The 72,089-nt window shown below is 41.6% G+C and overlaps 3 protein-coding genes across 3 annotated transcripts; 2 read left to right on the top strand and 1 right to left on the bottom strand.

Annotated features, from left to right (window-relative positions):
- Positions 1–11,466: 11,466 nt before the first annotated feature.
- On the bottom strand, positions 11,467–13,390 carry LOC307151299 (piggyBac transposable element-derived protein 2-like; the record flags this gene model as incomplete). The annotated part of the gene is made up of 2 exons (XM_079859250.1): positions 11,467–13,088; positions 13,243–13,390. 2 exons carry the CDS (start codon positions 13,388–13,390, stop codon positions 11,467–11,469), a joined length of 1,770 nt encoding a protein of 589 aa, XP_079715376.1.
- A 10,070-nt stretch (positions 13,391–23,460) lies between these two features.
- On the top strand, positions 23,461–68,191 carry LOC307151150 (stonustoxin subunit beta-like). The gene is made up of 6 exons (XM_079859011.1): positions 23,461–23,665; positions 26,266–26,366; positions 44,143–45,834; positions 64,131–65,358; positions 65,838–65,868; positions 67,762–68,191. The coding sequence occupies exons 2-4, from the start codon at positions 26,267–26,269 to the stop codon at positions 65,345–65,347; spliced, it is 3,009 nt and encodes a 1,002-aa protein (XP_079715137.1). The 5' UTR covers positions 23,461–23,665; position 26,266; the 3' UTR covers positions 65,348–65,358; positions 65,838–65,868; positions 67,762–68,191.
- On the top strand, positions 41,587–42,983 carry LOC307151268 (uncharacterized protein; the record flags this gene model as incomplete). Its single annotated transcript, XM_079859221.1, has 2 exons — positions 41,587–42,286; positions 42,399–42,983. The coding sequence occupies 2 exons, from the start codon at positions 41,587–41,589 to the stop codon at positions 42,836–42,838; spliced, it is 1,140 nt and encodes a 379-aa protein (XP_079715347.1). The 3' UTR covers positions 42,839–42,983.
- Positions 68,192–72,089: the final 3,898 nt, after the last annotated feature.

Below are 72,089 nucleotides of genomic sequence, written 5' to 3'. Positions count from 1 at the left end.
GACAAGACATTGAGGATGCTAAATTGCGGACGGATTTTTGATATCTCAAACGGTTTGGCCGTGGCGAGGAAACGAATTTATGGCGAGAAAAGAGAAACAGGAAGGGTGTTATAACTTCTGCATACATTGACTGATCTTGATAAAACTTCAGCAGTGTGTTCATGGTAAAAGGCCGATCACATGGATGTGACAATTGTGAGTCAAAGTTATAGCGCCACCAACTGGCAGCAGGAAGTCTGTCACTTTCAAAATGCTTTGAAATCCCCCTCTTATATTTACCCGATTTGCTTCAAACTTTATGTGTATAATGTAGACACACGGCAGATGTAGACCTGTGAAAGGATTATTGATATCTTAGATACTGTTGTCGTGGCAACGCATCAAACTTTAATATTATTTTCAGATGCTTTTGAGACTCTTCACATGCTTGAAAATGCATGAAACTCGACAGACACATCACATTTATTATCCAGTAGACATGTGCAAAGTTTCAGAAACGGGCGTGGTGGAATGGCTCAATAGCGCCACCTTTAGTCAAAAATGGGGGCTTAGTTTTTCCTAGAATCACAAAACTTGGTATGTATATTGTTCTCATCAAACCGGACAACTTTCTAATTTACAGTTATTAGCTCAGACCATCAGAAAGTCAGATATTTTGGTTTGAATGAGGATTTTCTGGAGAATTTTCTCTCTCTCTCTCTCTGTCTCTCTGTGTGTGTGTGTGTGGAGGGGGTGGGGGGGATTTGTCTATTCCATTTAATCTTTGTTTTTCAAGGTTTCAGGGGCTTTTGGGGCCCTTAACATGCTCAAAAACTCTTGAAACTTTGCACACAGGTCAGAGCCCACGGTCATCAGGGCCGGGCTGAAGCTGGTACCCGGGCGTGGCAGGGGGGCTCAACAGCACCCCCTTGAACACGGTCTGAAAACTTGGTCCATATATCAAAAACTCTTGCATGAATTAATATGAAACTCGGTACACATATAGATCTCATCGGGCCGAACAACTTCCGCACTCTAAATTATTTTAGACAGGAAGTCTGCTATTATGGGTTGTTTGAAAAACGCATGCTGTGGAATTTGATGTACTCCTCCTAGATAATTCATCCACTCACCTCCAAACTCGGTCAGCATGAAGTCAAGACATTGAGGATGCTAAATTGCGGACGGATTTTTGATATCTCGAACGGTTTGGCCGTGGCGAGGAAACGAATTTATGGCGAGAAAAGAGAAACACGAAGTGTTATAACTTCTGCAACATTAACTGATCTTGATGAAACTTCAGCAGTGTGTTCATGGTAAGAGGCCGGTCAGATGGATGTAACTATTGTGAGTCAAAGTTATAGCGCCACCAACTGGTAGCAGGAAGTGTGTCACTTTCAAAATGCTTTTGACAAAAGTGGGGGGGTTACTTTTACCCACAGTTACAAAAATCAGTACGCATATTGGTCTCATCGAGCCGGACAACTTTCTAATTTACAGTCATTAGCTCCGAGCAACAGGAAGTCAGATATTTTGGTTTGAATGTGGATTTTTTGGATATGTCAGACTCTGAGTTTTTAGTTACTCCTCCTAAGTGGTTTATTTTATTCACACCAAACTTTTTCAACATGATAAAAATACATTAAAGATATATATATATATATATATATATATATATATATATATATATATATATAAATATAGCTGCGAGCAGCGATGAAGGGCCAAAGCCGGCGGCCTTTAGGTAACTAAAGGCATCGGGGTTGCGGTGCCACCGGCTTGGGCCCGTAATCGCTGCTTGCAGCTATATTTATATATATATATATATATATATATATATATATATAAATTTATTAGGGCCCGAGCACCGATGGTGTGAGGACCCTCTTGGAATTGCTCTGTTTATTATTATTATTATTATTCTTCTCCGCATTGAATTGCATTTTTGAGGGCCTAAACATGCGCGAAAACTCACGAAACTTTGCACACGCGTCAGAACTGGCGAAAATTTACATCTGATATAGGTTTCAGAATTGGACGGGGCAAAATGGCTCGATAGCGCCACCTATAAAAGTTCAACGGAGTGCGCCTCCTGCAACGTTCCACGTACGTGCACGAAATTCGGTACATACGTGTAATGACCTAATACCTACAAAAAAGTCTCTTGGAGCATAGCCCTAAACACAACAGGAAGTCAGCCATTTTGAACTTCCTCTCAGATTTTTGTGCAGTTTTTGCCATTTTCAGGCCTCGTACTTTAACGAACTCCTCCTACAGTTTTAATCTGATCATCTTCAAATTTGGTGAGTGTAATCTTAAGGCCTTTGCGACGTTAAATTGCGAAGATCTTGAGTTTTCGTCGAAGGGCGGGTCCTCGGCGGCCTTACAAATTTCGATGTTTCGCCATGAAACAGGAAGTTGCTGTAACTCAGGCATGGAATGTCCAATCTCCCCCAAACTTCACACGTTTGATAAGAGTTCTGTCCTGAACACATGGCCATGCTCATATTCAGTTATAGTCATAGCGCCACCTGCTGGCAACAGGAAGTGACATGTTTAACACTGTTATGGACTCCTAATAACATATAAAAAAGTGCCAGCAAGTGCGAAACATGCTAACAACATACTAGAAGCATGCTAAAACATGCTAGCAAACTCTTAGCTAAGTGCTAAAGCATGCTATTATTGCAATTAAATAGGAATTTGCTGTAACTCAGGCATGGAATGTCCAATCTGCCCCAAACTTCACACTTTTGATAAGCGTTCTGTCCTGAACACATCTACATGATAATATTCAGTTATAGTAATAGCGCCACCTACTGGCAACAGGAAGTGTCATGTTTAACACGTTGATGCCATTCTAGCAACATGTTAAAAATGCCATTGAGGTCTAAACATGCTAGAAACATGTTAAAACATGCTAGCAATACTTAGCTAAGTGCTAAAGCATGCTAATTCAATGAAACAGGATGTTGTTGTTACTCAAGAAGGCAATGTCCAATATGCGCCAAACTTCACACTTTTAATAAACGTTCTGTCCTGAACACATGACCATGCTCATATTCAGTTACAGTCATAGTGCCACCTGCTGGCAACAGGAAGTGACATGTTAAACACTGTTGTGGACATATAAAAACATATAAAAAAAGTGCCAGCAAGTGCTAAACATGCTAACAACATACTAGAAACATGCTAAAACATGCTAGCAAACACTTAGCTAAGTGCTAAAGCATGCTATTGCTGCAATTAAATAGGAATTTGCTGTAACACAGGCATGGAATGTCCAATCTGCCCCAAACTTCACACGTTTGATAAGAGTCATGGCCTGAACACATCTACATGAGAATATTCAGTTATAGTAATAGCGCCACCTGCTGTCAACAGGAAGTGACATGTTTAACACTGTTGTGGTCTCCTAATAACATATATAAAAGAGCCAGCAAGTGCTAAACAGGTTAGCAACATACTAGAAACATGCTAGCAAACACTTAGCTAAGTGATAAAGCATGCTATTACTGCAATTAAATAGGAATTTGCTGTAACTCAGGCATGGAACGTCCAATCTGCCCCAAACTTCACATGTTTGATAAGAATCATGGCCTGAACGCATGCCTATGCTCAAATTCAGTTATAGTAATAGCGCCACCTACTGGCAACAGGAAGTGACATGTTTAACACGTTGATGCCGTTCTAGCAACATGTTAAAAATGCCATTGAGTTCTAAACATGCTAGAAACATATTAAAACATGCTAGCAATACTTAGCTAAGTGCTAAAGCATGCTAATTCAATGAAACAGGACTTTGTTGTTACTCAAGAAGGCAATGTACAATCTACCCCAAACGTCACACGTTTGATAAGAGTTATCTCTTGAACACATGTCCATGCTCATATTTAGTTATAGTCATAGCGCCACCTGCTGGCAACAGGAAGTGACGTTTAACACTGTTCTTGACTCCTAATAACATATAAAAAAATGCCAGTAGGTGCTAAACATCCTACCAACATACTAGAGACATGCTAAAACATAATAGCAAACACTTAGCTAAGTGCTAAAGAATGATATTACTGCAATTAAATATGAATTTGCTGTAACTCAGGCATGGAATGTCCAATCTGCCCCAAACTTCACACTTTTGATAAGCGTTCTGTCCTGAACACATGACCATGCTTATATTCAGTTACAGTCATAGCGCCACCTGCTGGCAACAGGAAGTGACATGTTTAACACTGTTGTGGACTCCTAATAACATATAAAAAAGTGCCAGCAAGTGTTAAACATGCTAACAACATACTAGAAACATGCTAAAACATGCTAGCAAACTCTTAGCCAAGTGCTAAAGCATGCTATTATTGCAATTAAATAGGAATTTGCTGTAACTCAGGCATGGAATGTCCAATCTGCCCCAAACTTCACACTTTTGATAAGAGTCATGGCCTGAACACATCTACATGAGAATGTTCAGTTATAGTAATAGCGCCACCAACTGGCAACAGGAAGTGACATGTTTAACACGTTGATGCCGTTCTAGCAACATGTTAAAACATGCTAACAATGCTTAGCTAAGTTCTAAAGAATGCTAATTCAATGAAACATGACTTTGTTGTTACTCAAGAAGGCAATGTCCAATTTGCACCAAACTTCACATGTTTGATAAGAGTTCTGTCCTGAACACACATCCATGCTCATATTCAGTTATAGTCATAACGCCACCTACTGGCAACAGAAACTGACATGGTTAACACAGTAATGCAGTACTAACCACATAATTATTGTGTACTAAGCATGCTAGAAACAGACTGAACATGCTAGCAACACTTAGCTGAGTCATGAAGCATGCTATTATCACCATTATACAAAACATTTTGTAACTGACTTTGACATACTCTTACTATATATACCTCCTTAAATGTACATTTCCCAACCATGCTCTGCCTTCCTAAAGCCACCGAGTGTTGATGGCATGGGTGCGAGGGCCCTTTCATCGCTGCTTGCAGCTTTAATATTATTATTATTATTATTATTCTCCGCATTTAATTGCATTTTTGAGGGCCTAAACATGCGCGAAAACTCACGAAACTTTGCACACGCGTCAGAACTGGCGAAAATTTACATCTGATATAGGTTTCAGAATTGGACGGGGCACAATGGCTCGATAGCGCCACCTATAAAAGTTCAACGGAGTGCGCCTCCCGCAACGTTCAACGTACGTGCACGAAATTCGGTACATACGTGTAATCACCTAATACCTACAAAAAAGTCTCTTGGAGCATAGCCCTAAACACAACAGGAAGTCAGCCATTTTGAACTTCCTCTCAGATTTTTGTGCAGTTTTTGCCATTTTCAGGCCTCGTACTTTAACGAACTCCTCCTACAGTTTTAATCTGATCATCTTCAAATTTGGTGAGTGTAATCTTAAGGCCTTTGCGACGTTAAATTGCGAAGATCTTGAGTTTTCGTCGAAGGGCGGGTCCTCGGCGGCCTTACAAATTTCGATGTTTCGCCATGAAACAGGAAGTTGCTGTAACTCAGGCATGGAATGTCCAATCTGCCCCAAACTTCACACGTTTGATAAGAGTTCTGTCCTGAACACATGGCCATGCTCATATTCAGTTATAGTCATAGCGCCACCTGCTGGCAACAGGAAGTGACATGTTTAACACTGTTATGGACTCCTAATAACATATAAAAAAGTGCCAGCAAGTGCTAAACATGCTAACAACATACTAGAAGCATGCTAAAACATGCTAGCAAACTCTTAGCTAAGTGCTAAAGCATGCTATTATTGCAATTAAATAGGAATTTGCTGTAACTCAGGCATGGAATGTCCAATCTGCCCCAAACTTCACACTTTTGATATGCGTTCTGTCCTGAACACATCTACATGATAATATTCAGTTATAGTAATAGCGCCACCTACTGGCAACAGGAAGTGTCATGTTTAACACGTTGATGCCATTCTAGCAACATGTTAAAAATGCCATTGAGGTCTAAACATGCTAGAAACATGTTAAAACATGCTAGCTAATGTTAAAACATGCTAGCAATACTTAGCTAAGTGGTAAAGCATGCTAATTCAATGAAACAGGATGTTGTTGTTACTCAAGAAGGCAATGTCCAATATGCGCCAAACTTCACACTTTTAATAAACGTTCTGTCCTGAACACATGACCATGCTCATATTCAGTTACAGTCATAGTGCCACCTGCTGGCAACAGGAAGTGACATGTTAAACACTGTTGTGGACATATAAAAACATATAAAAAAAGTGCCAGCAAGTGCTAAACATGCTAACAACATACTAGAAACATGCTAAAACATGCTAGCAAACACTTAGCTAAGTGCTAAAGCATGCTATTGCTGCAATTAAATAGGAATTTGCTGTAACACAGGCATGGAATGTCCAATCTGCCCCAAACTTCACACGTTTGATAAGAGTCATGGCCTGAACACATCTACATGAGAATATTCAGTTATAGTAATAGCGCCACCTGCTGTCAACAGGAAGTGACATGTTTAACACTGTTGTGGTCTCCTAATAACATATATAAAAGAGCCAGCAAGTGCTAAACAGGTTAGCAACATACTAGAAACATGCTAGCAAACACTTAGCTAAGTGATAAAGCATGCTATTACTGCAATTAAATAGGAATTTGCTGTAACTCAGGCATGGAACGTCCAATCTGCCCCAAACTTCACATGTTTGATAAGAATCATGGCCTGAACGCATGCCTATGCTCAAATTCAGTTATAGTAATAGCGCCACCTACTGGCAACAGGAAGTGACATGTTTAACACGTTGATGCCGTTCTAGCAACATGTTAAAAATGCCATTGAGTTCTAAACATGCTAGAAACATATTAAAACATGCTAGCAATACTTAGCTAAGTGCTAAAGCATGCTAATTCAATGAAACAGGACTTTGTTGTTACTCAAGAAGGCAATGTACAATCTACCCCAAACGTCACACGTTTGATAAGAGTTATCTCTTGAACACATGTCCATGCTCATATTTAGTTATAGTCATAGCGCCACCTGCTGGCAACAGGAAGTGACGTTTAACACTGTTCTTGACTCCTAATAACATATAAAAAAATGCCAGTAGGTGCTAAACATCCTACCAACATACTAGAGACATGCTAAAACATAATAGCAAACACTTAGCTAAGTGCTAAAGAATGATATTACTGCAATTAAATATGAATTTGCTGTAACTCAGGCATGGAATGTCCAATCTGCCCCAAACTTCACACTTTTGATAAGCGTTCTGTCCTGAACACATGACCATGCTTATATTCAGTTACAGTCATAGCGCCACCTGCTGGCAACAGGAAGTGACATGTTTAACACTGTTGTGGACTCCTAATAACATATAAAAAAGTGCCAGCAAGTGTTAAACATGCTAACAACATACTAGAAACATGCTAAAACATGCTAGCAAACTCTTAGCCAAGTGCTAAAGCATGCTATTATTGCAATTAAATAGGAATTTGCTGTAACTCAGGCATGGAATGTCCAATCTGCCCCAAACTTCACACTTTTGATAAGAGTCATGGCCTGAACACATCTACATGAGAATGTTCAGTTATAGTAATAGCGCCACCAACTGGCAACAGGAAGTGACATGTTTAACACGTTGATGCCGTTCTAGCAACATGTTAAAACATGCTAACAATGCTTAGCTAAGTTCTAAAGAATGCTAATTCAATGAAACATGACTTTGTTGTTACTCAAGAAGGCAATGTCCAATTTGCACCAAACTTCACATGTTTGATAAGAGTTCTGTCCTGAACACACATCCATGCTCATATTCAGTTATAGTCATAACGCCACCTACTGGCAACAGAAACTGACATGGTTAACACAGTAATGCAGTACTAACCACATAATTATTGTGTACTAAGCATGCTAGAAACAGACTGAACATGCTAGCAACACTTAGCTGAGTCATGAAGCATGCTATTATCACCATTATACAAAACATTTTGTAACTGACTTTGACATACTCTTACTATATATACCTCCTTAAATGTACATTTCCCAACCATGCTCTGCCTTCCTAAAGCCACCGAGTGTTGATGGCACGGGTGCGAGGGCCCTTTCATCGCTGCTTGCAGCTTTAATTAGGGCCCGAGCACCGATGGTGTGAGGACCCTCTTGGAATTGCTCTGTTTATTAGGGCCCGAGCACCGATGGTGTGAGGACCCTCTTGGAATTGCTCTGTTTATTATTATTATTATTATTATTATTATTCTTCTCCGCATTTAATTGCATTTTTGAGGGCCTAAACATGCTCGAAAACTCACGAAACTTTGCACACGCGTCAGAACTGGCGAAAATTTACATCTGATATAGGTTTCAGAATTGGACGGGGCAAAATGGCTCGATAGCGCCACCTATAAAAGTTCAACGGAGTGCGCCTCCCGCAACGTTCCACGTACGTGCACGAAATTCGGTACATACATGTAATGACCTAATACCTACAAAAAAGTCTCTTGGAGCATAGCCCTAAACACAACAGGAAGTCAGCCATTTTGAACTTCCTCTCAGATTTTTGTGCAGTTTTTGCCATTTTCAGGCCTCGTACTTTAACGAACTCCTCCTACAGTTTTAATCTGATCATCTTCAAATTTGGTGAGTGTAATCTTAAGGCCTTTGCGACGTTAAATTGCGAAGATCTTGAGTTTTCGTCAAAGGGCGGGTCCTCGGCGGCCTGACAAATTTCGATGTTTCGCCATGAAACAGGAAGTTGCTGTAACTCAGGCATGGAATGTCCAATCTGCCCCAAACTTCACACTTTTGATAAGCGTTCTGTCCTGAACACATGACCATGCTCATATTCAGTTACAGTCATAGCGCCACCTGCTGGCAACAGGAAGTGACATGTTTAACACTGATATGGACTCCTAATAACATATAAAAAAGTGCCAGCAAGTGCTAAACATGCTAACAACATAATAGAAGCATGCTAAAACATGCTAGCAAACTCTTAGCTAAGTGCTAAAGCATGCTATTATTGCAATTAAATAGGAATTTGCTGTAACTCAGGCATGGAATGTCCAATCTGCCCCAAACTTCACACTTTTGATAAGCGTTCTGTCCTGAACACATCTACATGAGAAAATTCAGTTATAGTAATAGCGCCACCTACTGGTAACAGGAAGTGACATGTTTAACACTCTTGTGGTCTCCTAATAACATATAAAAAAGAGCCAACAAGTGCTAAACAGGTTAGCAACATACTAGAAACATGCTAGCAAACACTTAGCTAAGTGCTAAAGCATGCTATTACTGCAATTAAATAGGAATTTGCTGTAACTCAGGCATGTAATGTCCAATCTGCCCCAAACTTCACACATTTGATAAGAATCATGGCCTGAACACATGTCTATGCTCAAATTCAGTTATAGTAATAGCACCACCTACTGGCAACAGGAAGTGACATGTTTAACACTTTGATGCCGTTCTAGCAACATGTTAAAAATGCCATTGAGTTCTATACATGCTAGAAACATGTTAAAACATGCTAGCAGTACTTAGCTAAGTGCTAAACCATGCTAATTCAATGAAACAGGACTTTGTTGTTACTCAAGAAGGCAATGTACAATCTACCCCAAACTTCACACGTTTGATAAGAGTTATCTCTTGAACACATGTCCATGCTCATATTTAGTTATAGTCATAGCGCCACCTGCTGGCAACAGGAAGTGACGTTTAACACTGTTCTTGACTCCTAATAACATATAAAAAAATGCAAGTAGGTGCTAAACATCCTACCAACATACTAGAGACTTGCTAAAACATACTAGCAAACACTTAGCTAAGTGCTAAAGAATGATATTACTGCAATTAAATATGAATTTGCTGTAACTCAGGCAAGGAATGTCCAATCTGCCCCAAACTTCACACTTTTGATAAGCGTTCTGTCCTGAACACATGATCATGCTTACAGTCATAGCGCCACCTGCTGGCAGCAGGAAGTGACATGTTTAACACTGTTATGGACTCCTAATAACATATAAAAAAGTGCCAGCAAGTGCTAAACATGCTAACAACATAGTTATAGTCATAGCTATGGGAAGTGACATGTTTAACACTTTTATGCCGTTCTAGCAACATGTTAAAAATGCCATTGAGTTCTAAACATGCTAGAAACATGTTAAAACATGCTAACAATGCTTAGCTAAGTGCTAAAGAATGTTAATTCAATGAAACATGACTTTGTTGTTACTCAAGAAGGCAATGTCCAATTTGCACCAAACTTCACACGTTTGATAAGAGTTCTGTCCTGAACACACATCCATGCTCATATTCAGTTATAGCCATAACGCCACCTACTGGCAACAGAAACTGACATGGTTAACACCGTAATGCAGTACTAACCACATAATTATTGTGTACTAAGCATGCTAGAAACAGACTAAACATGCTAGCAACACTTAGCTGAGTCATGAAGCATGCTATTATCACCATTATACAAAACATTTTGTAACTGACTTTGACATACTCTTACTATATATACCTCCTTAAATGTACATTTCCCAACCATGCTCTGTCTTCCTAAAGCCACCGAGTGTTGATGGCACGGGTGCGAGGGCCCTTTCATCGCTGCTTGCAGCTTTAATTATTATTATTATTATTCTTCTCCGCATTGAATTGCATTTTTGAGGGCCTAAACATGCGCGAAAACTCACGAAACTTTGCACACGCGTCAGAACTGGCGAAAATTTACATCTGATATAGGTTTCAGAATTGGACGGGGCAAAATGGCTCGATAGCGCCACCTATAAAAGTTCAACGGAGTGCGCCTCCTGCAACGTTCCACGTACGTGCACGAAATTCGGTACATACGTGTAATGACCTAATACCTACAAAAAAGTCTCTTGGAGCATAGCCCTAAACACAACAGGAAGTCAGCCATTTTGAACTTCCTCTCAGATTTTTGTGCAGTTTTTGCCATTTTCAGGCCTCGTACTTTAACGAACTCCTCCTACAGTTTTAACCCTCTATGGCATGACTTTTTATTTTGGAGGGGAAAAAATATGTTACCCCATTTTTTGGGAGCTTGTGGGTCCCTGATAATATATCCATCATAAAATGTGTCCCCCCCCCCACCTCTGAACAAAATATTGGTTCGTTGCCTCAGGGCAACAATGTGCTATGAGGGTACTAAAACACCAAGGTTTTCTATATAAGTGGAATAAGGAAAACATGTAATATATTCATTAGAACATGTTTTATTTTGACAAACATCAATAACAAATGGTTCCAACCAAAAAAAAAAAAAACAATGAACAATCAAATAAACAAACTACTACTAATTACAACAACAAATGTTTCTGACATTCCATATAAACATATTGTAACACTTATTAACCAACATCCGAATGACTGTGTGTGTATGTGTGTGTGAATGTGTGTTTGTGTGGTTTATTAGAGATTGTTTGAATCAGAGCTTCTCTTTTTGACAAAGCATACTCTGATTTCCTATTCTGTGTGAAACCTCAGAAAGCAGTTGCTGGTGGATGTAAAACAGAGGTGAACATCACATTTCCGGCACTTGGCTTTTGGTGTACCTGTGCACCCTGGTACCTTGCATCTCCCCTTCTTTTCAGCCATAATCATCCAGTGGGCTGTGGCATCCAGGCGCACATCAGGGACTGGAATTGGAGCAGCGGGTCCTTTTCTCCTCTTTTCCTCATACTCGCCAGCAATTGTGGAACAGGGGCGACCTTTCTTGCGCTCCAGGCTCTTTCCACTTTTGCATAGGGCTTCAGCAATGTAGGATTTGAAGGTATACAGCTTCATATATTCATTCTTTCTCATGCCAGTACCTTCACAATCTCTTCGGTAGAGCAGCCATGTGGTCACGATGATCATATCCAGAAGGTGGAACACCAGCCGGTGGTACCACTTCTTTGATCTGATTTTGATCCGATACAGTGCAAGCAGTGAGTCAAGCAGATCCACCCCACCCATATTCTTGTTGTATTCTTTCACCACAGCAGGGCAGGGGACTTTGGTGATCATCTTTTGCTTGCGATCCCACCTGTCAACCTCGGTGACTGGGTGGGCTCCAGTGTAATCACTGAGTAGGGTCACTGAGCGATTATCGTACCACTTTACAGCATACAAGGTGGTTTCTCTCACCATGGCCATCTTCTGTTCAAAAGATCCACGTCCCGCTCTTTTCAGCTCAGCATCGCACATCAAGTTGACACCTGGTAGTCTGTTGCCACGAACAGTACCAGTGCAGTGAATTCCCTGCTGAGCCAGTGTAAGCACAAGAGGGACACTCGTAAACCAGTTGTCGAAGAAAACCTTGTAGTTCTTATGCTTGGGTATAGGCTGGGCCAGGCGGAGGACAACGTTGCCACTTGCTCCCACATCTGCTAGCTCAGGGGGTTGTACAACTCTCCCTGTGTAGATTTCCAAGTTGTACGGGACACCATCAGAGCCAGCCAAGACCAGAATCTTGTAGCCCCATTTCTTTGGTTTTGATGGCAGATATTGCTTCAGTCTGTTTCTTCCTTTGAATGGGACCATCTGCTCATCAACAGCCAGCCTCTCGCTCATTGGGATTGATGTCAGTTTTGAGGTTAGATGAGTAACCAGTGGTCGGATCTTGTGGAGTGGATCATTATTATCCTCCTGTCTCTCTTCATTGTTATTGAAGTGCAGGTGTTTTTTGATGGCCTCCCATCTATTCAGTGTCATGGTGTCAGCTACTTGGGACACTCTGCAGGCTTTGTTCCAAAACATGCGTGTGCCTGGTAAACCAAACAATGACATGTACACCACAATCCCCAGGAACTGCTCCAATTCTTTTATGGTGAGGTTAAGCGGCTTGTTTGCATCACATTGTATCGCATACAGATTTGACTGCTCTACAATAACTTCCAGAATGTCTTCAGAGAAAAACTGCTTGAAGTACTGGAGGGGGGACATGATATCATCAGATCTTGGAAGCAGGTCCTGCCATTCTGGGTAAGCATTGAAGTGTGCATTGTGGGGTGTTCTCCATCGGGGTAGGCGTGGAACATCAACCTCTTCTACATCTTCATCTTCATCCTCAGACTCTGTGTCATTGTCAACAGACAGGCATTCTCCTAAAAAAGACAGCAGGAAGCATGTTTGTCATATACCCTTCATCATAGAATGACATGCATGCAAACAAACATGTACACATGTACGCACACACACACATGATACTTTGCTGACTGACCCCTAACTGACCCCTGACCTCCAAAATGTCTCTCAAACCTGATTCAGGGATCCAGTCTTCATGACTCTCCTCAACCTCACTGTCCTCATTTTCACTATCCTCAAGCTCACTGTCCTCACTGTCAGAAGGAATGACCCTAACTGCTCGATCATTTTCCTTCCGCCCGTAAAATTGTCTTGTGTCCATTTCCTGTAAGTATCAGTAGATAGTAAAAACATTGATCATGGAAAATACATATCTTAATGCTGACTGGTCAATGTAATTTGTACACATTATGTGTACTGTTAATAAAGAAGAGAGATAAAGTTTGCCAGAAAACACTACTCATTTAGCCAGATTATGAGATGATAGGCATCATCATCTCTGTGGCAACATATAATAATAATAATAATAATAATAATAATAATAATAATTAAATTGCACATATATTATGCATTCACAGAGCTTCCCAGAAGGACTTGAATGCACCATGTGGTCCTAATTTTGCATCCGATCACATCTCCCCAATTTAGCATATTGGCCAAAAAAAAAGTGGTCTAACTGCACAGTGTTGCCCTGAGGCAACGAACAAAAAAACACAGTTTTAGTATATAAATAAAATCAAAATGTGTCTTTAAACAATCAAACATACTGCTTTACATACTGATGCACATACATATATTTTTTTTATATAAAGTTATTTAAATTTAAACATGTTAAAAAGTGAAATTCAACTTACCAATTGGTGGCACTGTGTCCCATGCGACTTTGCTTCCAGAAAGGACTGCCCCACCCCCAAACAAAAGGCTACAACCACTTTAGCCCCTCATTTGATTGGACAGACATGTCAGGTGATATTATACTTTTTTTTTTAATAAAAAAAAAATGAAAGGGGCAGTGTGAGGTCCAAAAAGGTGGTTTGTTGCCTGAGGGCAACACCATGCCATAGAGGGTTAATCTGATCATCTTCAAATTTGGTGAGTGTAATCTTAAGGCCTTTGCGACGTTAAATTGCGAAGATCTTGAGTTTTCGTCGAAGGGCGGGTCCTCGGCGGCCTTACAAATTTCGATGTTTCGCCATGAAACAGGAAGTTGCTGTAACTCAGGCATGGAATGTCCAATCTCCCCCAAACTTCACACGTTTGATAAAAGTTCTGTCCTGAACACATGGCCATGCTCATATTCAGTTATAGTCATAGCGCCACCTGCTGGCAACAGGAAGTGACATGTTTAACACTGTTATGGACTCCTAATAACATATAAAAAAGTGCCAGCAAGTGCGAAACATGCTAACAACATACTAGAAGCATGCTAAAACATGCTAGCAAACTCTTAGCTAAGTGCTAAAGCATGCTATTATTGCAATTAAATAGGAATTTGCTGTAACTCAGGCATGGAATGTCCAATCTGCCCCAAACTTCACACTTTTGATAAGCGTTCTGTCCTGAACACATCTACATGATAATATTCAGTTATAGTAATAGCGCCACCTACTGGCAACAGGAAGTGTCATGTTTAACACGTTGATGCCATTCTAGCAACATGTTAAAAATGCCATTGAGGTCTAAACATGCTAGAAACATGTTAAAACATGCTAGCAATACTTAGCTAAGTGCTAAAGCATGCTAATTCAATGAAACAGGATGTTGTTGTTACTCAAGAAGGCAATGTCCAATATGCGCCAAACTTCACACTTTTAATAAACGTTCTGTCCTGAACACATGACCATGCTCATATTCAGTTACAGTCATAGTGCCACCTGCTGGCAACAGGAAGTGACATGTTAAACACTGTTGTGGACATATAAAAACATATAAAAAAAGTGCCAGCAAGTGCTAAACATGCTAACAACATACTAGAAACATGCTAAAACATGCTAGCAAACACTTAGCTAAGTGCTAAAGCATGCTATTGCTGCAATTAAATAGGAATTTGCTGTAACACAGGCATGGAATGTCCAATCTGCCCCAAACTTCACACGTTTGATAAGAGTCATGGCCTGAACACATCTACATGAGAATATTCAGTTATAGTAATAGCGCCACCTGCTGTCAACAGGAAGTGACATGTTTAACACTGTTGTGGTCTCCTAATAACATATATAAAAGAGCCAGCAAGTGCTAAACAGGTTAGCAACATACTAGAAACATGCTAGCAAACACTTAGCTAAGTGATAAAGCATGCTATTACTGCAATTAAATAGGAATTTGCTGTAACTCAGGCATGGAACGTCCAATCTGCCCCAAACTTCACATGTTTGATAAGAATCATGGCCTGAACGCATGCCTATGCTCAAATTCAGTTATAGTAATAGCGCCACCTACTGGCAACAGGAAGTGACATGTTTAACACGTTGATGCCGTTCTAGCAACATGTTAAAAATGCCATTGAGTTCTAAACATGCTAGAAACATATTAAAACATGCTAGCAATACTTAGCTAAGTGCTAAAGCATGCTAATTCAATGAAACAGGACTTTGTTGTTACTCAAGAAGGCAATGTACAATCTACCCCAAACGTCACACGTTTGATAAGAGTTATCTCTTGAACACATGTCCATGCTCATATTTAGTTATAGTCATAGCGCCACCTGCTGGCAACAGGAAGTGACGTTTAACACTGTTCTTGACTCCTAATAACATATAAAAAAATGCCAGTAGGTGCTAAACATCCTACCAACATACTAGAGACATGCTAAAACATAATAGCAAACACTTAGCTAAGTGCTAAAGAATGATATTACTGCAATTAAATATGAATTTGCTGTAACTCAGGCATGGAATGTCCAATCTGCCCCAAACTTCACACTTTTGATAAGCGTTCTGTCCTGAACACATGACCATGCTTATATTCAGTTACAGTCATAGCGCCACCTGCTGGCAACAGGAAGTGACATGTTTAACACTGTTGTGGACTCCTAATAACATATAAAAAAGTGCCAGCAAGTGTTAAACATGCTAACAACATACTAGAAACATGCTAAAACATGCTAGCAAACTCTTAGCCAAGTGCTAAAGCATGCTATTATTGCAATTAAATAGGAATTTGCTGTAACTCAGGCATGGAATGTCCAATCTGCCCCAAACTTCACACTTTTGATAAGAGTCATGGCCTGAACACATCTACATGAGAATGTTCAGTTATAGTAATAGCGCCACCAACTGGTAACAGGAAGTGACATGTTTAACACGTTGATGCCGTTCTAGCAACATGTTAAAACATGCTAACAATGCTTAGCTAAGTTCTAAAGAATGCTAATTCAATGAAACATGACTTTGTTGTTACTCAAGAAGGCAATGTCCAATTTGCACCAAACTTCACATGTTTGATAAGAGTTCTGTCCTGAACACACATCCATGCTCATATTCAGTTATAGTCATAACGCCACCTACTGGCAACAGAAACTGACATGGTTAACACAGTAATGCAGTACTAACCACATAATTATTGTGTACTAAGCATGCTAGAAACAGACTGAACATGAAAGCAACACTTAGCTGAGTCATGAAGCATGCTATTATCACCATTATACAAAACATTTTGTAACTGACTTTGACATACTCTTACTATATATACCTCCTTAAATGTACATTTCCCAACCATGCTCTGCCTTCCTAAAGCCACCGAGTGTTGATGGCACGGGTGCGAGGGCCCTTTCATCGCTGCTTGCAGCTTTAATTATTATTATTATTCTTCTCCGCATTGAATTGCATTTTTGAGGGCCTAAACATGCGCGAAAACTCACGAAACTTTGCACACGCGTCAGAACTGGTGAAAATTTACATCTGATATAGGTTTCAGAATTGGACGGGGCAAAATGGCTCGATAGCGCCACCTATAAAAGTTCAACGGAGTGCGCCTCCCGCAACGTTCAACGTACGTGCACAAAATTCAGTACATACGTGTAATGACCTAATACCTACAAAAAAGTCTCTTGGAGCATAGCCCTAAACACAACAGGAAGTCAGCCATTTTGAACTTCCTCTCAGATTTTTGTGCAGTTTTTGCCATTTTCAGGCCTCGTACTTTAACGAACTCCTCCTACAGTTTTAATCTGATCATCTTCAAATTTGGTGAGTGTAATCTTAAGGCCTTTGCAACGTTAAATTGCGAAGATCTTGAGTTTTCGTCGAAGGGCGGGTCCTCGGCGGCCTTACAAATTTCGATGTTTCGCCATGAAACAGGAAGTTGCTGTAACTCAGGCATGGAATGTCCAATCTGCCCCAAACTTCACACGTTTGATAAGAGTTCTGTCCTGAACACATGGCCATGCTCATATTCAGTTATAGTCATAGCACCACCTGCTGGCAACAGGAAGTGACATGTTTAACACTGTTATGGACTCCTAATAACATATAAAAAAGTGCCAGCAAGTGCTAAACATGCTAACAACATACTAGAAGCATGCTAAAACATGCTAGCAAACTCTTAGCTAAGTGCTAAAGCATGCTATTATTGCAATTAAATAGGAATTTGCTGTAACTCAGGCATGGAATGTCCAATCTGCCCCAAACTTCACACTTTTGATAAGCGTTCTGTCCTGAACACATCTACATGAGAATATTCAGTTATAGTAATAGCGCCACCTACTGGCAACAGGAAGTGTCATGTTTAACACGTTGATGCCATTCTAGCAACATGTTAAAAATGCCATTGAGGTCTAAACATGCTAGAAACATGTTAAAACATGCTAGCTAATGTTAAAACATGCTAGCAATACTTAGCTAAGTGGTAAAGCATGCTAATTCAATGAAACAGGATGTTGTTGTTACTCAAGAAGGCAATGTCCAATACGCGCCAAACTTCACACTTTTAATAAACGTTCTGTCCTGAACACATGACCATGCTCATATTCAGTTACAGTCATAGTGCCACCTGCTGGCAACAGGAAGTGACATGTTAAACACTGTTGTGGACATATAAAAACATATAAAAAAAGTGCCAGCAAGTGCTAAACATGCTAACAACATACTAGAAACATAATAAAACATGCTAGCAAACACTTAGCTAAGTGCTAAAGCATGCTATTGCTGCAATTAAATAGGAATTTGCTGTAACACAGGCATGGAATGTCCAATCTGCCCCAAACTTCACACGTTTGATAAGAGTCATGGCCTGAACACATCTACATGAGAATATTCAGTTATAGTAATAGCGCCACCTGCTGTCAACAGGAAGTGACATGTTTAACACTGTTGTGGTCTCCTAATAACATATATAAAAGAGCCAGCAAGTGCTAAACAGGTTAGCAACATACTAGAAACATGCTAGCAAACACTTAGCTAAGTGATAAAGCATGCTATTACTGCAATTAAATAGGAATTTGCTGTAACTCAGGCATGGAACGTCCAATCTGCCCCAAACTTCACATGTTTGATAAGAATCATGGCCTGAACGCATGCCTATGCTCAAATTCAGTTATGGTAATAGCGCCACCTACTGGCAACAGGAAGTGACATGTTTAACACGTTGATGCCGTTCTAGCAACATGTTAAAAATGCCATTGAGTTCTAAACATGCTAGAAACATATTAAAACATGCTAGCAATACTTAGCTAAGTGCTAAAGCATGCTAATTCAATGAAACAGGACTTTGTTGTTACTCAAGAAGGCAATGTACAATCTACCCCAAACGTCACACGTTTGATAAGAGTTATCTCTTGAACACATGTCCATGCTCATATTTAGTTATAGTCATAGCGCCACCTGCTGGCAACAGGAAGTGACGTTTAACACTGTTCTTGACTCCTAATAACATATAAAAAAATGCCAGTAGGTGCTAAACATCCTACCAACATACTAGAGACATGCTAAAACATAATAGCAAACACTTAGCTAAGTGCTAAAGAATGATATTACTGCAATTAAATATGAATTTGCTGTAACTCAGGCATGGAATGTCCAATCTGCCCCAAACTTCACACTTTTGATAAGCGTTCTGTCCTGAACACATGACCATGCTTATATTCAGTTACAGTCATAGCGCCACCTGCTGGCAACAGGAAGTGACATGTTTAACACTGTTGTGGACTCCTAATAACATATAAAAAAGTGCCAGCAAGTGTTAAACATGCTAACAACATACTAGAAACATGCTAAAACATGCTAGCAAACTCTTAGCCAAGTGCTAAAGCATGCTATTATTGCAATTAAATAGGAATTTGCTGTAACTCAGGCATGGAATGTCCAATCTGCCCCAAACTTCACACTTTTGATAAGAGTCATAGCCTGAACACATCTACATGAGAATGTTCAGTTATAGTAATAGCGCCACCAACTGGCAACAGGAAGTGACATGTTTAACACGTTGATGCCGTTCTAGCAACATGTTAAAACATGCTAACAATGCTTAGCTAAGTTCTAAAGAATGCTAATTCAATGAAACATGACTTTGTTGTTACTCAAGAAGGCAATGTCCAATTTGCACCAAACTTCACATGTTTGATAAGAGTTCTGTCCTGAACACACATCCATGCTCATATTCAGTTATAGTCATAACGCCACCTACTGGCAACAGAAACTGACATGGTTAACACCGTAATGCAGTACTAACCACATAATTATTGTGTACTAAGCATGCTAGAAACAGACTGAACATGCTAGCAACACTTAGCTGAGTCATGAAGCATGCTATTATCACCATTATACAAAACATTTTGTAACTGACTTTGACATACTCTTACTATATATACCTCCTTAAATGTACATTTCCCAACCATGCTCTGCCTTCCTAAAGCCACCGAGTGTTGATGGCACGGGTGCGAGGGCCCTTTCATCGCTGCTTGCAGCTTTAATTTTAATTATTTTGGTGTTATCAGAATACATAACACTTTAAAATCAACACAAATATTCACTCTAAACTGAAGAGGGCTGTTGCTGCTATTTTGTTAACTTTACTGAAAAAATCACTGCAAAAATGATTGACAAAATACAAAAATACAAATTGAAAATGTGTATCTATAATTGACAGGGCAATGCAGGTAAATAGGATAAACAAAATAACTAAAGCATATCTGGTGGTGATATATGCTTATTTTATTACTAACTTATTTTATTACATGGCTTGGTTGAATTCCAATGTAGAATGCGGTCTGTTATTTCTTGATAACAGACCGCTGTGCGGAGTATAACCACTGATCTATATAGAATGACATTATGTCATTTTATACTACAGGGCCGTTGAATGCTTGAATCTGATTGGTTGACGAACGTTCTAAGGTGTGCATTATTTTCAGGGAAACGCACGGCTAAAGTAGTTCCAGGCAGGTCTTGACCGCATTACAGTTCCATATCACTTCGCGTAGTTAACGGTAATAACGGAAAATAGGATACAATTCATAACAATAAAAAGCATTTAGCCCCATGCGCTTGATCTGCAATTTTCAATGTCTAGCTTCACAATCAATAGAAACATGCAGTTTAATTTTAATAAATCAAGTATATAGTCCTGTCTATATTATAATCAATAGAAAATTAAACTGAATATAGGCTAAATAAATGGATAGTCCTGCAGTACGGATTTTTATTGCAGATAATAATAAATAAATAATTATTTATAGGCCCACTTGTTAAAAGGGCTTTGTGTTTCATTTATTTGGCTATAGTCTACTGTCATCTGTCAATGAAAAAAAAAACAAAAAAAACAAGAGTGAACGAATTAATTAAAACGAATTAAATTAATAAATAAATAGGCTAATAATACTGACGCACATGCTTTTCTGTCTCATTATTGCAACATCTCTCTCTAATAACTGCATTAATAACTGCATAAAGCCGGGGACACACTTTAAGGCCGGTTATGAATGCAATTTGATACTTATGACTGATAATGCCCAAACGCGCGTTCAGCGCGTTCAGTCTGTGTTCAAAGTCGGTGTTTAAAATCTGCTGCAGTCGATGAAAACAATCGGAGAATGTGTCGGCTAGTCGCGTGTCCCCAGCATTAGTCTGCTATCAGTGGCTCAAACCTCCGTTACTAACTCTAAAATGACGTTTTGGAATTAGCAACGGAGGCATTGGACTAGATGCGTAAGAAATTAGTCCTACATACAAGAGCGTTTTAATGACAAAAACTTTACAAACGTCTTGAAATACATTATCTGAACAATGTTTCGAGGTGTGGTAACTGTAGTATAAGCGGAATAATTGACTTCAGGCCGTTGAATTATTAGAAAAATAATGCACACCCGAGGTGAACGGCCACTCCGCTTCGCGTCGTGACCGCATTACCACCTCGGGTGTGCATTAACGGCCTGTCGTCAATTATTCCTTACATATAGATCAGTGAGTATAACAGACCGTTACCATGAAAAACAGAGCGTTGCTATGGACTCACAGGATTCTAACCTGATTCTAACCGTAGAGACGGAGCGTACTATTTTCTGGAAGCAATACAATCGGGTTTAAATCAATAAACTCCCTTTTAAATAAATATTTTGTGTCAAATTAATTATTTATTTGGTAGGTAGTCATGTAATAAGCGGGATTATGTGAGTGTGTGTGTGTGTGTGTGTGTGTGTATGATGTGTGCCGATGTGCGCCGCTGCGCAGAGACGCCAAGGGGGGGAGAGAGAGATAGAGAGAGAGGGAGCGCTTCAGAACTCCTGACCTGCTATTTAGATATACTATTCTTCAATAAATATATTTGTTTGACAGGGAAGCAAACAGGAATATATATTATAAAAAAAAAAAAAAAAAAAAAAGAACCCCAGAAAAAAGGGCACTTTCTCTCCAGGAATAAAAAAGGGCAGGTGCTCAAGCCCCCTTTGATGTCTATGTGTGCACGTGCCTGTTCGGGAGTATAGATAAAAGCCCGCCCGCACTTACAATTGATTGTTTGGGTCCTTACATGAGCTTCGTGAGGCACACTAGCACACACACGCAAGGTCTCTCGCTCCCTCTCTCTACACGTTCTTCCCCCGGTAGACGTAGAATCCACAGCTAGATCAATGAGAAGCCCTATTACAACGACCATCATTTGAAGTGTCACACAGTCTGAAATTATCGTACATTATAGGATTTTTTCCATTATTGATCGTACATCGTACAGAGGTCAAAATTATCGTACAAATACGATAATTATCGTACATCTGGCAACACTGGACGGTGTTCTCCAGAGCAACAGCTTCATCTACTGGTCATTCTCCAGACCGTCATCATGACAGTGAAATCTCTTCGTCTGCTTCAGGAGATGTTCAGATATTCTGGCCACATTCATCCTGACATTCAATGTTCATCTTTCATTCAATCTGGCCAGTAAATCAGTTTCTACTTTCAATATGTTTGTTGTCCTGTAATGTTATGCTGGAGTTTTAAAAGACTGTTAAACTTGTGCATGTGTGTGACATTATATATGACATTATACTGTATCAGTTTAGTCCTCTTATAGGTCTAAAACACTAATGAACAATGAAGCGTGTAATAGTGGTGTTCAGTAAAGTGTTCTAGTACCAGATCATCAAAATAAACACCTTTCTCTTTTGTGTTTACAGTAGCTTAGATTGAGCTAACACACATTAACATGCACAGCGAACACAATCCTAATGTAAAGTCCTAATCACACAATTCACAAAATATTGAATTTCATATTTAAATGGATATGGTGATATATTTTTTATTGAAAACTGAAATTATGTATTTGTAAAATGAACACGTTCTGTATTAATTTATCAACCACAACAGAAAGATGCATTATTATAAAAAAAATATTATCCTGCATATTATCTGCATTATACTCTATTTGCATGGCACATTTTTTATTAAATCCTGAGGTCAAAGGGCAGATGATTTTATATGACAGCAGCTTGAATGGCTCTCATATGGATGTTAACAGCAGCACTTATTGATTTTAACTGTATTATTTTATACTGTTTATTCTGTACGTGTGCAGATCTAATATCTGGCCAAGGGGACCAACACTAACCAGACGAACACTGAGTCCTGATTCATGCAGCAGAATTAGTTTCAGAGAACTAAATATGCATCTGGTGTGCATTAAAGTCTTCAGCCTCACAGATGAACAAATTAACACTTTTCTCTTTTGTGGTATTATAGATTTCTTGATTCTTAAGAATTAATTAATCATTCTAGACTTTACATTTACAGATATTACACATCTAATCCAGTTCAACTGCAATAAAGGAAGTAAACGCTGCGCGAGCGTCACTACGGGAAGCAGACAGTGTCAAACTTCACCTCTGTTTCTGCTGTCACGTGTTAAAGACACACATAAAGAGGAACTGAAAGCGAAAGCAATACAGTCCGAGGAGAGAAAAATCACGGAAACAGTTCAGGTACGTAATAATAATAAGTGATTGGAGATGTGGCTTTACAGACGGCAATGCGGTTTGTTAATCTTCTGATTTAGGTAAACTAATTTCCCTAATAAATCATAAAAATATCTTTAAATAGAAATAGGCGTCAAACACTTGATAAACGATCTAGTTCTAAATCAGCTGATGCGGCAGATCTGAAGAGGAGGACGGGTAAGCGAACAGACATTATGAAAGATTTAATTTCAGAGAGAATTACACACTGGCTCAAAGATTCATCGCTGTAATAATGTACAACGGTCCTAAAAGTGTGAAAATAAATCATAAAAGTGGTTCATTTTGTTTAAAAAACTAATATGAGGTGGAGAGGTTGGTCTTTTATATTTAAATAAAATTAATTTTTGTTCATTATTTGTAAAAAGAACATATTCTTTATCAATTTATCAACCACAACAGAAAGATGTCAAGAAATATACAATCCTACATATTATCTGCATTATACTGCATTGATGTATATTAATGTATAAATAAAATAATTAATTTTTACTCATTATTTCTAAAAAATAATTTTCCATTTGTGGTTGTGAATTTTAATTGAAATGGCCACACACCACTGTTAAATCAGAATTTCAGGAAGTGAAATTTATTGAATTCAGAGAAATAAAATGATATAAAATAAAATGTTCTTCGTGATGAGTCACATGATGAAAGCCCATCACAAGCAGCTTTTCCACAAGCTGAGAAGGTTAATATTATATAGAAGTGTACAGTGTCATTCACACAAACACTAAACACCATCATTCTAACACACATGACATTGTAAAATGCATTAACACATAATAAAAACATATAAACCCTTATGTACATAAAACTAAGAAGAAAATGTAATTTCAATTTTTTACAGTCTTTTACCATTAAAATCACGATAATTTTTTACAGTGTATAGAAGCAGCCAACCAAACAATTCTGTCGGTATGGTCTATAAGACCTTCAAACATTAGGATGTATTTAGACTTCTGTTTACTTTCAGACAAGCCTTTATTAAAGTCCCCGTGAACCGGAAGTTGCAAACGACTTTTCTCCAGTGTTGTGACGTATTTCCCAGTGAAACGGAATATTGAACAGAGGGCAGGGTTTTACCCTAGCGCTCCTCCTCTCCATCTCTCGCTCATAACAGACTAACGGTTTGAGGGGAGTGGTTAAGCGTTTTCAAACCAAGCCGTCAAACCTACGTCATCAGAAAAAGACGCCATTCCAGACCCGGAAGTAACTTTTCAGATTTTGATTAAAGATTACCATGGTAAAAAAAATATTTTTTTTATATTTACTTGCACGGATTAATTGTTCACCACAAGACTAGTAATATGCGCTAACAAAGTAAATAGGGTCAATTTTGATTTCATGGGGACTTTAATCCTTTCTTCAAATGTTGTCTTGACATGTTTCTATTTTTTACATACAATTACTTTAGTTTTATTAAATTATTTTAATTTCAGTTTATTGTGATTCTGCATCCTTAAATTCAAGCTAGAACTGGGATTCTACATCCTGTTTGCCACTAGGGATGGACATTTTCCAAAAATATTGCATTCAAATATCCAAGCTCACTGAAAAAGAATATTCGAATATTAATTTATTTAAATTAAGTTTATTGGGAAAGATGTTACTTAAAAGGTACAATATGTAATACGTAATGTTTAGCGACACGCTGTTGTTGTTTAGTTCAAACATTATGGATCATGTCAAGCAGACTTTTGGGACAAAAGGAGAACTAAAACGAGGATCAATATCAGCGTGGCGTTTTCGAGATGCCGAGAGCTAGCGTCCACGACTAACTTCGACTCGACGCCGCTCTTGCATGTACTTTATTTGACGGGTGAGCAAATGTGCATATAACTAATCAATGTTATATAGCTCAGCATGATGAAATGTAAGAATATGATCAGTATCAGTATATCTCGCTCACTGCTAGTCTCATACAGACAAACTAACACAAAGAATAACATTATAACTTTCAACACACTCAAATGCAGTTGAGTGTGATAGTGTAGAGCAAGTGAAGCAGCACTGCGTTACCTCACAAGTTTAATTCATCTAATAAACTGCCCTGTGTGAGCATTATTCTGTACTTGCGTTCGGTAGAATGAAATGTCCTCATTCCTATATATCTGAGGGACTCGCGTGTGGCGCTGCTATCTGTCTCTCATTAGCGAACCCGTCCTGCTTCATTCCACAGTCATGATAAAAACATCAGTGTATTCACTCATCATAAACATTATTAGATTCATCGGCATGACGACAAGTTCCATAATTCCGCTTATGCGTCATCAACCTACGCCTTTGTTATTGTAAGAGGATAGCAACCCCTAGTGGGGAAAAATTACATATTGTAGCTTTAATCAAATGTTAGTTTTGTCACCCATGAACAACAAGCTTGTCAGACTTTATTAACGAACTTATACATTTCATCCTTTTTTTAAGTTAAAAACATTAAACACACCACCCAATGCATTTAGTTATAACTGTGAGTTTTAGTTTGCATGCTCAGGATTTATCAGGGGTTCAGTGCAATTACGAGCTGCAAAGCAAGCTTTTGCGTATTCGAATAGTGTTTTTATTTTTCTAATAATTATTGCAGATCGAATATTTGTGCACATCCCTTTTTACCACTTAAATTCAAATTCAGCAACTGAAATGTAGAAATAATATTTTTTATTATATGCCTAATGTTGCAGTAGCATTGTTTATACTGGTAGTCAGTGACTTAAAATAAGTGTTCAGGATCAATATCTGGTGTGTGTTTGTGTGTTTAGTATGGATACAGTGGGAGTGAACGTGATTGAAACAGCGGCTCTAGGGAGACCCTTCCAGCTGGGGATGCTGTATGACTGCAGGAAAGATGCTCTGATACCAGGTAAAAAAACAAAAACATCTTGGGTTACAAATGTAAAAGTGGTTCCTTGAGAAGGGGAACGAGACACTATGACTAACAAGATGCTATGGGGAACGCTTCAGCGTGACCGATGTCTGAAGCGACAGTTGTATTGGTCGGCAAAAGCCTATGACGTGACCGTGAGTATAAAAGGGCTCCTGAGGAACACGTCATTCCCTTCTTCATCTGAAGGAGACGTGACAGGCAGCCAGAAAAGAGACGCAGCGTCTTGTTTCCCTTCTTAGGAAACCTAGGTTATATTTACAACCCGAGAGGTTCAAGGTCAAGGTGAAGGTCATCTTTATTGTCAATTTCTTCACATATACCAGACATACAAAGAAATCGAAATTGTGTTTCTCACTATTCAACCCACGGTAAAATAGAAATAGAAATAAATAAAATAAATAAAATACAATACACACAATTTTTAAGAAAAGCAAAATACTTAAAAACCAATACAGCAGAGAGAAAGACTTCCTGTATTCTAGAAAGATAGTAAAATATTTCTATATACAAGAAATAGCAGAAAACTTTTACTGAAGAGTTTCATCAGCAGAAGTCAGCTTCAAGACTCACACAGGAGTTCGTGGGCCGCCCCGCTTACAGTTACAAAGATCACAGCAGTTATACCATTTCCAAGGTCTAAGCTACGTCATTGCTTACAGATTGAATGATTCTCATTGGCTAAGAAATTGATAAACATAGTAATTTTCCACACATATGCAGATAGACTGAAGCATATCTCCATAGATTATGCAGCTGACACTCGGACCCTGAAGTTAGGCACGTCGTGACCTTCCAGGTCGCAGATTTGGGTTGCTGGGTGCCAGCATGTCCCGAACAACAACTCAGTCAATCTCCAATAATGCCAGTGGTTCCTTAACCTGTAACCAAGAAGACTAACACACACACCGACACACAGCTTTTCCAAGGTTGGATTAAACAGAAGTCTCGTCTCAAAACATCAAGATAACAAGTTCTTTTTCCCAAGAATATAGGACACTTAAGTCTAAATGGAAAACATAGGCTTTAACTGAGAAATGGTCCCTTAAACTATAGACTTCAATGACCCCTATTTGTTTTAACACGTTGAAGACCTTTCTCAAACACAAAACCAGTCCCTATTTCATTTCTGGAAGCCGGTGTAAGGACCACCCATTGGCCCAACGACGGAATCCAACAGCCTGGGCGAAGGAATAATGCGTGTATGTCTTTTCAGCGCTCCAGTGAAGTTCACTTAATTTATTGGAATTTAGTTTCAATAATACTTTAGCTCTACGCTTAATCTGACTCCAATTTCAAATGATAATCAAATTTAGATCGTGTTTATGATTAGAAAATAGTCATAAATATTGATTATGAATTAATTTAGATCTTTGATTATTCTGAGTATCCCATACTTTCAATTATTAATTCACTAAGGGACCCGATGCCGCACAGAGTCACACGCCCCGGGTTTACGTGGATCTCACGGACACAGCCTCGCCAGTCTGATCTTGGTCAGAGGGTGCAGGGTTTTCTTTTACCTCTTTAAGTCGGTTGCCTACTGCTCACTCATACAAAAAAGTGTAGTTTATTTAGCCACTTCCGTACAACTTGCCAAGTCAATGATAGACAGAAATCAACAGGTTTTCAGATGACGTGCTACTGCTCCGTTCATATGCGCCTTTAGTTTGACCTATCCTGGACACAGAGCTGCGGTAGCACCAGCCTCCTCTTAGTCTAAAAATTATGATTTCAGAAAACTTCAGAATAAATCAAGATGTAACATTTATTTGTCAGGTAAAAATGTATCATGCCAATTACACAAGTAAATGATTAAAAGCCAATTCAGAAAAATACATGACATCATTTACTCAAAGATGACTCTAAAAGTAAGTAATGCTTTCCTGACAGAAACACACAGTGGTGTGTGTGAGTGCTTTCCAACAGGAAAACACTGAAATCACTGTATGGGGGATTCTGGTAAAGGGTCCCAAAGACTGCTCTGACACCTAGCCTTAAATACCCAGACCAGAACAAAAGGGTTATACAAATATTATTTCGAGTTGTTTGGGTCAATCCATGTACCCCAGGGGGTAGCACCTGGTTTAAGGAAATATCACCCAGAGAGGGGAACCGGATTCTCCTAAGTTCTCAATCTTTCTCAATAAACCAATGACTGCAATGAAATTAAGACCATTTTACCAATCGCACTGAAACACTTAAAATGATATCAAACATGAAAAGGAAACACAATAGATTAACAAGATACACCAAATGTGTTATATAGACATTCTTAATGAACTTTCAGTGACTTGAGGAGGGAGAGGAGGGAGAGGAGGGAGAGGAGGGAGAGGGGGGAGAGGGGGGAGAGAGAGGGTTCAGTGATAAGGTAGGAGAAAAGTCTGTGCTCTGTCTTTGTTATCTTCTCTGGGTGCGTTTTATGGCTTTATTGCAGGGTGAGTTTTGTCTTAGCAGGAAAATCAGTTCTTACACTGGGATAAATAGGCAAACACTGTTACTGCATTCAGATATCAGATACAGACATTAAAAAGAATACATGAAAAGAACATTTCAGTAATCACACTGGTAACTTCTATAACAAAGTAAAATCTCCAGAAGTCATTCAACTCATTTGATATTTAGAAGGAAAAATATTGATTAATACCTTGATTATAATCTCTCATTACATATACATTGAAGCAGACTTGTAGTGGAGAACTCTACATGATCAGCCTCTAGAATGAGGGGAGAACTGACCAACTCACTGGAATAAGTTTATAATGGAGGCTTACAGAAATTCCTTCAAATTTACATAATTATGTTGTTAAAGAAGGCCCCAGAACCTACCGTTAACTGTCCCCAGGGGCATATCAACTTAGCATACCAACCCTCTCTAACGAGGGGAGCACTACACAGGCTTGGCCCAAAAAACAGTTCATCCAGTAGGCTGAAAGCCCATCACTAGACAATACTGTTATATGGGCTCTAGAGAGCAAGGCACTCTGCATACTGACCCTCTAACAAGGGGAGTACCAAACTTAGCCTACAGAAATTTCTTAAGGAGGCTCACGGACAGCCTAACAACTCGAGACTGCAGATTGTGCGGAGCCCTAAGGTTCTCAAAGTACTCTACGTAATGACTACTAGCTAATACACTAGAATTAACCTATCCGTGAGGCTTACAGAGAGCCTTGTTACTTGATACAAAAGTACACTGAATTCTAAGGAGTACTTAGTATAACGGCCCTTCTCAGGAAAGGGCAGTGTCACCCATGTTCAACCTAAGAGAGCTCAGATGGAAAAGGGGGTCTCTGATGGGTGGAGGACTCAACAGGATGACTTGCACAAGAGGAGGCCTAACTATGTATTATACTAGAGACAGCCCTACCAAGAACAGAGCTCTCAGAGAATCATGCCACAATTCACGTCTATTGCGATCTCAAAATTCTGTCCCGTTGATAATACCTAGAATATCAAAATCGACTGCTGGCGGTAGATCCAGAGTGCGAATTACCCCACCATAATTGGGGGGTACTGCTCCTTCACTTCTTCTATGACCATCATGGTCCACTACCATATCAATCCCCACAGTGATCGCCAAGTGCAACATGTGTTGTGCAACACACATTCAAGGTCTAAACATGCGACAAACTGATAATCAGTAGGCTACAGAATATCTCATTGTTATTATATATCCAAAAGAGAACTGTTTTGATCAACTTCCAAAAGTTAGAAGTTAAGTGCACTGAAATACCATTCTAATTACTAGTAAAAGTAATACCTTTACAAGAAGCCTATTGCCTCTTTCAGGGTTTTTCCTGGCTCAAAATGAGGCGGAGGTGGTAAAATCATAATAATGTATTTTAATAATAAGATAATTAAATGTGTATTTTTTTGGTAGATCATCATATAGCCTAATGTTTTTCCCACATTTTTTTGTGGTGGAGCTTGGTATCTCTAGGGGGGTCCGGGGGCATGCCAATTTTTCATTACATCACCGTTTGAAAACACTCAGAATAATTTTTTTGTACCTTTATAAAGGGCATTTTCCCCTAATTTGATTAAATGTATGCTCCATCTTTCATTTTAAATTCTTAAATTTGCTAAATATATTCAATTAAAATAATTAGACACTAGGCTGTTACCAATAAAATTAAATAATTTACATTGAAAAATTATAACTGTATTAAATTAGATTATTTTTAATATTTTTGAATATACAAATAAGGAATGTTGAAAAGAATGATACTTTATGAAACTAGCGTTTTGTCATTTAACGTTGACACTTGCTTGAGAAGTTGAAGTCGTTCTCTATCTCCGTTGCTTCTAGCCACGGTGGTTAAAAATGGTACGGTCCACAATAGGGGTGTCTGAAATCGCTTTACATTAAAATGTTCCTACTGTGAAAATAGGAGTTGACTTGTATTGTAACTGTAATTATATTTTTTCAGAAAAATTATCTGAGCTATGGGTAGGGTAGATCCTTTTCCTATTTAGCACCAAAACTTTGGAACAGTCTTCCTAACATTGTCTGGGAAGCAGACACACTCTGTCAGACTAAAAACACATCTCTTTGGCCTAGTATACACATATACACTTCTATAATTATACACTTCTATAATTCAATGTTAGGCTGCATAGATTAGGTCAGCCGGGACCGGGAATACTTCCCATAAATCCTGATGTACTGGCGTCTACGCTAATATTAGTCTCTCTGTTTATCCCGAGGTTTATCGCAGTCCGCCGGATCCAGGCTGTATCCAGATCCGATGAAGGACCTGCGCCTGGACAAAATGACAACGCAGTCCTGAAGTGTCCACTAGTCTCTCCCCTGTGAAGGCCTGTTCCCTTTATCTCTGTACAGATAAAACGTTGTTGTTTTATCTGTACAGAGTCACCATGTGGCTTCGCGGATGCGATAAATAATTCTGTATTATACATTTTTAAGGCCAGACAAGTAGTTTGTTGAGGGTTCATTTGTAAAGTACTACACGCCTGCTCACATATTCAAATGTGCATACCTATGGACTGAACATGTGATGCGCACGTGCTGTGTTTGTGCAGAGGTTTGCGCAGAGATAACCGATTATCATTTGCACCTTGGAACCTATTTCTGGAAGTGTGTTCACGAGCCACCAGGCACTGTTTTGTGCGGACGAGGGGCCAGAGCGTGTTAAGGTTTTCTGTTAGAACGGTGTTGTGTTAGCAGTCCCTAAGTTAATAACTAATGATCTTTACAACGGAAGTGAATCAATCAAAACTAACTTTAAGTTAATAACTAATGATCTTTACAACGGAAGTGAATCAATCAAAACTAACTTTAGCTGGACAATAACTTTATTCTAGAGCTGCTGTAAAGCCAAAACGATCTCTGTTACTGTAATTTCCTATTATCACTGTAAAGCTGCTTTGAAATAATTCATATTGTTAAAAGCGCTTATTAAATGAAGGTGCCTTGACTTGACTGGACAAAGCTATCCAGGCGGAGGTCAGGGATTGCAGTATTCGGCTGGAAGACTCTCTAAACGAGAGGAGGTAATACAATCTCATACTAAGGCTGCTTAATGAGGAGGCTCACAGAGAACCATGCCACTCCATATTGGCAACATTAAGAGAGTAGAGGCCTTTAGCAAAGAGAGCTAGACCATTCAAATTCACAATCCCAGTGGTTAGCTCAAGGGAGTGGAGGCTTCAACCAAACAACTCTCAATAGATGAGCGGAAGCCTAACAACACTCTAACAACAGGCTTGTTTTAAGAAAGAGCTCTAGAAAGTGAAGGCCTTAACTGGATAATTCTCTAGAATGAGAGGAGGCATGACTACACTACTCTTAAGGAAGCCGTCCTATCAGGGGGTTACTGAAAGGGGTTACTAAATAGAAAAAAAAAAAAAAAACATTTTTGAGAATGAGGGCAGATGTTATCGGCTTCCAAAGGAAGGAGGGTAGGATTTTTTTACCCTCATCAATTCTAGAGAGCTGTAAGCATCTAGATTGAATCACTTCCCTGAGATTGTGTTTCTTTTTTTCCTGCTTCTCTGAGGAGGAGGACACGAGCGACACTAGCCCAGAGGGTCCTGTCTTTGGTCGTGAGCCTAAGTTGGGCCAGTTCCCCCGGCAGTTTGGGCATGGACCTGGGCCGGCGGTGTATGAATGTTTTAAAGGCTGCACACCGCGCCTTCACCTCCTTACGCTTATCGACCACCGCCTCAATGGATGTGTCGAAAAGTTCAGAAGGTGAAACCAGTGCATCGGTGAGAAAGCCCTTCTCTGTGTCCCTGATGCAAGCCAGGTTCATCGACTGATGTCTCTCTGTGGCCACCATTGCTGGCATCAATCTGCTGATCACGGCAGCGGTCTGTTTACTGGCCCAGAGAGCGAGATCTGTGGTGCGGCGCAGCTCAGCCATTGCATCAAGGAAGACCCTGACCCTGGTACAGGTCCCTCAGCAGATCGGCTTGGTATGCTTGCAGCTAGGGATGCACCGATCCGATACTCAGTATCGGTATCGGCTCCGATACTGCCATTTTTGGCGGATCGGGTATCGGTCAGACAAGGCCGATCCAAATCCGATATTGTGCGTATACTATTCTGTGTTATTGTTAAGCCCCACAAAAGGCACACAAACATCATTCTGCGTTCGGGATGCGCATAAGCGCTTTGTGCCGCACTGTATTGGAGCCTTTCATATCATAATACAGGGACGCAGTGAAAGATTATTAATAGCCGTTTTTGTTCTGTCCTATCTATCATATGTTGCTACCTCATTAAACAGCTGTGCTATACATTTAAAAAATGTCTCAATTTTATAGAAGGCTATACATAAAATAATTGCTATTTTTGATTTTTATCTTGTTTTTCATGAGTGTATTTTACAACAATACAAAGAGCAATGTGTAAAGTTTTACCAGATTTAGTGTTACACTTATTGTCTCTAATTTGTTCCCCACTAAACATTTTTTTTTCACAAAATGTTCAGATTTTATACAATTATTGTGCACTCGTGATTTTTCTAGACTAAATTTTACTGCTGAATTATCCACTAACCTAGTTTATAAAAGCATTTATGTCAGATTATGATCATATATTTTTTTTTTTTGTTGTTTTTCTTTTTTTCAGTTCTTATTGTCAGTTCAACACAGAGTTATAGAAATTCTACTTGATTAAAAAAAAAACTGCGCTGGTATCAGTACGGATCGGTATCGGCCGATACTCAGAATTTTTGGTATCGGATCGGATCGATTCTGAAAAAATGGTATCGTTGCATCCCTACTTGCAGCACATATGCCATTTAAGCAATGTTGTCCCTAGGGGCTTAGATGGCAGGGTCGGAGTCTTCAGTGACGATGTTTCCCCCTTTGAGAGATTGCTCACAAGCGTCTCTTCAGTGGGAGGCATCGACACATATCAGCGCTCACGCATCCCCTCGACATTTGCATAGTTTGAATTCTGAAATCAATGGATACAAGCTAAATACGGTATCTTCCATGCTCTCTCATTCCCCATAGGGTCTTGTCAGACGCAGTGCGAGTTCCCATTTCGAAAGGGAAATACTACAGTTTACTTACAATTTTCCATCCTATCACACACACCCTGATAAATTATAATTTTATGGATGACTCTAGTCTGTGATTATTTTTGTATTTTGTATTTAAAAAAGTGGTAACACTTTACGGTAAGGGTACATGAATTACCATGAATTCATTTATAAATTCATGCATGAATTATGTATTCATTCATGCATTAATATCTCATGAATCATCAGGAACTAACACGAGTCAGTGATGGAGTACTCGAGTCCGACTCGAGACTCCATTCACTGGACTCGTGACTCGACTTGGACTCGCGGACTGATGACTCGTACTTGGACTCGGACTTGAGGATATATAAAATCGGACAAGACCGGCCGTGATCTATTTTCCCCTCACAGACACTGCTACCGCTCGCTCTCCTTGCTTGACACACTCACTGACGTCACTCACTTTACGCTGCATTCTCGTGCATTATTCGCGGGCTAAATGTTGACATTTGGAAAATGCAGAAAGATGTGCCCCGGATCGTGAAGTTCGCCTACACGGATTTTGCATCTAATGCTGGAAAGAGCAGCGCTAAATGTTGTTTGTGTAATCGCACAATTGAGGAAAAGACTGGGACAACTTCAAACTTCAACAGACATCTGTCACGGATGCACCCAGAAAAGTAAGTAAAATGCTTTCCATTGGTTTTCTCCACAAAAACTATTATTGACTAATGCATATATGATAATAAAAGAGGTAATAAACTTGCAAACATCATGATGGACGATGACATCGGGATGGGGGGATAACGTAACACTCATTTAACATTAGATAAGTTCCTCTACATCATCAGCAATTTCGATTTTGGCATGCTTTGCAGCAGCTGAGCTGACCACTAAGGAGCGAATGTACAGATGTGGCCTTTAAAAATGCGCGTCTCAGAGAAAAGAATGCCACAAGCACTTCCGAAATTCTGCGGGATCGTGCAGAAGGGGGATTAGGTGTTGGACGCAGGAAATACTAAAACCTGTAGATGGCAGTCGTGTTTCATGTGGCCATACTGAGTTGACGAAGTATGACGAATACAATGTTTTCTTTTGCCAGTTACATAAACAGTCACATATTCTTCATAAAAATCCGACTCAAACGCGCATCATTTGTCTTATTTTTTTTTTCCTGTGTACTTACAGTAGAAGAGACGTGATGTAGGCTATGATAACTGAGTCTTATAACACAATAATTTGCGAAGACCTTTAAAGAGACCGAGATCATTTGCGCAATATCATTATCTAATTTTACATTTAGTTCATTTTTGCATCTTAACGTTTTAAATAGTTTTAACATGGTTGTAATGCGCTTTTCTGCATTACACACAGTACTTTTTATACTATCATGTTTCCCTTATAGGCGTCGATTTCGGTGGGGACGGTGGGTACGCACCCACCAGATTTCGTCATGAGTCATTTTGTACCCATCACTTTTAACTTCAGTCCATATTAATTTGACTTTTGGTTCGATTTTTTTTTTTACCGTTTTCAGTGGTTATGAGGAGCTTAATTAATTTAACCTGAGATGTGCGTTATATCGCTTTTTGATCATTCTTTGTGTTGTCGAATTTTGACACAGTTTCATTATTTGTTCATAATAATTTGATTCATAATTATGTCATTTTTTTCTAAAAGTAAAAAAAACAAAGTTTTTTCTAAAAGCAATATTCTAAAGAGATACAAAGACATTGTACCCACCAGATTTCGTCATGAGTCATTTTGTACCCACCACTTTTAACTTCCGTTGACCGTTTTCAGTGGTTATGAGGAGCAATATGAGAGAAAAATTTTGTAATCATTGTCTGACACAACAAAAAAATATATAATATTCATTTTATTTTAATTTTCGTGTTCGCATTTATGAGGGAAAAAACAACGTGTCAGTTTACGGTTATGGACGTGAGCGCTCTAAAAGCGGCAATAAAAGTCTGCTTTAAAACTTTCACAGAGACCTCAAACAGAACAGCTGCCTTTCTTTAAATTGAATTTCGTTTTGTATTAATTATATCTTAATTTTAATCAATGTTTCGTGAACCAATTGCCTGGATTTAAGAAGTAAATATAGCAGACAATCACGACATTGGAGGCGCCGGGCGATATCTCATAAATGAACCGAAACTCAGCGTGTAATGCACATTCACATTTACAGTGTATTTAGACACATTTAGACGCATTCATAATCATTACTTTTACCGGTTCTTTGTGGCAAGCTTTATGCGTGCGGTCGTGCGCTTGAGTGCGGCTATATTACGTAAACGCTCATGATCCATAAGTAGGCTAATTAAATTAATATAAAGGGGCGATTTGTCCACGAATTACTTAAATGAACAACTAGCCTAGTATACTAGTCGACTACAAAAAAAAAAACTTTTAGTCGAAAGCAGCCCGTATTCCACATATTTTCGAACCAGGCAACAGGACATCTGTGTTGAGCGAGGCCGTGGACCCTGAGCGGAATGAACGAGCGGAGCGGAATATTCAGAAATGCGCTCTCCACTCACGAGCTCTGATCGGAACAAACCCGAACCTCACTGTCTGCTGAACTTGCAGAATCATCAAAATATAATATTTTCTAAAGAAGAATTTTAAAACTTCATTGGTGGTAGTTGAGAAGAATTCCTCTTTCCATATCTAAATCATTTCGAGTGCAATATAAATGTATCATATTGTTATTCTTATTATATAAGAATAATACGTATTTTTTACAACATTTTTAACATAGAATACAAGTTTAGCGTGTTGTGTGTATTTCCTAATTATAAGCTTTTGGTGAAATTGCAACAAAACTAAAAGAGTAAAAGTGCATAAAAACATAAAAACATGGCGTCGTCTCAAGAAATATCTGCGTACACACTAAACCACTGAAACCGACTCAAAACGATGTAGCCTAGTATACATACCAGACCAGGCACTGTAATTCTGCCACAGACATACACTAAAAACGGAGAAGACTTAAAGCATGCGCATAAACCTTGCGCGCTATACAACAATAATATTAGGCACAGTAGCTTCTTTTTTTTCTTTTCTTTTTTTATCAAGAACTTTGTTGAACAATATGAACAACCATAAATGGTCTGGTACAAAATATGAGTCACGATATTCGATAGTTAACGGATGCATAAAGCTTGCCACAAAGAACTGGCAAAAGTAATCATGTGTCAAATATAGCAAGGAGACATTTTAATTGTTTACTAATCAACTAGTGTTTTATGTGTCAGTCAAAGATGTTGACAATGCTGACTCGTCATCTTCGCAGATATTGTGAACGTGCGTGCCTATAGAGAGAAATGCACACTTACAAAAGAGAGTTGTCTGTTTCTTTTCGTTTTGAATTGTTTTGTTTAAAAGTGGACATTTCAAGCTTTCTAGATACATTTCTGAGTTTCGGTTCATTTATGAGACGAGCTCAGTTCACGAGCAATGCAAGTTATATCGCGCCGGTGCCTCCATTTCCTGATTAAATCGTCTTAAATGCGTCTCCGTGTGGACAGAAACCAATGTAATCTTCCTGATTTAATCACGTAAAACACAAGTCTAAACACAAGCGCCACTCTTCTGAATGATGGTAACCACAAACCTCCAAGAGTTTGTAAACCAATTGTTTGTAAAACATATTTAATATTTACAAATTCAAAAAAAAAAAAAAAAAAAAAATGTTTTACAGTGTATAAATAAAACGACATGAAGAAAGTTATTTCCAAAATGTAATTAATTGCACAGTCTTTGTTTTAGCTGCTTGTTTTAGCTGCTACCAATTGCACAGAGTCAAGAAATTACAACCACCCACCCCCCAGGTCTGCCGATTCAACCCCCAATGCTAATCGATCTCCTCTCAGGGAATCAAAAGAAAACCGGTTTTTCCAGTTTTCACCAGCGTGTGGGCGGGGTTTTAATCCCTTGCAGTTCCTTTGTTTAAATGCTATTTAAGCAAATATACTATACATACGCTTTAAGTTATTTCAAATTAATGTTTATAGCTTAATTTGTTGATATCGCGTAACTTAATTTGACATATGTTGATATAACCAACTGACATTGTAGATTCCATTGCATGCCAGGAAGAGGCTTATGCTTTGTTTTAAGTAATGAGCATTTACTATAATATAGCCGCACTCAAGCGCACGACCGCACGCATAAAGCTTGCCACAAAGAACCGGTAAAAGTAATGATTATGAATGCGTCTAAATGTGTCTAAATACACTGTAAATGTGAATGTGCATTACACGCTGAGTTTCGGTTCATTTATGAGATATCGCCGGCGCCGGTGTCGTGATTGTCTGCTATATTTACTTCTTAAATCCAGGCAATTGGTTCACAAAACATTGATTAAAATTAAGACATAATTAATACAAAACGAAATTCGATTTAAAGAAAGGCAGCTGTTCTGTTTAAGGTCTCTGTGAAAGTTTTAAAGCAGTCTTTTAGTGCCGCTTTTAGAGCGCTCACGTCCATAACCGTAAACTGACACGTTGTTTTTTCCCTCATAAATGCGAACACGAAAATTAAAATAAAATGAATATTATAATTTTTTTTTGTTGTGTCAGACAATGATTACAAAAATTTTCTCTCATATTGCTCCTCATAACCACTGAAAACGGTCAACGGAAGTTAAAAGTGGTGGGTACAAAATGACTCATGGCGAAATCTGGTGGGTACACGTACACTGTCTTTGTATCTCTTTAGAATATTGCTTTTAGAAAAACTTTTAGTTTTTTTACTTTTACTTTTAGAAAAAAACGACATAATTATGAATCAAATTATTATGAACAAGTAATGAAACTGTGTCAAAATTCGACAACACAAATAATGATCAAAAAGCGAAATAACGCACATCTCAGATTAAATTAATTATATAAAAAACAGGGAACATTTTGTAAAAGCAAAACTGAACAAAATGCATACTTAAAATAATTGTATTAGGCTATGTGTTACCGAATATTTAATACCACTTCCCCATAATGTTGTAATTATTTTTTTAAAACAACATCTGTCAAACTGTCAATCAGATACCTCTTATCTGGTCATTTTTATTTTGTTTTAGAAGTCATAACTGTTGATCACCCTTTGTATGGAATTTGTGAATATGAATATTTAGAAGATTTACAAACTGTCGGCAAGACCTCAAACCAACCCCGGACATTCTGAGACTAACGTGGAAAAATCTTTATGCTTAATGCATTAAGACAGTTCAATTAAAATATTTATTAATAATGTAATGGCAAATCAGATGCGCCCAAAATATAAATGCTACGCGTTGAGCTGCAACATTACCTCACAAGAAATATCTGCACAAGAACAATCACACAAGAAATATTTTCACGAATTAAGAATCTGGGTAAGTCGCATTATTTAATTGCATTATGTTAGGATGATTTTGTGTATATATATAAAAAATACTGCTGGGTTTTTACAGGCAGAGTCACGTGTATTATGCTCACACTAAATTCTCTGTTGCACTTATATAAATGCGCATTGCATGCACAATCATCTTAATAGTTGTACAAAAAAGTTATGCGCTACTGGCAAGAACGTCACTTTGCTGTTTTAATAAAAGCAATGTTAAATATTCTGCATGCACTCATCTCCTGGAAACCACAGCAATGACAAAGCATATAAAAATTCGTAAACGTTGTCCAATACCCCTTCTTGTCTTAATGAACCTTTTGCATTTACAAATATTTTCAAATGTCTGTATAATACAGTAGCCTACTGTAAATATTTGTGTCTATTACTATTTATAATTTATATTTTATTGTGGATGTTTTCTCACAATCGTGACGTAATGAAGTAAAAGAAAAAATCTAACGTAAAGTTGTTTTTTATGCGCCACCTGGTGGATATTCTGTGAAGCGAAACACATTGAGGGAATTTGTAAGTAGCGCCCCCCGAAAGCACTTGCAGAATTCTGCGAGACTCTACGAGACGAATTGCCGAATGCCGCGGGAGAAAACGCGCGTTTTTAAAGGCCAGATCTGTACAGTGACGTGACATAACTGCTAGATTCAAACTGTGCTTTCTTTTGTGCTCGCTGAGCCAAAGACGATTGTATTCCTTCCGCTAAAGAAAATAGTCTGTTCCGTGTCCATAGCAACGCTCTGTTTTTCATGGCAACGGTGTGTTATACCAGAGAATGTAGACGGGCTCTGGTTATACTTCGCAGCGGTCTGTTATCAAGAAGTAACAAGAATAAGAAATAAGGCATTCTACATTGGAATTCAGCCAAGCCATGTAATAAATACATATAATTTATAGCAAAACAATACATTTATAGTTTGTAAAATACACAATGGTGTCTATGGAAGCAGCAATAAACAATCCTTTCAAATATATTTGCCGACATATTTAATTCATATCAGATATACACAGTGTAAGTAATCATAAAGTTTACTCTATTCTTCTCCCAGTTCACCGACCACTTACTTTCATGTATTTCAGGAGAAACTGATGAATTCAGGAAGAAACCAACCCTAGAAGAAGCTTGTCATTTTATTGTTAACTGTTACACTGCTTTACATCGTCAATCTTTTTCTCTCGCTTTTTCCTCACAGCCACACTCAGTTGGACACCGCAACATTGTTTAATCCCTTTACAATGAAAATCTCTAAAGTTATTTTAATTTTTACAAAAATATCTTTAAAATATAGTGTCCTGATAAATGGACGTTTCTTTATTTATGTAATACAGTGTTAATGTTACTTATAAAAAAATTGCTCAGCCCTGGAACTCAGTTGACTGATCATCCAAAAATGTATTTAAACAATTAAATAAATATAATCGTGCCACAGCTAGTTGACAATGATTTTAACTAAGGTCAAAGACAATTCTAGTGATATTATACACATTTCTAGCTGCAAGAAAGTGTGCCTGAAAAATGTTGCTTGATTTGGCTTAAATGTATATAATTTCTCCCGCTAGGTACCAACAATACTGTGCCTCCGTTGCATCACATTTGACACCAGCTGCTTCAGGTCAGAGTGCCATTACATTATTTTTCCATGCTGGACACCAAGGGATCTACGACACCAAACATCCACGTCAAAAGGCTATAAGTGATGCCCTTGTAAAAGATCTTATCATTAGCTGTTGCTTGCCTCTCTCCATAGTTGACAATGAGGATTTCAGGCACTTCCTTCATGTCCTGGACCCTCAGTATAGGCCTATAGCAAGATCCACTATCTCCTCTGTTACCATTCCTGGAATGGTAAAAGTTCAGAAGGAATGGATAAAGAGCCAGCTGGCAGAAGCATCAAGTGTTGCTGTTACTACAGACATTTGGAGTGATCGCAAGATGCGGTCATTCCTTGGAGTGACAGCACACACAGTGACTGAGGTAAACCATGTACTCAGCCTTCAGTCATATCTTCTAACCTGCGAAAGAGTTCATGGCAAACACACCGGAGAAAAGATTGCAATGATGTTTGAATGCTGTGCTGAAGAGTATCTGATTAAGAATAAGATCAACTTTGTCATCACTGACAATGCGTCCAACATGAGGAAGGCATTCCAGGCCAGATTTCTGCCAGACGAGGATGATGCTGCAGAAGTTCATGATCCCAGGACATTCATGGAGCCGGAGGATGAAATCTGGCAAGACCTGACTCCAGAAGATCGAGAGATCAAGAGATCAAGATGCCACTTTGGATGAGAACTGTAAGATGCAGAGACTGTCGTGCTTCACACATTCACTGCAGTTGGTCATAAAAGATGGTTTGAAAGAAGCCAGTGGGCTGTCAGGCACCCTAGCCAAGCTGTCCCGTGCAGCCAACCTCCTCCACAGTGGCACCTCATTTAAAGACTGCTTTGAAGCATACTTCGGTGATGCAACAATTCCAACAGCAAATGCTACGCGATGGAATTCCACTTTGAAGCAAATAAAGGCATATGTGAATTTTGACATACAAAAGCTAGCATATGTGTTGGACTTAGAGGGGCACAAAAGTCTAATCCTATCACAGCGAGAATATGCTCAGCTTAAAGAACTGATTGAAGTTCTCGATCCATTCTTAGAGGCAACCAACCTGACTCAGGGAGAGAAAACTGTCACTGTCAGTGTTGTTGTGCCCTGTGTCCTCACTCTGCACAGTCATCTGCAGGAAATAAGAGGAAGAGTCAGATACTGTGGGCCTCTGGTGAGAGCTCTGGAGAACTCCATAAAAGCAAGGTTCACAGAGATCTTCAGTGCAGTGATGATGCCGGGATGTGAGCCAGATGAAGGAAGAGGTCCCACCAAATTTCCTTTCACCATTGCCTACTTTGTAGCATCTGTGTTGGACCCAGCATTTGGTTTCCAGTGGCTAGAACATGATGTGCAGCTGGACAATAGCATTAAAGGGGAACTAAAGAGTCAAATAAAAGGTGAGAAATGTTTTTTCATGTTTACCTCTATGAGTTTTACGTCCACATTAGATATGTAAGCCCATTTAATAACATATTTATAACATATCTTTCCTGCCACCTCTTGTTTCAGAGTATATCAAAGCAGAAGGCGAGAAACAACAGTCAACATCATCATCAGCCGCTGCAACTGGGCCAGGGGTAGGTGATGCTCCAGCATCTCCTCCTGAGACCCCTCAGAAGAAGCTGAAAATGTTCTCACACTATCGGAAGACTCCCTCCTCCACTAACAACAAGCCATCTGTCCATGCTCAGTTGACTGCATATCTTGACTTGATCGCCGAGCAGGACTCAGTCCCATGCTTTGGGTTTTGGCAGCAACACAAAGCCAAGTTCCCTGCACTCTATCAGCTTGCCACACAGGTATTCTGTATTCCTGCCACCAGTGCACCCATTGAAAGGGTATTTAGCCATGGAGGCATTTTTATGAGGCCTCACCGTGCAAGGTTGAGTAGTACCATGCTTTCAAATCTGATGCTTTTAAAATGCAACATGAAAATGCAGCATGATTAAAGATGCAATTTGTAAATTTTCTACGCTAGGGGTCTCTCAATATGTGAGATACATGAAATACATGCTTTTGATGGCATCGTAAAGTTGTAAAGCGTGTTGCAAAGTGTATATGTCAAATCAGTAAATAAACTCTCTTTGCAATCATGACAGTGGTGTCATTTTTGTTTAATGTAGAACCTCTTTTATAAATTTGATCAGCTCTTTAAAGGTGCCAGAGTGGAGACATGTAGGCACTGGGGGCTCGAGACTCGACTCGGACTCGAACACGGGACTCGAGTCTCGACTCGGACTCGAACTCAGGTAATGGTGACTCGACTTGGACTCGACTCGGACTCTTCTTTGGTGACTCGGACTTGGACTCGAACACTGGGACTCGAGACTCGACTCGGACTCGACAGTTGGTGACTCGACTACAACACTGACATGAGTTCAACGTTTTTCATTCATGACTTCATGGATGAACAACACCTTAATTAACAACACCTTAATCAATTAATCAACACCTTAGTTAATGATGACTACTGTATTGGACAGACCCCAAAATAGACCAATCACAGCTCATAGCACACGAATTCTGTTGACATTCAAATACAGTAGTCATCATTAACTAAGCATTATCTATCAATGACTTCATTATGTGTGTGTGTGGCCCCTCAACTAAAGTGTTGACTAGGTCCTTGAAACACTGATGAACAATGTGATATTAATGGTGGCATAACTGTGAACAAAGAATGTCTATCATGATAATGCGTAATAAATCATAATTCATGATGATGTACTCCTCTTAGTTAATGTTTTAATTAAGGTGTTGTTCATCCATGAAATCATGAATGAAAAACGTTGAACTTGTGTTATTTCCTGATGATTCATGAGATATTAATGCATGAATGAATGTATAATTCATGCATGAATTTATAAATGAATTCATGGTAATTCATGTACCCTTAGATAGATTAGACCCTTTTAGATTATATCATTTGCAGCAGTGAATAAATGCATGAATGATTATCAGTTAGTTAGACTTCGTCCCAGGTTTTCTGCACATCAATTACTGCATTGCTGTAAGTGGCAAAGACAAATTATGTTGACACATATTTCAAAGGAGATTGATCATGCATTCTCCAGTGTCTATTGGTAGGGAAAGTGACCCTAATAAGCATGTACCATATAAGCACACTTCAGATAGCTTTTTTTTTTTTTTTTTTACAACAGATGCACATAGCCCTGCAGTGGGATTTAATCAATATTGTGTTTATAGACATACATATTGACTCAACTGTATTAAACACTTTATACTTTTGCAGGAATCACACTGTGGGATCAAGAAAAGCTAGAGAAGAGTCTACGAGTCCGTCCCCAAATTAACACACGATTCAAAGTCACAGCTTCAGACTCCATTAAGGACAAATCAAGCTTACTGAACATTGACGGCTCTCTGAAACTGAGTGTTTTAGGGGGACTCGTCAATGTCACTGGAGCAGCCAAATATCTCAACGACACCAAGAAGTCTTTCAAACAGCAGAGACTGTCGCTACATTATCATTCAACCAGCAGGTTTGAAGAACTGAGCATGAACCACTTGGCACCTGAAAATATAGTTCATCACAATGTGTTTGAAATTGATGCAGCGACACACGTGGTGACAGCAGTGCTGTATGGAGCAGATGCCTGCTTTGTGTTTGATAGAGAAGTTTCATCAGATGAGGAAATAAAGACAGTAGAAGGAGAAGCAAAAGTGGCCTTAGAGAAGCTCAAACTAATTTCAGTAGACGTAAATGTCAATCTGAAGATGAATGACAAGCAGAAGGATGCAGTCCAAAAATTCACATGCACGTTTTATGGCGACTTCCAGTTACCATCTAATCCGACCTCTTTTGAAGATGCGTTGAAGGTTTTCACTGATCTTCCAAACCTGCTGGGAGAAAAGAAAGAGCTGGCGGTTCCTCTGAGGGTTTGGCTTTTTCCTCTGGACAAACTTCTCTCAAAAGCTTCCAAACTTCAGAGAGACATCAGCATGGATCTAATCATGGCGACTGAATCAGTGATTGATAGTTTGAACACAAGTGAGATGAAATGCAATGATCTTCTGGAAGACTCGCCTGCCTCGACCTTTACTGAATTTCATGATAAAATCCTGCAAATGCAGAAAAACTGTTACAATTACAAACTGAGACTCATGGAGAAACTCGGCTCTCTGCTGCCAAACATCCGTGAGGGGAAGAAGGCAACTGACCTGAATATTCTTCTAAAAGAACATAATGAATCTCCATTTAGCGAAAGTGACCTTGCAGAATGGCTGAAAGGGAGAGAAAGAGAGTCTGATGTAATTAAACTAATGCTCAGACAACTGAAGAATGCTGGTGCACAGGTAGAAGACAACATAGATCTGATTTTGATGGATCTGGAAGTTGGAAATGTGGTCTGCTACACATTCACATCACTGAACTGGTCAGGCGTACTCCTACCTAAACAAAAGGCCTATCTGAGTCCTTCAACAAATGTAGAAACTGATGAGAACAGCCCTGATCCAGAGCAGAAGTCTTGGCTCACTCCTGAGATCCAAAAGACACTGAGGAGCAACTTGAAGATATTTAAGAACTTGATTGATTCAAAAGGCCGTAAATCAGCCAAGTTCATTGTGTCCTCAAAAGAAATGAAGAATAATCCAGGTTCCTGCATTCTGCTGTATGAAAGTGAATGTGATGAAGCCGTTTGCTTTATTCCTCCATCCAAACCAGCCTGTCCAATCAGTGAAGAGGTCAAAGATAATAGTGTGGTTCTGAAGGTTCCTCCACCATGTCCTGAAACAGTGGTGCTCAGAATACTGTACAAACGTAAGCAGGACACAGACTGGAGATCTAAACCTGTGCTGAAGGATCAACTCACAGTTACTCTGACTGATCTGAGGGCAGGAACTGAGTATGAGATCAGATGTGCAGCGCTGGGGAAACTCGACTACACCGTATACAGTGACGTCACTAAAGCTGTCACAAAAGGTATAATGCTAATTTATTTATGCTAAGCAACACATGCAGCAACAAAGAGTCACAAACGGCAGATGCGCAGTAACACTAATGTAATGCGGTCACAGGTTTGTGTTTGTGGAGTCATTTACAACGGCTTCGAACGCGGCTCAACCAATCAGAATCAAGGACCGGAACTATCTGTTTTATAAATTTTATTTAATAATGATATTCTGTTGTACTGCTATTATTCAGCAGTGTTGGGTCTGTGGACACATAATATAATGCAGTTAAGGATTGTAAAGGTGTTCAATCAAGTGTCATTGTTGACACTGTCATTTAGTCAGATATATTGTGTATGTGTAAAAAGTCTTTGGGCCCTATCTTGCACCCAGCGCAATTGACTTCTATCATTCCTATTTTGCACCCGCGCACAGCAGACTTTTCCCTCTACAGACACACGTCGGTAAACTAGGAAATACATTTGCGCTCCCGGGGGCGGTTCAGTGAAAAGAGGAGGCGTGTTCCGGCGCAAACGTTCCCTCATGCCATTTTGCAGGTTTAGAAAACAATTCCACCACTAACCAGGAAAAACCTAGTCTAAAGTCAGTGGCGGGTTGCGCATGTTATTCAGATGCTATTTTAAGGGCGCATGCTTGGCTATAATGTAGCGTGTGCACAACGCGCATACACTTTGGCCCAATCCCAATTCTACCCCTTACCCCTTCACTTTCCCCTACCCCTCTGTTTTGTGCGTTCCCATGAAGGGGTAGGGTTGTCTCGATTCTCTTTTGGTTGGCGGGGTAGGGGTAGGGGGAAGGGCCAGATAGCTCTTGAAACAAAGATTTTTTGGGACCACACTTCAAACGAAGGGGTATGAGAAACGTACCTGCATACACCGGCTAGAGGCAACATGGCTGCCAATAATCATTTTCTTTATGTCACATTCAATCTTGTGTTCATATTTACGGTCATGTTCTTCAAAGAAACGTTTGCAAAAAAAAATCGCTGAAGTTCGTTAACGATAGTCCCGCAACAACGAACAGTGCTTACACAGTTTCATGCTTTTTGCAACATGATCAACCAGTCTTGTATGTTCTTTATCAAAAAGGGACACCTGAGGAAACCCGGAGGCTCATTCGTTTTCGCGCTGACAATGAGCAACGTTTCCTGAAGTCCAAAAATACTTATGCAAAAAAATAGCTGTAACCCACGCAATTGAGATGACTACAGCTGACAACGGCATCTTGGAAGTTTGTGATAAACATTGGCGCATCTCCTGTGACGTAGGCGCTAGCGACGACATATAATGACGTGTAACGGTGTAGTAGTGGTGTCCCATTTCTTAGGGGAATATTTTCACCCCTACGCCTTGCCACTCTGTTTCAAGGGGCAAGGGTAAGGGGTAGGCGAAGGGTTAGGGGTAGGGGTATAAAATAGAATTGGGATTGGGCCTTTGATTCTCTCATCTACACAGAAGCAGCCGTTTCCATTTTTGCAAATCATACATTATTACAATAGATAGATAGATAGATAGATAGACAGACAGTTTATTAGCAAAAGCATAAATCTAACTTACACATTTACCCACATTATCATACGCCTGTTTATCCGAAGCTAATCTGGGTGTGTTTCTCCATCCCCAATGTCACTTCTCTGTGTTTTATGGCCCTGACGAGAACGTCGGTCTCCTCGGCTGTGAACCGCTCCTCGTGTGCGCCTGGCAAATCCGCCGTTATAATAGCAATCCGCCATGGAACAAGTGCGCCTGCTCTTAAAGGGAATGTGAGATGTCGCTCTGATTGGTTTATTTCACGTTTCGCCCAAACCACACCTATGAGTAATGAAGCTACTTCAGACCAACCCATTTTAGATTTGCGTGACCCGAGACCCTTCATCTAATCTGAACATCTCCATCAATAAACAGCGTGTGAATCATGATTTGAATAGAGCTTTACTGAAAGAAAACACTTTCACTGTCCCTGAAACCCTGTGGCGATGAACAACATTGATGCCTCACGTTAATGTCTGTGTTTGTCACAATGATCCGGTTTGTTTTCTGTGAGAAACAGTTTGATCTTCAGTGACTTTGTTCTCTGCAGTTCAGACAACCGTTCATATTTGAATTGTTTTCTGAAGATGGACATTATTAACACAGTTATAGATGACTTCTTTTCTCACATTTCATTTAATTGCTGTCGAAGCTGATGAATATTGATTGACTATGTCCAGACCTACTAATTTTTAAACCTAACCAACATTTGCTTTGAACCGTAGAGTCAGTTTCTGATCTCGATGGACACTCGATGGCTCCGTATGGGTAACACTTTATAATAATGTTCAGTTGTAAGTCATTTATAAGTGTTTAGTAAATGATTAACTAATCATTTACGAAACATGACTATGCATTCATAAATGTTTAATAAACAATGGGGTTTTTTTTGTATGTAGCAATGTGCAGAAAGTGTTGTAAATGCCTTGTATACACGTACAGATAATTTGTAACATGTAGGCTAAGTGTAACATATTTACAAGTGATGAATAGTTTACACTTTAGATTAGGGGATGCAGAAAGTGTTGTAAATTATTTATTCATGCGTTTACACATATATAACAGGTGTTGAACACTGTAGTGTAGTGTGTAGTGTAGTGTAGTGTGTACTGCAGTGTAAGTGCTGACTGGTGAGGGTATAGACAGCTGTCTTCTGTAGTGTATTGTGTAGTGTAGGGTGTAGTGTAGTGTAGTGTGTACTGCAGTGTAAGTGCTGACTGGTGAGGGTATAGACAGCTGTCTTCTGTAGTGTATTGTGTAGTGTATGGTGTAGTGTAGTGTGTACTGCAGTGCAAGTGCTGAGTGGTGAGGGTATAGACAGCTGTCTTCTGTAGTGTAGTGTAGTGTATGGTGTAGTGTAGTGTGTAGTGTAGTGTGCACTGCAGTGCAAGTGCTGAGTGGTGAGGGTATAGACGGCTGTCTTCTGCAGTTTGTGGTGTGTAGTGTGTACTGCAGTGTAAGTGCTGACTGGTGAGGGTATAGACAGCTGTCTTGTGTAGTGTGTAGTGTAGTGTAGTGTAGAGTAGTGTATGTGTAGTGTGTACTGCAGTGTAAGTGCTGACTGGAGAGGGTATAGACAGCTGTCTTCTGTAGTGTGTAGTGTAGTGTGTAGTGTGTAGTGTAGTGTAGTGTAGAGTAGTGTAGTGTGTAGTGTGTACTGCAGTGTAAGTGCTGACTGGAGAGGGTATAGACAGCTGTCTTCTGTAGTGTGTAGTGTAGTGTAGGGTGTAGTGTAGTGTGTACTGCAGTGCAAGTGCTGAGTGGTGAGGGTATAGACAGCTGTCTTCTGTAGTGTGTACTGTAGTGTGTAGTGTAGTGTAGTGTGTAGTGTAGTGTAGTGTAGTGTGTTTTGCAGTGTAAGTGCTGACTGGTGAGGGTATAGACAGCTGTCTTCTGTAGTGTGTAGTGTAGTGTGTAGTGTAGTGTAGTGTGTAGGGTAGGTGCAGTGTAGTGTGTAGTGTAGTGCAGTGTAGTGTAGTGTGTACTGCAGTGTAAGTGCTGACTGGTGAGGGTAAAGACAGCTGTCTTCTGTAGTGTGTAGTGTAGTGTAGTGTAGTGTAGTGTGTAGTGTAGTGTAGTGTGTAGTGTAATGTATTTGCTCGCTGAGCAAATTCAACTTGTTCTCTCGCGAGAACTCTGGATTACCAGGGTAATATTTGACGAATGCGCACGCGTCGCGTCTGAACGCGTTGTTGTCTTTGGAGCTCCATTGATTTGATTTATAATTCTTGATTTTCTCTTTAAACTCACTTACAACGAACATTTTCTACTTTTCCTCACTGAGAAGCACGTACTGCTGCTCAAACCTCATAGTTACAACGCGGACTGTTGAGCAGACGCGTCTCAAGCCTATTAGTGATCCAACAACGGATACTCTTATAGGTTACTCCTGTGGATCGCGTCTTCTCCACACTCACTTGCAAACATGTTTTCGCCTATCATGCGTCTACTCTACACCCGTACCACTAAAAAAACAAAACAAAACGGATTATATACAAGACTTCAGTCATAAATTAGTATTAATATTGATAGCATCACTGGTAGCGTCGTTGCTAACTTACTGTCCATCTGTTAAAATGGCGAATATATATGATGTAAGTAGTCTACCTTTTGGTGCAGGTGAGGACACATTTGAGCTGCACGCGGTGCAGTCTGAGCTGGAAGCTGTTGAGAAACAGATCCACGACCTTTTATTGAGACAAGCCGAGCTGATAGACCGGCGTTTGGCTCTTGAAACATCACGCGCCGATGCACACAAATCAGTGATTAACGTCGCGATCAGCCATGGTCTCGTTCACTCCGTCTCCAACACGCCACCACGAAGCCTGGGTGGTTCCGCAGCGGAAGACGCGAGTCAGGTCTAGACCAAGAATCTCTCCGCCCTTCCCGGTTTTCGAGATATCCACCCAAAATCGCTTCTCCCCTCTTCGCGAAACAGAACGCGATGCTGTGATCATCGGCGATTCCATCGTTCGGCACGTACACGCTACGTTAGGTAAAAGTAAGGTGCACAGTCACTGCTTTCCTGGTGCTCGTGTTTCTGAAATTGCTGCTCGCGTTCCCGAGATTCTGAACGGTGACGAGCGCGTCGGAACTGTTGTCCTGCACGCGGGAGTGAACAACATCAGGCTGCGCCAGACGGAGGTTCTGAAGAAAGACTTCAGGAATCTGATCGATACGGTACGCAGCACATCGCCTGAAACAACGATCATAGTGTCAGGACCGCTTCCCACGTACCGACTAGGACATGAAAACTTTAGTAGATTATTTGCGCTAAATGAATGGTTAATGTCATGGTGCAATGAGCAGAAACTGCTCTTTGTAAATAATTGGAATCTGTTTTGGGAGCGTCCTAGGCTTTTCCGTGCTGATGGCTTACACCCAAGCAGATTCGGAGCGGATCTTCTGTCGGATAACATCTCCAAAATGTTAAATACCTTTTGACTAGTAACCAAAAGTCCAAATCATAGTCTCTACTGCACCAATTTAACTGATATAAATACTAGTGTAGAATATTGCATAGAAACCGTGTCTATTCCTCGTTTAGTGAGATCAAATAATAAATCTACTGCAGGATCTAGGAAAAATTTTATTGTTATTAAAACAGAAAATGTTGCTATTAGTAAACAAAAACAATTTCTAAAGCTAGGTCTTCTAAACATTAGATCACTCACACCTAAGGCAGTTATTGTAAATGATATAGTCACAGATAATAGCTTCGATGTACTTTGCCTTACTGAAACCTGGCTTAAACCAAATGATTATTTCGGTCTAAATGAGTCTACTCCATCAGGATACTCCTATAAGCATGAGCCCCGTCTGATTGGTCGTGGCAGCGGTGTTGCAACGATCTATTAAGATATTCTTAATGTTACTCAGAAAACGGGTTATACGTTTATTTCATTTGAAGTACTTGTACTAAATGTTACGCTCTTAGATGTTTGAAAAACATCCCTATTATCTCTAGCCTTGGCTACCGTATATAGACCGCCTGGGCCTTACGCTGATTTTCTAAAAGAGTTTGCAGATTTTCTCTCAGACCTATTAGTCAATGTCGATAAAGCAGTAATTGTTGGAGATTTTAATATACACGTAGATAATCCAAATGATGCGTTAGGGGCTGCGTTTACAGATTTATTAAACTCCTTTGGGGTCAAGCAAAACGTTACCGGACCAACTCATCGTTTTAATCATACACTCGATTTAATTATATCACATGGAACCGATCCAACCGATATAGATATCATTCCACAAAGTGATGATGTCACTGACCATTACATGGTAACTTGCATATTACGTACTCCTGTAATATATCATGCTGCGGCACGTTATCAATTAGGCAGAACAATCCTTCCATCCACCATAGATAATTTTTCAAATAACTTATCTGATCTGTCTCAGCTTCTCAGTGAACCCAAACAAACAGATGAACTAGAGGAATTAACTAGCACTATGAGCACTATTCTCTCTAGAACATTGGATATTGTTGCACCCATTAGATTAAAAAGTAGAGAAAAGTAAAGCACCATACTACGCATGTTTTAAAGAGAGAAACGTACTTGGTTACTAACGTAACCTCGGTTCTCTCTAGAGAGAGGAACGAGTACTGCGTAGAATACGCTAGGGGAAAATCCTTTTCCACGAGAATACTGAAGCCAAAAATTATCCTTAATTTTGTATTAATGTAAAACGCGTTGCGGCAGTATACAGACATAGGCGAGGCAGCTCGCGCGCCTATTGGCTGGTCTGCTGGCAACTGCTTAAGCCTATCGAGCGAGACCTAGAGTGACGTCAGACCCAATGAGGGCGCTTCGCGCCCTCTGCGTCACGTCCCGCCGAAACGGGCGTGGCTTAGGTCTATAAATACCGCTCGCAGGCTTCATATCTCTGGTTTTTCATAGTCGAAGCAACCAGAGCGCGTGCATGCACGGCAGGATACGCAGTACTCGTTCCTCTCTCTAGAGAGAACCGAGGTTACGTTAGTAACCGAGTACGTTCTCTTACGAGAGATTCTCTCGTACTGCGTAGAATACGCTAGGGGAACCTACTGTAAAACGCCGTGCGTGCTGGGATCTGATACTATAGACTCAAGGGCGACAGCCCGGAGTTCATACAGTACACAATCACCCAGGGGACTCACAGGGAATCCTGGAAGAGGAGGGGTTTAGCCACTATCTTCCTTTATGGCAGCATAGAGCAGCACTGCAATACTCAAATAGCTGCAAAACTGACAGCGTCAGTTTATGAGATTTGGCCATACTAGACCGACAGTAGTCTGGCCTGTAGTGCGGGAACCTCTAGGTTGTAAAACCTTATAAATGTAGACGGAGAGGCCCAGCCTGCCGCCATACAAATATCTTGCAAGGCAATCCCACTTGACCAGGCCCACGATGAAGCCATGCTTCTCGTGGAATGCGCTTTGACACCCAGCGGGCACTGCATGCCCTTGGTTGTGTAAGCTAGCGCTATTGCGTCCACTACCCATCTGGATAGGGTCTGTTTCGAAGCGGCTAGTCCCTTAGAACGCCCGCTGAACGAAACAAAGAGCTGCTCCGTCTGTCTAAAAACAGATGAGCGAGACACATAAGCTCTTAACGCCCTGACTGGGCAAAGGGAGCTTTCGTCCATATTTCCTTCAGTGACCGGCAGAGCAGACAGGGAGATGACCTGTGCTCTGAACGGTGTATTGAGGGATTTAGGAACATAACCGTGCTTAGGTTTGAGTATAACTCTAGAGTCATTCGGCCCAAATTCCATGCACGTCGCGCTTACTGAGAGCGCGTGTAAGTCCCCTATGCGCTTCACTGAAGCGAGAGCCAGAAGAAACGCCGTCTTGAAAGACAGGTGTTTAAGATCAATCTTCTGCAAGGGCTCGAATGGATGACCTTTCATGGCTCCCAGTACCGTAGAAAGGTCCCATATAGGGACTGTGGGAGGTCTGGGAGGATTCAGTCTCTTAGCTCCTCTAAGGAAGCGAATGACTAAATCGTTCCTTCCAATAGACTGGCCAAGCGTGGTCGAAGAGAACACTGCTATGGCCGCTACATAGACTTTGAGCGTGGAAGGGGACCTGCCCTTATCCAACAGCTCCTGTAGGAAGGAGAGAACCTCCGTCACACCGCAATGCAGGGGTGACACACCACGAGCTGTGCACCAGCTAGAGAACACTGACCATTTTGAGGCATAGAGACGTCGCGTAGACGGAGCTCTGGCCTGTGTGATAGTGTTTAACACTCCCTGTGGGAGGTCAGCGGGTACCCGTTGATGGCCCACACATGGAGGGACCACAGCTCTGGGTGAGGATGCCAGATCGAGCCGTTGGCTTGAGAGGAGATCCCTCCTCAGAGGCACTGGCCACGGGGCGGTGCTCGCTAACTGCATCACAATTGGGAACCAAGGTTGGCTCATCCAAAGTGGGGCTACAAGCAGCACTGAGCATCCTTCTTCCCTGACCCGTTCTACCACCTGAGTCAGGAGGGAGACGGGGGGAAAAGCGTAGAGAGGACGGCGAGGCCACTCGTGGGTCAGCGCGTCCTTGCTCTTCGAGAAAAATTCTGGACAGTGAGCGTTTTCTTGAGACGCGAACAGGTCTACTTCCGCTCTGCCGAATTTCTTCCACAGCAGCTGGACTGTCTGTGGGTGCAAAGACCATTCCCCTGTCGGAACCTGGTTCCTGGACAGTCTGTCTGGTCCTATATTTAGGAGCCCTGGCACGTGCGCTGCTCTCAGCGAGAGCAGGTTGCTGCGGGCCCATATCAGGAGGCGCCTGGTTAGCCTGTACAGAGTCAGGGACCTGAGGCCGCCCTGGCGATTTATGTAGGACACCACTGAGACGTTGTCTGAACGTATTAGCACGTGGTGTCCCTTTATGAGGGGACAAAAGCGCGTGAGCGCTTTGCTCACTGCCAACATTTCGAGGCAGTTGATATGTAAGAGCTTCTCCTGCTTTGACCATTGGCCAAAAAGCGGTCTGCCCTCGAGCAGCGCTCCCCATCCCGAGGTGGATGCGTCCGTGGACACCACCATCACTCTCGAGGAAGTCCCCAGGCTTACACCTGATTGGTACCAGTCTTTTGCCTCCCAAGGTTTCAAGGCTGCAATGCACGCTTGATTGACCTTGAAGCAAAGCCGACCGGAGGCCCACGCTGTGCGTGGTACTCTCTTTCTGAGCCAGAACTGCAGTGGGCGCATGCGCAGAAGGCCCAACTGGAGAACTGAAGATGCTGAGGCCATCAGACCTAGCATCCTTTGAAAAGTTTTGAGAGGGACTATCGCGCCGCAGCGGAACGAGCCGGCTGCGCGCCGAATGTCCAGTGTGCGCTGAGATGACAGGCGTGCTGTCATTAGCAGCGAGTTCAGCTCTATTCCCAGAAAAGATATAATCTGTCTGGGGAATAGCGAGCTCTTTTCCCAGTTCACTGCGAGACCGAGATTCTCGAGGTGATCGAGTAAAATGGTCCTGTGCTCCACGAGCTCCGAGTGAGATTGGGCTAGAATCAGCCAGTCGTCCAGATAGTTCAGCACTCCTATACCCCGTAGTCTGAGGGGTGCGAGCGCTGCGTCCATGCACTTCGTAAATGTACGGGGTGCCAGGGACAAGCCGAAAGGCAGGACTGTGTACTGATATGCCTGGCCCTCGAAGGCGAATCTCAAAAATCGCCTGTGACGTGACGCTATCTGTATTTGAAAATACGCGTCCTTTAGATCTATTGACACAAACCAGTCCCCTCGGCGGACATGCGCGAGGATTTTTCTGGTCGTGAGCATCCTGAACTGGCGCTTCAGAAGCGCTCTGTTCAGCTGCCGCAGATCTAGTATGGGTCTGAGACCCCCGTCTTTCTTGGGCACCAGGAAGTATCTGCTGTAAAGCCCCCCTTCGCTTTGAGCTTGAGATAGGGGTTCTATAGCCCCTTTGCTCAACAGTTTCAGAATCTCGGCTCGAAGTAGATGAGCTACTTTCGAGTCTACCGTGGTCTCGACGCGCGCCATGAAGCGGCGAGGGCGCCGGCGAAACTGCAGCGAATAGCCTTCTTTTATGATGTTCAGCACCCATCTCGAAACCCCGGGAAGCTTTTCCCACGCAAGTGCGCGAGTAGCTAGGGGCTGGATGCGAAGCACGCTCTGATCGGCTCGCGATACAGTGGCTTTTGTGTGCTGTGATATAAGCGTCGTGCTCATGACATTTGAGGCAGGGGGCGCGCTGATAACAGCGGGCAGAATGCCTGCGTTCGATTCCTCTGCAGTGTCTAACTGAGAGGGGGAGGGCTGGGCTAGTTTCATGTCTGTGTGTGGGAGTGGACGCAGAGCAGCGGGCACATACACCACTTTTACAGCATTGCTCGCGTGAGCAGAGCGTATGCATACTGGTCCTGTATTTACAGAGACCGTGAGACATGTGGGAAGTAGCGTTTGTGGGCACTGGGTAGTGGGCACGTTTGCTACGTTTAAAGCGCAATCGATCTGAGTCGATTTTATGTGCGCGAGCCCTGTGTGAAGGGCTGTGCTTGTGTGTAGGAATGGGCACTGAGTAGTGGGCATTTTTTCTACACATGAAACACCGTCGGCCGTGGCCGGGACACCAGAAAATAAACATCTCTAAGGGATTTATCTGGGTAGCCGTAAAAACGGCTTTTTTGTGCAGGCAAGCGGGCAATGGAACCGGCTTGTTGGCTGCTAAATACGCTGGACCAGTCACATTTCCTGGAACTGGACGAGCGGCAAGCTTTGGTGGAAGTCCGGCCGCAGCGGGACTTGGACACCGTCGCTTTCCTAGGCGTGCTAGGACGTTTTCGGGGCCTCTGGCTTCAACGCAACCTTTTGCCGCGGGCCACGCGGGGCGGGGCGGCGGCCGGACGAGCGAGAGCGCGGTCTCGAGCTCTGGGTTTGGCGGCGTTGTGAAGAGGAGGCGGTGGGCGGAGGCTTAGGCTGTGAGCTCTGAGCAGACGGTTTCGCACGGCCTGCTGCAGAACTGGAGCGCTTCGGGAGGAAGTGCCTCATGGCCTGGGTCGCTTTCTGCACCTCAGCGAACCTATCGGCAAAGTCTTTGACCGAGGTTCCGAAGAGGCCGGCAGGGGAAAGCGGCGCGTCGAGGAACGCGGTGCGTTCTGACTCAGTCATGTCCGAGAGCGTCAGCCACAGATGTCTCTCAGACACGGTGAGCGAGGCCATGCTCCGTCCAATGGCCTGTGCTGCCGACTTGGTGGCGCGAAGAGCGAGGTCTGTAGCGCTCCTCAAGTCCGGCACGCAGATTGCGTCAGGTCCTCTCTCATCCAGCTTACGGAGGAGATCGGCCTGGTATATCTGGAGCGTGGCCATGGTGTGCAATGCTGACGCGGCCTGCCCGGCGGCGGAGAAAGCGCGGCGGAGCAGGGCTGACGTCGTGCGGCAGGCTTTTGAGGGCAGCGCCATCTTAGCACGCCGTCCAGCGGAGGGCGGGCATAAGTGAGCTGCAATAGCCTCTTCGACCGGCGGCAGGGAGTGGTAGCCTCTGTTCTTTGCGTCGTCGACAGCGGAGAACGCCAAAGAGACAGAGGATAGTGTCCTGGCCGAAAAAGGGGAGCTCTAAGACTTAGCGACTTCTTCATGAAGCTCAGGAAGAAAAGGCGCTGGCTTGGATGCAGGTGAAACGCGCTCCCCAGGCAGGAAGTAGCCGTCCAGCCGGTTGTGAGTAGGCTGCTCAGGCGTAATCCACTCGAGGCCGAGGCTCGCCGTGGCCTGAGTGAGTATGCGCATGAGCTCCGCCTCAATGCTCGCTCTCTTCCCCGTAGAAGCATGGGCAGGGGGGGGCGGGATCCTCAGAGCTCGCCCAATCCTCACTGCTTGATGCTAGGAGAGAGCAGGAATCCCCCTCTCGCAGCAGCGCGTCGATCTCATCAGCGTCATCGGCAGAAGCGGCGGCAGACCGCGGCCGCTGTCCGTCCGGAAGTGAAGCTGATGAAACCGGAGAAGCAGGCGGGCGCACCGGCGAGCTTTGATGGCTGGGAGAGGGCTCCGGGATTCGCTGAGTGCGGCGCTTTTTACGGCGCGGCACAACAGCAGGTGTGGGCACAGTCTCGCTGAACAGTGCCAAGCGAGTCCTCAGAGTCGCTAATGGCAACAGCTCGCAGTGAGGGCAGCCGCCGTCAGCGAGCGCGAGAGTTGCGTGCTCTTGACCCAGGCAGGAAGCGCATATGACATGGCGGTCCCCGTCGCTGAGTGCGGCTTTGCACGAGCCGCAAGAAGGCATCTTGAAAAAGACGCAGCTTTTTTAGATAGTGTGAGTCGCACCGGCGAACACACACACACAGTGCAGAGAAAGGATATGGGCGCTGGATAGCGCAGCAGGAAGGCGATGAAGGCGGCGCGGCCTGCAGCTTCGTCGACTCGTCCCGCTGAGGTGCTTCTTCAACAGCGCGGCTTCTTCTCGGATCCAGCGATGTGAGTTGCTTCGCTGAAGGATGAAAAATCAGATATGAAGCCTGCGAGCGGTATTTATAGACCTAAGCCACGCCCGTTTCGGCGGGACGTGACGCAGAGGGCGCGAAGCGCCCTCATTGGGTCTGACGTCACTCTAGGTCTCGCTCGATAGGCTTAAGCAGTTGCCAGCAGACCAGCCAATAGGCGCGCGAGCTGCCTCGCCTATGTCTGTATGCTGCCGCAACGCGTTTTACATTAATACAAAATTAAGGATAATTTTTGGCTTCAGTATTCTCGTGGAAAAGGATTTTCCCCTAGCGTATTCTACGCAGTACGAGAGAATCTCTCGTAAGAGAACCCCTAATTTAGAGCGTAAATGGAAACAAACTAATTTAGAGGTCTTTAGAATCGCGTGGAAAGACAGTATGTCACGTTATAAAAAGGCCCTAAAAGCTGGAACTGGAAGTCCACGCTCTGCGCGGTACCCGCGCTTTCAGCCAGAACTGCAGGGGGCGCATGCGGAGCAAGCCCAGCTGAAGAACTGGTGATGCTGAGGCCATGAGACCTAGCATCTTCTGAAACGCCTTGAGCGGGAAGGACGCGCCGTAGCGGAGAGATCTTGCTGCGCGCTGAATGCCGAGCGCGCGCTGTGACGACAGCCGCGCCGTCATAGACTGTGAGTCCAGAACTATACCCAAAAACGAAATCGTTTGACTGGGGTTCAGTGAACTCTTCGTCCAGTTGACTCTGAGACCAAGTTTCTCGAGGTGATCGAGTAACATGGTCCTGTGTTCCACGAGCTCTGATCGTGATTGAGCCAGAATCAGCCAGTCGTCCAAATAGTTCAGCACTCGCATGCCTCTGAGTCTGAGAGGAGCGAGCGCTGCGTCCATGCACTTCGTAAATGTGCGAGGTGCCAGGGACAGGCCGAATGGCAGGACTGTATACTGGTATGTCTGGCCCCTCGAAGGCGAATCTCAAGTATTGCCTGTGACGTGACGCTATCTGTATTTGAAAATACGCGTCCTTCAGATCTATTGACATGAACCAGTCTCCTCTGCGAATATGCGCGAGGATTTTCCTGGTCGTAAGCATTCTGAAACTGCGTTTCACTAATGCTTTGTTCAGCTGTCTCAGATGCAGTATGGGTCTGAAGCCCCCGTCTTTCTTGGGCACCAGAAAGTATCTGCTGTACAGCCCCCGTTCGCTTTGAGCTTGAGATACAGGCTCTACAGCCCCTTTGCTCATCAGTTTCAAAATTTCGGCTCGAAGTAGGTGTGCTACTTCCGAATTCACCGTAGTTTCGACACGCGCCGTAAAGCGGGGAGGGCGTCGATAAAACTGTAGCGAGTAGCCTCTCTTTATAATGCCTAGCACCCATCCCGAAACCCCTGGAAGCGCTGCCCATGCATCTGCATGAATGGCTAAGGGTTGGATGCGAAGCACACTCTGTTGACCGGGCAACGAGAGCGCTTCGGTGTGCTGTAACATAGGTGTTATGTCTGTGACATTCGAGGCGGGGGGCGCGCTGATCACAGCGGGCAGAACGCTCGTCCTCGACCCCGCTACGGCGCTTAGCCGAGTGAGGGAGGGCTGAGCGAGTCCCGTGGGACTCGTACCGTCTGTGAGTAAGTGTGGGCTGGAGGCGTGCACATTTACTGCTTTTGGCGCGTTGTCTGTCTGAGCAGAACGAACGTGCACGGGTTTCGTTTTTACAGAAACCGCAAGACGTGTGTGACATAGTTTTTGTGGGCACGTTTACTATGTAGTGCGCGCGATCGACCTGAGTCGATTTTATGGGCGCGAGCCCTGTGTGAAGGGCTGTGCTTGTGTGTACGGATGGGCACTGAATAGTGGGCATCAGCACTACATTTATAGCACCATCGGCCGTGGCCGGGACACCAGAAAATACACTCTTTTCGGGATATATCTGGGTAGCCGTAAAAACGGCTTTTGTGTGCAGGCAAGCGGGCAACTGTACAGGCTTGCGCGTTGCATAGGACGCTGAGACAGTCGCAATTCCTGGGACTGAAACAGCGGCGCGCTTGGGTGGGAGCCCGGCCGCAGCGGGACTCGTACACCGGCGCTTTCCTAGGCGTGCTAGGATGTGTTCGGAACTTCCGGTTTCACCACAATCCTCTGCCGTGGTCCACGCGGCGCGGGGTGACGGCTGGTAAAGCGAGAGCAGGGTCTCGAGCTGCGTTGCTGTCGTGATGACGCAGCAGGAGGAAGGGGCTGTGGCTGAGAGCTCCGCTGGGTCGGCTTAGCACGACTCGCTGCAGAACTGGAGCGCTTCGGCAGGAAGTGCTTAAAGGCTTGCGACGCTTTCTGGTCCTCGGCGAATCTCTCTATAAACTCATTGACAGAGGATCCGAAGAGGCCAGCGGGATTCAGCGGGGCGTCGAGGAACGCGGTGCGTTCAGACTCGGCCATGTCTGAAAACGTCAGCCAGAGATGTCTCTCAGCCACAGTGGCGGAAGCCATAACTCGTCCCATAGCCTGAGCGGCAGACTTAGTAGCGCGAAGGGTGAGATCCGAAGCGCTCCTTAAATCCGCGAGGCAGATTGCATCAGGTCCCATCTCGTCCAGTTTACGGAGGAGATCACCCTGGAAAATCTGCAGCGTGGCCATGGTGTGTAGTGCAGACGCAGCCTGCCCAGCAGCGGAAAAGATTCGCGCGAGCAGCGATGACGTCATGCGGCAGGCTTTGGATGGCAACACTGGTTTTGTCCGCCGTCCAGCAGAGGGCGGGCAAAGGTGCGTCGCTATCGCCTGTTCCACCGGCGGAAGTGACTGGTAGCCTCTGTTTTTAGCATCATCCAGAGCGGAGAATGCTGGTGAAACAGACGAACGTGTTCGTGCTGAGAAGGGAGCGTTCCAGGCCTTTGCCACCTCTTCATGAAGCTCAGGAAGAAAGGGGGCGGGCTTTGACTCAGGAGAAGTACGCTCACCCGGAAGAAATCTACCATCCAGCCGGGTCCGAGAGGGAGGTACTGGTGCAGACCACTCGAGGCCAAGACTCGTCGCGGCCAGCGTGAGCACTCGCATCAGCTCCTTCTCGATGTTAGCTCGTCTGTTAGGCTTACGAGCAGCAAGTGCGAGATCCTCGGAGCTCGTCCAATCACCGCTGCCCGAAGCTAACAGAGAGCACGTGTCCTCATCCCCCGACGCGGCTCTGAAATTGACTTCCTCTGATGAAGCGGCGGCAGACGGCGGGCGCTGAGCATCAGGAAGTGAATCAGGCGAGGCCGGTGAAGCAGGCGGGCGCACCGGCGAGCTCGGTCGGGTTGTAGAGGGTTCCGGGATCCGCTGAGAGCGGCGCTTTTTACGGCGCGGCGGGGAGTGCAGGCTCGGAGAATACCGCCAGGCGAGTCCTCAGAGTCACCATAGGCATCAGCTCGCAGTGAGGGCAGCCGCCGTCAGTGAGCGCGAGCGCTGCATGGTCTTCACCCAGACAGGAGACACAGATCACATGACGGTCTCCCTCGCTGAGTGGGGCTCGGCACGAGCCGCAGGATGGCATCTTTAAAAAGACGCAAGCTCTTTTACGAGTGTGTGTCGCGGGGCGAACACACACACACAAGAACAGGAAAGGATATGAGCGCCGGAAAGCGCAGCAGGTACGGCAGTGGAAGGCGGCGAAGGCCAGCGGCTTCAGATGGCTCGTCCCGCTGAGGTGCTTACACTCAAACAACGCTTTGCTTCTATCGAGATCCAACGATGTGTGAGCTTCGCTGAAGAGATGAAAAATCAAGTGAGTCAGCCTTTTCGAGCTGCCTTTATAGGGCTAGGCCACGCCCGTGTCGGCGGGAGGTGGCCTCATTGGTCTGATGTTGCATCAGCCTGCGCTCGATGGGCTTATGCATTTGCCGTAGAGCAGCCAATGAGCAAGCGAGCCGTCTTGCCTGTGGCTGTATACTGCTGCAAATGCGTTTTACAAATATTAAAATTAAGGATAATTTTTTGCTTCAATATTCGTGAAAAGAGACTTTTCCCGCAGCGTCTTAGCTAAGACGCAGTACGAGATAACTCTCGTAAGAGAACCTATTTACACTTCAAACTGTTTTTTTAAATGTCATACTGAATGGCCATTTTGTATGACGACTTCCTTTGTGGAAATAGACATCTTTATAGTTGCCATATGATGCAGTTAAAACATGGAAAGGTGGATTGATCAAATTGTATTGATCGATCGGTTGTTGCTCTCACAACATTGCTTTGTGTGTGTGATCATCATGTTGCTTTTAAAGCAACACCAAGGAACTTTTCCTCTGCAGTCGCCCTACAGGTTGGAAGTGGAATTGTCCATTACCGCTGTCGTATATCATTTAGCCTACCGCAGCCTACTGTCGCACGCGCACGCTCGCTGTTGTAACTTGCAACTTGTAACTTGCAAACTTGCTGTTGTACAGCAATTGTAACGCTTGCTGTAAAGCAAGTCAAATTTGTAGTTTTCTTATGTCTCATTAGAACTACAGAAACGCTACCCGATCTGGCAATCTTACATAGCGTGGATATACCAGATAAAGGACCGCAAAGCGGAGGCATAAGTGCCTTTCACCCTGTCATGACTTGAACCACTGAAACGATTTTGGAAACATTATTTGAAGGTAAAAAATCCTACTTAGTGTTGCTTTAATTACAAGACACAGATGTTGTTGATTCAGGGCTTCACTCTGCAGAGCTTCTGCTTACTGACACCAATCCAGTGTTCCTCACTCCCACTTTACCTCTTTATCTGTCTTTCACTCTCTTAGTGTCTTCATTCACTTTGAAATCTAGGAAGTAATGATGGATGACAAATGAACACCAGCCTTTATGTGTAAAGTGGAGAGTAAATGTACATGTGTGTGTGGGATGGGTTACATTTATATTGTTATCTCAGATTCCTATACAGTATGGTACAGTATACTTCTCCATTAGCATTCCTATTAATCTCAATGGCAGTTGCTCAGATGACGCAGAGCCCCCTGGAAGTGTGTGATTTTGCTCACGGGTGTTCAGTTTTGCAGTTGTTTTGAGGCAGATATCTGACTAATCACTCTAGAGACAGGAAAAATATAAAGTCAACTTAACTTAAATTGAATCACCCCAAAAAAACAAATCTGCCACTGGTAAAACATTTACTATAATATAATTAAATATATATATATATTTTTTTTTTTGCAACCATATGCATATGGTGTAGTTACAACATGTACCAACAGGGGCGAATGAAGCCATGCTAACCAGCTAATCCCAACCTGATCTCACGAGAAAGTGTTTTACAAAGTTGGAATTGCGTACAAATGTGTATGATGTGAAAAGGAAACCTGAACCTGCACCCCTAAACCTAGCCCTCAGTGGGGCATTAGCAGGCTGTAAGTAAAATAGTTATGAATAGGCCTTTATCGCATCACAATAGAAGGCCGGAAGTAGCCGCGAAAAATTGCTGAAGCAGTGTTCTGCGTCTTCCGGTTATTGCATTCACAATGGCTGCCTGTTAATGACTACTTCGCTCTTGCATGTCCCAAAAGTTTTTTCTTGATTCCATTTTAATGGTTTAATTAAATTGTTATAACCAATTATTTAAAATGTAATGATTTAAGGAAAACTTTCTTCGAAGGTTAAACCAAACTTTTATTTTGACGGGTTGCTGTGCTGTCTCTCTGTGTTTTATGATATGACGATAGTTTTTCTCAAATGAAGCTAAAATGCTGCAGAAGTGACTCTCAGAGTGGCTGTGTTGATGAAGTGCATTAATGTCCTCATATAGGTTGAAAACATCGCGAGCGTCATGCGTGCCTCAGTGTGTGTGTGGTAAATGAAAGGGCTCCATGGACTATAGCACAACTATTCGCTGTATCGCTGCCATAGTTTGAGCAATCGTTCACAATCATTCCCTTTAAATAGACTCCTAAGCCTTTACTGCATAATGGTTTGCCAGCTGATGTACCTTTGGTTAATATAATTAAAAAGCTAACAACAATCAGTGTAATTATAATTTTATTCTGTGCATGAAAATACTTGAATTAGCCTACTTGAACAATTAACTTAAGAACTATATTCATATAATATACTGAGATGTAAAGATGTATTTTTTTAATGGTGGCCAATTGTTAACAGTGATAAGGTAAAGCTAAGAGACCAACCTTCAGAACGTATGACTTACAGAAGGTATACTTAACTAAGAACGTTTCGGGAAACACGTATTAACGATAAGGTACAGCTTAAGGTGTAACTTAAGAACGACGTAGCGTTAAGATGGTGTCGGGAAACGCAGCCGAGATTAGTGATCAAGCGGAAAATAAAATCAAATGCACCTTTTACCCCGGAGTCGCATTTAGCTCTGTTGTACCATTATTTATTTGTTTGTTTGTTTGTTTGTTTGTTTGTTTTGCAGAAATAGAAGCCATGAATAGCAATGCAAAGACAACCCAAAGCCTTACCACTGCTGAGGACATGAGGAACCAAACCAAACTCATGATGCAGCCCTATGCCAACTGGGAAGCGTATCTGACTCCAGCACCGCTTTCAATAGCACTCCTGGGAGAGCTGGTGTTCATCTCGTCCTCAACAGATTTCTCCATCAATAAAAATCCCCCCAAAGGAGGCTACACATACATTAAATACCCTGATTCCTTCCGCGCTTGCCTCATGCAAGTGTGTAAGTCTGGTTGGGGGGCATTTAATGAGGCCCATAATAACATGGATCAGATTCACCTCCACACTGCCAAGGTTCCAGATTACATGAAGACAGCTGTGAAGATTCTGTTCCTGTGTAATGATGAAGTTGTTGAAGCACTTCTTCCTGATCAGCTGGAAAATATCGAAGTCATTGCAGATAAATGTCTGCAGTTGTCTGAAGCAACTGAAGAGCGTTTTAGTGAAGTCACCAACACCATCCTTGAGCTGCTACAAGAGTGTGTGTATGCAAAACACTTTTATGGCGAAGAGATGGAAGCAATCAAGAAGAAACTAGAAGAGACCAAACTGAGAAAGCAGTCTGCACTATGCACTATGGGAAATTATAAACTGAAAGAGATTGACTTCAAAACTACCATAGAAATGCTGTTCAAAGTAATGGAGGCCATGGGGAGAGTGAAGGAGCAGTGGGAGAGGATGGCACACTTCTTTCAAATGGTTTCCAACATTCTGAAAACCAGCCTGAGAAAAACTCTCACAAAATTTGTCTCAGCATCCGAGAACACACAAACACTCTCCTACAATGCAAAGCTCTTCTCAAAAGATCTGCTGTACACTCAAGCCTTCCAAGCCTGTAACATTGCTAGTCTCGTCCATATGATCTCTGGAACGTACACAGAGATTTTCAACAAGTACCTGATGGACCGTGTCAGTTCACTGATCAAACTGATGACCATGGATCCGAGTAAGCCAGGATTTGACAGTGAGCGACTTCAGCTCCAGGAGGCCTGTAGGGAGGCACAGACAGGCATCTTAAAGCTTGTCTTAAAGAATAAAGAGGAGTTTGATAAGGAGAGCACTGCAAGACTAGAAAAGATCGATCGAGATTTCGCTATTCCTCCAGAGAAAATCAAGATTAGTGAAGATGCTGTAAAAGCTGAATTCAGTGAGGAAGAAGAAGCATCCTACTACTGAGAGAATATACTTGTCACAGAGGAGGCTCCCGTACCACCTCCTCTCCGCCACCAGAGGGAGCCTTCTCCAGAATATTAACTATTGGCTTTGAATTCAAATTCCCATAATACCTCTTACCTGGGACTGATTGCACTTCACACCTGCACTGCATTTACACACACACATATAAGCCACTTCCACTCACCACTTCTCTGCGAAGTCTTGATTTACCTTGGTGATCATTTCTAAGCGTTTATCCCGTGTTTTGGTTATCTGGATTTTGATCTGGGACTGTTTCCACATTTGTATGATTGTTATTTGCCTGGCCTGACTTGGACTGTTCTTGGACTTTTGATTATTGCTGCCTGCCCTGAATTCTGCCTGTTATTTGGATTACCCCTGCTGTTTCATCTACCTTGCTCTGTCTGCCCTGTTTGACCCCGCCTGTACGACCTTCCTTATTAAAAGCTGCAAATGGATCCTACTGAGTCTAGTGAATCATTACAATACTGAAGAAATGTGTATTTTCCAGTTTTACATTGGTAAGCACCGGATGATAATATATATTTCAGATTTAATCTTTGTTTTTCTTTAACATGTAGAAATGACATGTTGTTAAATTCTTTAACATGTAACATGAAACTTATCAATTCACAAAATTAACAGAATGCATAGCGGATATAAAAAATTGGATGACTCGTAATTTCCTACTTCTAAATTCTGAAAAAACAGAGTTTCTAATTATTGGACAAAAAACTTCCTCACGTAATAACCTAGAATACTGTCTAACACTTGATGGCTGCTCTGTTAAGTCTTTGTCGTCGGTTAGGAACCTGGGTGTGCTCTTTGATACCAGTCTTTCATTTGAAAGTCACGTGTCTAGTATCTGTAAAACTGCATTTTTCCATCTTAAAAATATATCTAAATTACGCCATATGCTCTCATTGACAAATGCGGAACAATTAGTTCATGCGTTCATGACCTCAAGGCTAGATTATTGTAATGCTCTACTGGGTGGTTGCCCTGCATGCTTAATAAACAAACTACAGCTAGTTCAAAACGCAGCAGCTCGAGTTCTTACCAGAACCAGGAAGTATGACCATATTAGCCCGGTTCTGTCAAAACTGCACTGGCTCCCTATTAAACATCGCATCAATTTTAAAATATTGCTGATTACTTACAAAGCACTAAATGGTTTAGCTCCACAGTACTTGAGCGAGCTCTTAACGCATTATAGTCCGTCACGTCTATTGCGATCTCAAAATTCCGGCCAGTTACTAATACCTAGAATATCAAAATCGACTGCTGGCGGTAGATCCTTTTCCTATTTAGCACCAAAACTCTGGAACAGTCTTCCTACCATTGTCCGGGAAGCAGACACACTCTGTCAGTTCAAAGCCAGATTAAAGACACATCTCTTTGACATAGCATTCACATAATACATTATAGACTTCTATAATTTAATGTTAGGCTGCATAGATTAGGTCAGCTGGAACCGGGAACACTTCCCATAACTCCTGATGTACTCGTTACATCATGAGAAGAATGGCATCTACGCTAATTTTAGTGTCTGTGTTTATCCCGAGGTTTTCCTGCAGCCTGCCGGATCCAGGCCGTATCCAGATCTGATGAAGGACCTTCGCCTGGACCGATGACAACGCAGTGCTGAAGTGCCAACTAGTCTCTCCCTATGGAGGATCCCTCTACCACTATACAGATAAGGCGTTGTTGGGAAAATTCGTTTCGCGTTCCTACCCCAAAGCAACAAAATAAAGTAAAATTCTTTATCAAAATTTATAAGGAAAGACAAGTACTTTGTTTAGGCTTGGCTTGTAGGGAATTTCAAACCTGCGTATATTCAAACGCACATAACTATAGAATCCATTCTAAATGCGCATGTGAACGCCATCAGCGTTTCTCACAGGTTCGCGTTTAAAGTTTGTGTAGAGAGAATGGTGTCGTCTTAGCGGCCCCTAATTTAATAACAAATTATCGTTGCGACGGAAGCAAATCAATCAAAACTAACTTTAGATGGAAAATAACTTAACTCTGCTATAAAGCCAAAACAATCTCTGTTACCTTAAATCATACGCTTATCTCTGTAAAGCTGCTTTGAAACAATCTATATTGTTAAAAGCGCTATATAAATGAAGATGACTTGACTTGACTAGAAATAATGGGTCATTTTATTGAATTCTATTATTTGACATTTTTTCTTCAATCGGGATTGTCAGAGTGTTTTTAAAGCGTCATGAATTCAGAAATTTCACTAAAGAAAATGTAAAAAATTTGTCAACTTAAAACTAAAAATTTGTAATATTAAAGTCACATTTCACCTTAATTTGATTTCAACCTTTTCTGTGTGATAGTTTTGTTTGTTTAAATAGTTTAGGATATCAGGATTTAAACAACTGTGTATCTCTCTTGCTTTTTAGAAAATATGAGAAACGACAAACACAACAACCATTCCAGCATCCCTCCAAATCTGAAATTTTAGTGTGGGGAACTGGAGAACATCTTTTCGAGTATCGGTATTTAGTGGAATTTTACTTATAGTGTTTGCTTATGTATTTCTGTTTGGGTTTTAGTGGTGGTACTTTATACTTTTCCATAGTGTGTGTCTATTTAGACAAGTACTCTATGCAAATATTAATGGAAATCACAACACACAGCTGTTATAGTTCTGCTTTACGTGTGTTTGTTCTGATATTGTCTTCTGCTATTGATTTTAATTACATATAATGGACTTAAGCTTTCCAATCTGTGCCACTTCCTAATAACTTACCATGATTTAAACAGAATGGTAATACTTTACAATAGTTTTAGTTGTTAACATTACTAACAATAAAAAGTACTTGTGAATCTATTATTATTCTCAGTTGATTTCATTGACTACAGTTACATTTTTACATTTACATTATAAAATACTTATTACATTATTACATTCACATTTTACATAATACATCTCTAACCCTAACCCAAATACATTATTAAAATCAAAAGTTACCAAAAGTTGTTAATATTATTTAATGGTTCCGAGCTTACAATATATTTTTATGAACTATCGTTAACAAAGATTAGTAAATACTGTAACAAATGTATTGCTCATTGTTAGTTAATAAATTAACCAACATCAATTAATGAAACCTCATTGTAAAATGTTACCAAAAATCTTATCTAAAGATAAGTTCTGTTCTGTATAACCTGTTACCCGTATAACCTTCTATATAGCCTGTAAGCTGTTGGTCAGAGTTCACATTTAAGGTTTTTAATAGACATTGTTATCAACGTAACTTTATATTATATTATATATTATAACAAACCACTTCTGAGTTTTCATTTTATTACTTGATCATTATATTACCCACCTTTTTTCGCATAGACATGAAAATCACTATCCATACTTAAATGGTTGTAATGCAAGATTGCTTTGGAATATAGACCTTTGGTCTTGTTTTAAAGAAGACATTCGCCAGATTATTGTAGAAGTGAAATAAATTATGAAAGCGAAACAGAAAAAAAGTTATAAAAGTTTGAGTTTATGAAAATGTACAATGTAAAAAAAAAAAAAAGAAGCTGTCAAGTCAAGTCATCTTCATTTATATAGCGTTTTTAACAATGTAGATTGTTCCAAAGCGGCTTTACAGAGATACAAGGATAGTTTAAAGTAACAGAGATTGTTTTGGCTTTATAGCGGTTCTTGAATAAAGTTATTTTCCAGCTAAAGTTAATTTGATTGATTCACTTCGTCGCAACGATCATTAGTTATTAAATTAGGGGCCGCTAACACGACACCGTTTTAACAGGAAACTCTACACAGACTTTAAACGCGAAACCTGTGAGAATGCTGATGGCGTGCACATGCGTATTACGAGTTCAGGCTATTGGTATGCGCGTTTGAATATATGTGCGCTGGTTTGTAATTCCCTACAAACCCAGCCTTAAAAAAATACTTGTCTGGCCTTAAAGGGATACTTCACCTCTGGAAAGATGAATGTGTATTTAAATTGGGTAATTTATGTAGAAGAAATGTGAAATTATTTTTGAATTTGGAGCTTTCTAGACTGAGAAAAGCCAGAAAATGTATTTTTGGCTCATGTGGATGAAAGACAACAACTCCCAGAATGCACTTGCTTCGCTGCCCTAGGAGGCCACTCCCAAGCCACGCCTACCGGTTAGAGAGCAGTTGAAAACAACAATGCTAGTGCTACTAGCGAGTCTCCGTGATGAGTTTGCCCTGGATTTCGAGATCGCCCAAAATGTCCGGGATTCGGCTTTTGCGTTCTACAGTCGCCATTCATCATGTTTACTGTGGCGAGCAGGACGAGGCTAAGGGCCGCGGGAGAACGGCACGAGGCCGGTGGCGTCATTACTGAGACGCACCGGTCTTGTATCTCTCACGGAGGATCGGGAATTTTCTTAGCAATGTAAAACGCACATCAACCGATCACTTGTTTAGCGTTCATGTAAACACTACATTCAGATTCACCAATCGGAATGAATTCAGTTAGATTGAAACAAAAGGTGTGCATGTAAACAATGAATGGCGACTGTAGAAAGCAAAAGCCGAATCCCGGACATTTTGGACGATCTCGACAGCCGGACATGTCCGGGAAAAAGAGGATGGGTAACCCCTACTACTCAGCTTTCTCCACAGAACAAGAGCCTGCTAGCTTAGCTTCCAAAGAAAGACGGCTGAAGTATGTGTACATTCTGTGAGTGAGATCCCTCTGTGGGCGGGTTGAGAACATGCGGGACGAGCCCCTACTACTGGCTGTAGTCTCTTGCCTCTGGCCAGAAAATCCTCCGATGACTCAATATGACGATTTTTGCGTCATCGGAGGATTTTTTCCAGATAAAAAATACATAAATCTCTCGTCTCAGGGGGATATGAGGGTGGAAAGCACGGTAATTCGAAAATACTACAGGTTTTCTACTAATACAAAGCGTAATGCTAAATCCTGAAGTATCCCTTTAACATTTTGATACAGAATTTTATCACTTCAGGGTAGTTACGCAAACCGAATTTTCCTGACAACGCTTTATCTGTAGAGTGTTAAAGGGATCCTCCATAGGGAGAGACTAGTTGGCACTCAGCACTGTGTTGTCATCGGGTCCAGGCGAAGGTCCTTCATCAGATCTGGATACGGCCTGGATCCGGCAGGCTGCGGGAAAACCTCGGGATAAACAAAGACACTAAAATTAGCGTAGATGCCATTCTTCTTATGATGTAACAAGTACATCAGGATTTATGGGAAGTGTTCCCGGTTCCGGCTGACCTAATCTATGCAGCCTAACATTGAATTATAGAAGTCTATAATGTATTATGTGAATGCAAGTTCAAAGAGATGTGTCTTTAATCTAGCTTTGAACTGACAGAGTGTGTCTGCTTCCCGGACAATGTTAGGAAGATTGTTCCAAAGTTTTGGTGCTAAATAGGAAAAGGATCTACCGCCAGCAGTCGATTTTGATATTCTAGGTATTTCAGTGAGCTTTCAGTAAGATTTTATTTGGCCGCAGTACCAAACTTTTTCACTAGATGGACAGTCTAGCTTCCTTACTGACCATATAAGGGTGCTTCCATTTTCATATGTTTTGAGTGATCTGAACCATGTATTTCCATAATTTTCATACAATTTATGAAGTAGACATCCTATTCAGAAGTAGTATGGGTGGTTTCTACCAATCTTTCATGATTTTTCATGTTTAATGCTATTTTAAAATAAAGGCCTAAACATGCCTAATGAATATTAAATATTCTTGTTGCAAATTGACAAATGGTAATCAGAAAATACTCCTCTGTATTTTTTTTTTTAAATATGAAAATATTTAACCAAATATGAAAACTAGAGATTGTAAGCTAGTTTGTCAATATTACTTTAGGTTTTTTACTAAGATATTATTGTTCTAAACATATAATGACGGGATGAAGGGAACAAAATGGATTTTACTTGTTGATTATATTAATAATTGCTACCAGTAACAGGCATTTAAAATCTTAATATTATCCCAAAGCTGGACAGGATGTTATAAAGATACAGCCACAATATTAATTAATATTTACCATAAAATGTACACTTCTTTCAATAAAATCTTTAGTTATCAGGCTTCACAAAACTTTTTTTTTATATCAGAATTATTTATGTTCAAGTCACTCTCAAAGAAGCATAAATGACAGAATGCTCCGGTCACGATACAGAGAGAAGCAGACTGGTAGTCAATTCGAATATGGTTTCACGAGTTCACACTTACAAATAAGTCAGATAGAATAAATGCATATTTGGCGTGCTGTCCGAGGAGAGGGCTCCGGGCTCGGTATTTGGCCCGAACCCAGAGTACTCCCCCCAAAAGCTGCAAATAAATGCCGGACAGCCACCAGAATGATGTTGATGTTGATGACCCCCCAAAAACTTGCAGAGTGCAAAGCTTAAGGTATCAGAAGTGGGAAAGGGTTAGTCGCTGGAAGGCTTCTTGTAACATCGGATGGGAGTTGGTTGTCATGACGTTGGATGGTTGTGCCTCTCCAGTAGTAGGCTAGGGATGGTACGTAATGTACTTTGCGGAAGAGAATGGTATAACCGCTGCAGTGTGATGAAGCGAGTGTGATGAGAATTAGTTCCTGCAGGAGCGGAGGAGATGACACTGCTGCGGCAGTGGATCAAACTTGATTTCGACTTGCTTTCCAATTATCTGATGCAGAAGGATGGAGAATTGAGTACTTGTGGGAACGGAAGAGGAAACACTGCTGCGGCAGTGAAAGCGA

The sequence above is a fragment of the Squalius cephalus genome, assembly GCF_949319135.1.
Source record: "Squalius cephalus genome assembly, chromosome: 23".
NCBI classification, from domain to species: Eukaryota; Metazoa; Chordata; class Actinopteri; order Cypriniformes; family Leuciscidae; genus Squalius; species Squalius cephalus.
Note: the sequence above shows the minus strand (reverse complement) of the source record. Positions and strands in the feature narration are given on the sequence as shown.

Bases quoted from the DNA above. Each gene is read 5' to 3' on its own strand.
- LOC307151150 (XM_079859011.1), top strand. From the start codon at position 26,267: ATGGATACAGTGGGAGTGAACGTGATTGAAACAGCGGCTCTAGGGAGA. The intron at 26,367-44,142 runs GTAAAAAAACAA...ATACTTTTGCAG, and splicing joins GAAAGATGCTCTGATACCAG to GAATCACACTGTGGGATCAA. The intron at 45,835-64,130 runs GTATAATGCTAA...TTTGTTTTGCAG, and splicing joins CACTAAAGCTGTCACAAAAG to AAATAGAAGCCATGAATAGC.